At 43.0% G+C, this 72,089-nt stretch overlaps 1 protein-coding gene across 1 annotated transcript; it reads left to right on the forward strand.

The window, feature by feature from the left end:
• Positions 1-17,070: 17,070 nt before the first annotated feature.
• LOC126455602 (uncharacterized) lies at positions 17,071-26,615 on the forward strand. The gene is made up of 3 exons (XM_050091363.1): positions 17,071-17,107; positions 22,648-22,808; positions 25,395-26,615. Exons 1-3 carry the CDS (start codon positions 17,101-17,103, stop codon positions 26,415-26,417), a joined length of 1,191 nt encoding a protein of 396 aa, XP_049947320.1. The 5' UTR covers positions 17,071-17,100; the 3' UTR covers positions 26,418-26,615.
• The last annotated feature ends 45,474 nt before the right edge of the window (positions 26,616-72,089 follow it).

Below are 72,089 nucleotides of genomic sequence, written 5' to 3' on the forward strand. Positions count from 1 at the left end.
AGAAGGAACTGCAGTGCGATCTTCCTCTGTGAAACAGCTTTGGAAAAAGATGTTTAGTATTTCAGCTTTACGCGTGTCATCCTCTGTTTCAATGCTACCATCATCCCGGAGTGTCTGGATATGCTGTTTCGAGCCACTTACTGATTTAACGTAAGACCAGAACTTCCTAGGATTTTCTGTCAAGTCGGTACATAGAATTTTACTTTCGAATTCACTGAACGCTTCACGCATAGCCCTCCTTACGCTAACTTTGACATCGTTTAGCTTCTGTTTGTCTGAGAGGTTTTGGCTGCGTTTAAACTTGGAGTGAAGCTCTCTTTGCTTTCGCAGTAGTTTCCTAACTTTGTTGTTGTACCACGGTGGGTTTTTCCCGTCCCTCACAGTTTTACTCGGCACGTTCCTGTCTAAAACGCATTTTACGATTGCCTTGAACTTTTTCCATAAACACTCAACATTGTCAGTGTCGGAACAGAAATTTTCGTTTTGATCTGTTAGGTAGTCTGAAATCTGCCCTCTATTACTCTTGCTAAACAGATAAACCTTCCTCCCTTTTTTTATATTCCTATTAACTTCATATTCAGGGATGCTGCAACGGCCTTATGATCACTGATTCCCTGTTTTGCACTTAAAGAGTCGAAAAGTTCGGGTCTGTTTGTTATCAATAGGTCCAAGATGTTATCTCCACGAGTCGGTTCTCTGTTTAATTGCTCGAGGTAATTTTCGGATAGTGCACTCAGTATAATGTCACTCGATGCTCTGTCCCTACCACCCGTCCTAAACATCTGAGTGTCCCAGTCTATATCTGGTAAATTGAAATCTCCACCTAAGACTATAACATGCTGAGAAAATTTATGTGAAATGTATTCCAAGTTTTCTCTCAGTTGTTCTGCCACTAATGCTGCTGAGTCGGGAGGTCGGTGAAAGGAGCCAATTATTAACCTAGCTCGGTTGTTGAGTGTAACCTCCACCCATAATAATTCACAGGAACTATCCACTTCTACTTCACTACAGGATAAACTACTGCTAACAGCGACGAACACTCCACCACCGGTTGCATGCAATCTATCATTTCTAAACACCGTCTGTACCTTTGTAAAAATTTCGGCAGAATTTATCTCTGGCTTAAGCCAGCTTTCTGTACCTATAACGATTTCAGCTTCGGTGCTTTCTATCAGCGCTTGAAGTTCTGGTACTTTACCAACGCAGCTTCGACAGTTGACAATTACAATACCGATTGCTGCTTGGTCCCCGCATGTCCTGACTTTGCCCCGCACCCGTTGAGGCTGTTGCCCATTCTGTGCTTGCCCAAGGCCATCTAACCTAAAAAACCGCCCAGCCCACGCCACACAACCCCTGCTACCCGTGTAGCCGCTTGTTGCGTGTAGTGGACTCCTGACCTATCCAGCGGAACCCGAAACCCCACCACCCTATGGCGCAAGTCCAGGAATCTGCAGCCCACACGGTCGCAGAACCGTCTCAGCCTCTGATTCAGATCCTCCACTCGGCTCTGTACCAAAGGTCCGCAGTCAGTCCTGTCGACGATGCTGCAGATGGTGAGCTCTGCTTTCATCCCGACTTAAGCAAATGTAACGCAGTAGGCGAAGATGATCCATGTCTCCACTGTCCGGGGACAGAAGGCTAGCAGGTGAAAGCAACGTCCTGGCCCGTAGGGGGCAGTGATAGGCAATGGCTCAAATGGCTCTGAGCATTATGGGACTCAACATCTTAGGTCGTAAGTCCCCTAGAACTTAGAACTACTTAAACCGAACTAACCTAAGGACATCACACACACCCATGCCCGAGGCAGGATTCGCACCTGCGACCGTAGCAGTCCCGCGGTTCCGAACTGCAGCGCCAGAACCGCACGGCCACCGCGGCCGGCCGATAGGCAATAAATGCCCAGTTTCCATTTGCTGTCGCCTCAGACGTGACGACAGAAAATGTACCATATCATCTCCAGTCGCTGCATGTTGACAGTTAATTTGCAGTTCTACGGAAATACCGTGGTAGAAGTATTTTACCGCTATTCATGCAGTTATTAGCTTGTGGAGAAATTGAGGGCCAACGTTCTGTTGAAATATTTCGGGGTTGTAGATTTTGAGACCGCGAAATGCTGTTTATGCAGGTAACAGTTGTTAACTTTTTTTCCTTTCTGCAATATCTCAGTTTGTTTTATGAATACTGGCAGCTTACTAACTATTTTTGTGGCAGAACACGGGGCCCCATTTTATAATGGCTTCCCCAATTATCTTGTGTGGCAACCACAAATATTGTTAAAAGTTATTTTTGCTGGGATGTGACTTGCATATGTATTCCGAAGTACAACCTTGTATTGTGAAATATGTGCGCTAATTTTGTTACTCGCTTTCGTTATACCTCGTAGACACGAAACGACAGTCGGATAGGAATACTTTGTTATATCTAGTTAGCTTTCAAACTGTATGGGCTGTTTGTTTCTTGTCCTCTCACTACACAGGAAATACTTTTAAGAAATAGTAGTAGTATCTTACGGCCCTCTAAATGATAATATGTGTTATATGTCGTATTGTTGTGGGTCTTACGGCTTACCGCGTAATAAACACTTAATTTTGAATGGATCCCACAACATGTCACTTCTCGTTTATGATTCCGTCACCACAGGCGTGCTGGTGGTGGTGGTGGTTAGTGTTTAACGTCCCGTCGACAACGAGGTCATTAGAGACGGAGCGTAAGCTCGGGTGAGGGAAGGATGGGGAAGGAAATCGGCCGTGCCCTTTCAAGGGAACTGTGGTGTCACCGCCAGACACCACACTTGCTAGGTGGTAGCTTAAATCGGCCGCGGTCCATTTAGTACGTGTCAGACCCGCGTGTCGCCACTGTGAGATCGCAGACCGAGCGCCACCACAAGGCAGGTCTCGAGATACGGGCTAGCACTCCCCCCAGTTGTACGACGACTTTGCTAGCGACTACACTGACGAGCCTTTCTCTCATTTGCCGAGAGACAGTTAGAATAGCCTTCAGCTAAGTCCATGGCTACGACCTAGCAAGGCGCCATTAACCGTATCTGAAGATGGTCTTATTTGTATTATCCAGAGCGATGTACCACAAGGATCGAATAAAGTTAAGTATTCGAGGAGCTGCATACTTTTTTAGATAGCTTCCATTTCGGCCTCCTCAATCTACAAGGTGTTGGCACATTTACCAACACATCAGGAACCATCCCGGCATTTGGCTGAAGCGATTTAGGGAAATCACGGAAAACCTAAATCAGGATGGCCGGAGACGGGATTGAACCGTCGTTCTCCCGAATGCGAGTCCAGTGTGCTAACCACTGCGCCACCTCGCTCGGTACACCGGTGTGCTCTTCTGCTGTCTTCGCGAGTGGCCGTATATTGATGGTCAGTACTTTGGGAGCTTGGAAAAATGTAATGTGCACATAAGTATTGATACAATATCAAGTATAATACGCAGCCGTCAGCTGATAAAATTGGGTGTTAGGCAATCCATGCGACACCCATTAGGTGGGGTTTTCTTGCCTTCAGGCTCTAGAGCAGCTGCTAGACAGAACGTGTCGAAGTTTGCGTAAGGCACATTTGTGATGTGCTTAACAAAGGTATGTGGGTGACACCTTGGGTGTTGCCGAACTGGAGTGTTTTAGAAGGACCCTTTGGTGATTTATTCACGCACATGTTAATGTTGAACCCCTCCGTGATCACGCACACTAGGTCATGAAGAAGGAAGGATCAAAAAGCATAAAAACACTTCGCTTCGGATCACATTTAAATTTCGTCGAATGATTCACCCTGTATACCGCAGCAAAAATTGCTGTCGCGCTACGCTCCAAATGCGACATCATGTTCAGTGGGGTTGCGGCACCATGATATCCTTCGAGTACGGTTGAAACAACCAAGGGTTGGCAGAAGTGTCGAACGTTGTCAAGAACGTCGTCCTATTGGTCAACGCACTGTGGATTGTCGTTTGCTAACGCTAAATGTGTGGCAATGAACACCGCAAGGGAAGGAGTGGAATACTTGATGCCCTTTATGCCAGCCTTGAGGTCACATCGATTCTGAGAGGCAATCCGTCTGGAATGTTTTCCTCGACCACCCATAGGAAAACCGCGTGATTTCAACACTGGTTGTCGCGTTAATGACCTCCTTCGCACAGGGGTAAAAGGAGTGGAATGTGTCTCGTGACACGTCCATGATGGTGCTGAGCAGAATTGTGGTGAAATTTGGTGCCGATGTGACATTATTAGCCCACCTGACAGCTCACAGAAACTTTTGTGCTGTGACCTTTTTTATGCTTGTGTTGACACCCTGCACGTGTCGCCGAGCCCGAAGGTGACGTCACAGGTCGCCACGCTTTTTCACCATTACAGAGAAATGTTGTAAACATCTTTGAGGCAAACTGCAAACTTACACGCCCGAATGTTAGATAAGTACTGAGTTTCGGAAGAAATGATCGTTTAATTTTGTTAAGCAGTGTATATTGATATAAACGATTGCACACACAAAAGTGTATGTATCATTGTAATAAACAAATTGTAAGTTCTTTGCATTTTCTAAAGAAACTGAAGGTAAAGGAAAATCTGTAGCTTATTGTTTATGGTAGTTGCTGTCCACTACTTTTAGTACGATGTGTAGCAAAGAACAGATTTTATTGGTTTCTCATAAACTATCAGTTGCCACAGTAGATACACCGGTTCCCGTGAGATCACCGAAGTGCTGTCGGGCGTGGTCGGCACTTGGATGGGTGACCATCCAGGCTGCCATGCGCTGTCGCCATTTTTCGGGGTGCACTCAGTCTCGTGATGCCAATTGAGGAGCTACTCGACCGAATAGTAGCGGCTTCGGTCAAGAATACCATAAAGACCGCGAGAGCAGTGTGCTGCCCCACGCCCCTCCTATCTGCATCCTCCATGAGGATGACACGGCGGTCGGATGGTACCGGTAGCCCACTCGTGGCCTGAAGACGGAGTGCCTCATAAAGTATCAGTAGCCCTCAGTTGGAAAAAGCTGGATGTCTTCTGTCAAATAACATGTTCTATTCAAGACTCGCTCACAGACCGCTGATATGCTACAATACCACAGTGAAATATAAGGAATAACTCCGCTGTTGAAGATGAGCAAGCTGTCTGTGCGGTAGTAGTCGTTTCTTTATAATCAGTAACACACCCGCCCCCCTTTCCTCCCCCGATTTTTTAAATAATTGAACTCTCATACGTAAATCATAACTTCGCCAAGCTCCATTCAATGATATAATTTAGCATACTGATATGTATGTTGCGAATATAATTTGTAGTATAGAAATGAAAACATATAATGTCATGCGTGATACCGAAGTTTTACTGCCTGAGCAGCGAAAATACAGAAAAAGTTTCGAAAAGCTTTCACATTCTGTGTAATGTTTGTTGGAAGTCGTTAAGCGCTCTTTTTCTCAAATTATGGATGAATATAGTCTGGATAATTTGCGTGCGATGGGTTAAGTTACTTCAGAGCATGTAATTATACAGTTCCTAACTTTAACAGTAGACTTAATGTGTAAAACCATCAAAGCAAGATTATATCTCTTATTAAGTAGATTGTAAACATAGTTTTATTTTTAAATTCGTTCGATAATTATATGAACTACTGAAAATAAAATTTTTGTTGTTCCCGGAAGCCATAGGACAGGCAATTTGCAAATGGTACCGTGTATCGTTTTAGCCGTTTATGTAGTAACACAGATGCTTCGTGGACCAAAAGACTCAGCAGAAAGCCGGCCTTGTGGCCGAGCGGTTCTAGGCGCTTCAGTTCAGAACCACGCGGCTTCTGCGGTCGCAGGTTCGAATCCTGCCTCGGGCATGGATGTGTGTGATGTCCTTAGGTTAGTTAGGTTTAAGTAGTTCTAAGTCTAGGGAACTGATGACCATAGATGTTAAGTCCCATAGTACTTAGAGCCATTTGAACCATTTGAACTCAGCAGAAATGAAACTGTGACTACAGTGTGCAATTACAGTCGCTGGCCAATGAAAAGTATCTTTTTGTTGGCAGCAGATAAAGGAAGAACACGAGGGGTAGGAGATCTCAAATGCCTCTCGTGGTTAATTATTTTGCCGGGCTCATCTTGGCGGGCGCCATATCAGTGCGTTCATCAGCTTGGTAGCTGCATATCTTTGTCTGTTCAGCCACCAGTTCCGTCATGTGGTCGAGTTCCCACACTTTAAGATGCAAGTGGTGATCCTAAACTGCTTGCACGCGCATATTTGCACTCGATCGTTCGTTAGAGATGCCTCGCAAACTGAGTGAAATATTCGACCTCAAAAACATCTGCAGAAGAAGTAATTGTCAGAACAGCCATACCACTTTCTTAATACAGAACACTGCATTTTAGTAGAAGCATTAATGCACTAGTGTTAATTTTAACATTCAATGACTGCACTTTGGCTGATAGCCACTCCGCCCCAGAAATCTAGTGTAAAGACTTTTTATTCATTTCAGAGTTTCAAATACATCTAAAAATTACTGTCTGTGATTCTACGAGTACTAAGCTTGCGGTTTAGGCAGTTACAGAATTACGTGACCGATCGCAATGGGAAATAAGCTCACCGGAGGAATTATTAGTCATCCACTTAAAAAAACAAACTGTTTGAGCGCCGTAGTTGAGGTATGCCACCGTCCACCGCTTACGTAAGTCATGGCAATGAAGTAGCGTATATGTGCTGTTCGATTGTTTGGGATCCCCACAGGAAAAGGTCGACTTCCCAATTACCAGACCGATAAATTACCCAGTTTGTTGAAGTATCAACGCGCATTGCCCAATGTGTCCACAAGGTACTGTGTATCACTTGCACCAATGTTACACAGCGCAACGACAATGGCCGTAAAAAAGATCCCAACCGACAGGCACCTGAGACAAAGTTCAGTCATGAGCTTACAGTTTGTCTCCGTCATAAAGGCATTCTTCTGACAAACTTCCACTGTTTCCAAAGACCGTGTTGCAATCCATTTTCGAAGTCGGACGATCACATTCCGAAAGTAATTGGCTATTTTTAGTAAAACTCTGGTAAATAAGCTACAGAAACTCAACAGGCATGTTAAAGTTGCCTAAACGTTTGTTACGTGGAACTCTGTAACAAATTGTCTCTTGTTATAGGTTCAGATCCATTGGATGTAGAAGTGTGGGAATGTTTGTACAGCAATGTGAGTTTTCTAGAAGCCTCCCTCCTTTAGAAGTCAGAGAGCCAGTAAATATTATTTAAAAGGCTCTCTCAAACGTAAAGTTAATTAGGTACACACCTTAAAAAACTGACATTTGATCCTAGCTTTAGTGAGTTACAAAAGCCAGCACTTACACATGAACTCACAAAGTGCTCTGAATATACTCAGTTATCATCAAATTTTTTAAAAAAAGAGACACTACTCGTCATCCTTCACCCTCTTTTGCGACACAGGTATCTGCTCAGACTTTTGTAATTGACAAATTCTTCCGTGTCAACGTGAAATATAAATTTTCTTAGCAAAGTAGAAGAGGGAAAAACAAGAATGGGAAACCAAAAACTAAGTACTCCTATTAGTAACGGTTTAAGACAGTGATTCAGCCTTTCGTCACTACTATTCAATTTATATCTTGAAGAAGCAATGACGGAAATAAAACAAATGTTCAAGAGTGGAACTCAAATTGAAGGTGAAAAAACAGTTTTCCTGCACTTCCTATACAGTGCAACTTGTCATGGTCAAGTCTACTAGGCAGTTGACAGCTTATTGGGCTTTGTACACGATTAACTGAAGGGTGACATAGCCGTCTACTGACCTTCGAGAATTTTAAGAGCGGAAGCTTCAAGAGAATTGCGATGTTAAAGCATTCAAACAATTTAGTCCTCACATCTTAACCAGATAAAGCGGAAACTGTGACAAAATCCAGTTTACGTAGGCTAGGCAAACCCTCCAGTGGGTACGCAGTGACGGTTTGTAAACAAAAGTATTTTATTTTTCACTCTCGGGTCACACAATTGGCGTACGCATGTAGATTACCTCGTAAGTCAGAAACAAAGTTGACTGAAACGTTTTTTTTATAGATACGCCATTGTTGTTTAACTCGTACTGCTGTTGTGTTTAACTGTTTAGTTCAGTTGAAGAGGGCAACTGAATGCGGTGTGTTGTGTTGAGATATTCGATTTGTTATTGAGCCATGGACCTTGCCGTTGGTGGGGAGGCTTGCGTGCCTCAGCGATACAGATGGCCTTACCGTAGGTGCAACCACAACGGAGGGGTATCTGTTCAGAGACCAGACAAACTTGTGGTTCCTGAAGAGGGGCAGCAGCCATTTCAGTAGTTGCAGCGGCAACAGTCTGGATGATTGACGGGTCTGGTCTTGTAACACTAACCAAAACGGCCTTGATGTGCTGGTACTGCGAATGGCTGAAAGCAAGGGGAAACTGCAGCCGTAATTTTTCCCAAGGGCATGCAGCTTTACTGTATGGTTAAATGATGATGGCGTCCTCTTGGGTAAAATATTCCGGAGGTAAAATAGTCCCCCATTCGGATCTCCGGGCGGGAACTACTCAAGAGGACGCCATTATCAGGAAAAAGAAAAATGGCGTTCTACGGATCGGAGCGTGGAATGTCAGATCCCTTAATCGGGCAGGTACGTTAGAAAATTTAAAAAGGGAAATGGACAGATTAAAGTTAGATATAGTGGGAATTAGTGAAGTTCGGTGGCAAGAGGAACAATACTTTTGATCAGGTGAATACAGTTTTATAAATACAAAATCAAATAGGGGTAATGCAGGAGTATGTTTAATAATGAATAAAAAATAGGAATGCGGGTAAGCTACTACAAACAGCAAAGTGAACGCATTAACGTGGCCAAGATAGACACGAAGCCCACGCCTACTACAGTAGTACAAGTTTATATGCCAACTAGCTCTGCAGATGATGAAGAAATTGATGAAATATATGATGAGATAAAAGAAATTATTCAGGTAGTGAAGGGAGACGAAAATTTAATAGTCATGGGTGACTGGAATTCGAGAGTAGGAAAAGGGAGAGAAAGAAACATAGGTGAATATCGATTGGAGCTAAGAAATGAAAGAGGAATCCGCCTGGTAGAGTTTTGCACAGAGCATAACTTCATCATAGCTAACACTTGGTTCAAGAATCATGAAAGAAGGTTTTATACATGGAAGAATCCTGGAGATACTAGAAGGTATCAGATAGATTATATAATGGTAAGATAGAGATTTAGGAACCAGGTTTTAAATTGTAAGACATTTCCAGGGGCAGATGTGGACTCTGATCTCAATCTATTGGTTATGAACTGTATATTAAAACTGAAGAAACTGCAAAAAGTTGGGAATTTAAGGATATGGGACCTGGATAAACTAACTAAACCAGAGGTTGTACAGAGTTTCAGGGAGAGCATAAGGGAACAATTGACAGGAATGGGGGAAAGAAGTACAGTAGAAGAAGAATGGGTAGCTCTGAGGGATGAAGTAGTGAAGGCAGCTGTGGTGTCACCGCCAGACACCACACTTGCTAGGTGGTAGCTTAAATCGGCCGCGGTCCATTTAGTACATGTCGGACCCGCGTGTCGCCACTGTGTGGTCGCAGACCGAGCGCCACCACAAGGCAGGTCTCGAGATACGGGATAGCACTCGCCCCAGTTGTACGACGACTTTGCTAGCGACTACACTGACGAGCCTTTCTCTCATTTGCCGAGAGACAGTTAGAATAGCCTTCAGCTAAGTCCATGGCTACGACCTAGCAAGGCGCCATTAACCGTATCTGAAGATAGTCTTATCTGTATTATCAAGAGCGATGTACCACAAGGACGATATAAAGTATTCGAGGAGCTGCATACTTTTCTTATTAGCATTCAATACTTATCCTGTTCCAGAATTCACGCCCGTCTGCGTTAGATATCTTCCTTTTCGGCCTCCTCTATCTACAAGGTGTTGGCACATTTCCCAACACATCAGCAGCAGAGGATCAAGTAGGTAAAAAGCGAGGGCTAGTAGAAATCCTTGGGTAACAGAAGAAACATTGAATTTAACTGATGAAAGGAGAAAATATAAAAATGCAGTACATGAAGCAGGCCAAAAGGAATACAAACGTCTCAAAAATGAGATCGACAGGAAGTGCAAAATGGCTAAGCAGGGATGGCTAGAGGACAAATGTAAGGATGTAGAGGCTTATCTCACTAGGGGTAAGATAGATACTGCCTATAGGAAAATTAAAGAGACCTTTGGAGAAAAGAGAGCCACTTGTATGAATATCAACAGCTCAGATGGAAACCTAGTTCTAAGCAAAAAAGGGAAAGCAGAAAGGTGGAAGGAGTATGTAGAGAGTCTATACAAGGGCGATATACTTAAGGACAATATTATGGAAATGGAAGAGGATGTAGATGAAGATGAAATGGGAGATACGATACTGCGTGAAGAGTTTGACAGAGCACCGAAAGACCTGAGTCGAAACAAGGCCCTAGGAGAAGACAACATTCCATTAGAACTACTGATGGCCGTGGGAGTGCCAGTCCTGACAAAACTCTACCATCTGGTGAGCAAGATGTATGAGACAGGCGAAATACTCTCAGACATCAAGAAGAATATAATAATTCCAATCCCAAAGAAGGCAGGTATTGACAAATGTGAAAATTACCGAACTATCAGTTTAATAAGTCACAGCTGCAAAATACTAACACGAATTCATTACAGACGAATGGAAAAATTGGTAGAAGCCGACCTCGGGGAAGATCAGTTTGGATTCCGTAGAAATATTGGAACACGTGAGGCAATACTGACCTTACGACTTATCTTAGAAGAAAGACTAAGGAAAGGAAAGCCTACGTTTCTAGCATTTGTAGACCTAGAGGAAGCTGTTGACAATGTTGCCTGGAATACTCTCTTTCAATTACCTTTAGGTGGCAGGGGTAAAATACAGGAAGCGAAAGGCTATTTACAATTTGTACAGAAAGCAGATAGCAGTTATAAGAGTCGAGGGGCATGAAAGGGAAGCAGTGGTTGGGAACGGAGTGAGACAGGGTTGTAGCCTCTCCCCGATGTTATTCAATCTGTATAATGAGCTAGCGGTAAAGGAAACAAAAGAAAAGTTTGGAGTAGGTATTAAAATCCATGGAGAAGAAATAAAAACTTTGAGATTCGCCGATGACATTGTAATTCTATCAGAGACAGCAAAGGACTTGTAAGAGCAGTTGAACGGAATGGATAGTGTCTTGAAAGAAGGATATAAGATGAACATCAGGCCGGCCGAAGTGGCCGTGCGGTTAAAGGCGCTGCAGCCTGGAACCGCGAGGCCGCTACGGTCGCAGGTTCGAATCCTGCCTCGGGCATGGATGTTTGTGATGTCATTAGTTAGGTTTAACTAGTTCTAAGTTCTAGGCGACTAATGAACTTTGCAGTTGAGTCCCATAGTGCTCAGAACCATTTGAACCATTTGATGAGCATAAAAAAAAGCAAAACGTGGATAATGGAATGTAGTCGAATTAAGTCGGGCGATGCTGAGGGAATTAGGTCAGGAAATGAGACACTTCAACTAGTAAAGGAGTTTTGCTATTTGGGGAGCAAAATAACTGATGATGGTCGAAGTAGAGAGGATATAAAATGTAGAGTGGCAATGGGAAGGAAAGCGTTTCTGAAGAAGAGAAATTTGTTAACATCGAGTATAGATTTAAGTGTCAGGAAGTCGTTTCTGAAACTATTTGTATGGAGTGTAGCCATGTATGGAACTGAAACATGGACGGTAAATATTTTGGGCAAGAAGAGAATAGTAGCTTTCGAAATGTGGTGCTACTGAAGACTGCTGAAGATTAGATGGGTAGATCACATAACTAATGATGAAGTATTGAATAGAATTGGGGAGAAGGGGAGTTTGTGGCACAACTTGACAAGAAGAAGGGCCTGGTTAGTAGGACATGTTCTGAGGCATCAAGGGATCACAAATTTAGCACTGGAGGGCAGCGTGGAGGGTAAATATCGTAGAGGGAGACCAAGAGATGAATACACTAAGCAGATTCAGTAGGATGTAGGTTGCAGTAAGTACTGGGAGATGAAGAGGCTTGCACAGGATAGGGTAGCATGGAGAGCTGCATCAAACCAGTCTCAGGACTGAAGACCACAACATCAACAACAACATTGAGTTGTGGTGATTTCAACAGAAAAACGTACTTATTGAACATGTGTTTGCAAGAGTCGTTTGCTAAAAATTCCCGGAAACAGCTGTTCACAATCATAATGCAACTGTCGACTTATTTAGAAATTTAGAGAGATAGGCTCAGTGTTAGACGCCGAAAGAAATGGAGACCATCTAAACTAAACGTGCATTTCCGACTATGCAGCAGAGCCCAATAAAATCATTGCGGAAGGCACAAGCAAAAGATATCGAGCTTACAACCGCACATGAAACAGTTTGGCAAATATTGTGCTTGAAGGAGAGATTTACAACTGACATTTCGGGAGAGCACTTCCCGGGAAGAGTCGGACAACATATTACTTCCTCACGTAATGACCACGTCGAAACATTCGATATATTAGAGTGAATACAGAGGCTTACCGGCACTCCTTCTTCCCACGTCCCCTTCACGCGCGGAACAGGGTGTGTGTGTGTGTGTGTGTGTGTGTGTGTGTGTGTGTGTGTGTGTGTATGGAGGGGGGGGGGGAATTCAGTTATCCAACTCACGCCATTAGTTGGCTTGCGGAGTGCGACGTAGATAAAATTGTTTTCGTATAAAGTGCCAGCAATGAAAGAATTGAAAGATGCGGGTCATGAAAAGCGTATCTGTTACTGCAAATGGTTTGCATCTTTTATTGAGAGGAATACCACTAATACTCGTGATGTCACCTTCCCCATACACATGGGGCCTGCTTCCGCCTCTCTGGTCACGTTAACACTCATAACACACGATTGTGGTCACCGCAGAATCATTCTGCTGAGCTTGAAACGCCGCTGCATGGTCAGAGAATTGGAGTATGGTAGCTTCTGAGTATTATTTGACACTTATTTTTTGAGCAAACCATGAACAGTGAGTATTATTGCTTAATGATCCACCATTTCACTGGCTAGCTAAAGGAAGATGAAATCAACTTCTCCTGGTTTCAACAGATGGCGCTTCTGTGCACACTGTTAATAACACTATGCGTCTTCTGGAAGAGTTTTTGGGGAAATTTTTTTCTCAAAAATCCTATGGGCTCCTCACTTGAGGGACTTTACTTCATCAGAGATTTTTATTTGGCGAGCAGCAAAATCCGTAGTGTATGAGCAACCCATGCATGTTTTGTGGCTTAAAAACTGAAATAACTGTGTACTTGAGAAGTATATCACAATCATATCTGCAGAAATGAAATGATCGCACGGCATTGTTGGCCGGGAGACCCCATGCGAGGTGTTCGGCCGCCGAAATTGAAGTCCTTTTTAGCTGACGCCACTTCGGCGACTTGCGAGTCAATGATGATGGTTCATCTTCGGTATCAAATCAAAGTCACAAGGACTTAAGTCCGGGAGTATGGTGGATGGTACAGTAATTCGCAGTCCCATCGACCGAACAGAGCAGCCACAGCTTGCGCTGTATGCGCCCGCGCATTGTCGTGCAAAATGATGGGTGGGTTGCGCAGAAAGTGTCGCCGCTTCTTTCGCAAAGCTGGTCGCAGGTGATGCTCCAATAATACGAATTAAGTCCTTGTGATTTTGATTTGATTCCGATGATGAAGGAACCACTTCGTGGCATTCGCTTCAGAACTGTTCCAGAGATTCGACAGACAGTAGAACGCTCCATTCGCACCATCAACAGAACAGGCTCTGCTAACGGTGTACTACGCCTTCCACATCGCTGGCAACGGGTTCTACACAACGCTGGTGACTACTTTGAAGGGCAGTATCAGGTGAAAACGTGTAACTCTTTTGTATCGGTTGTGAATAAATAGTTGCCACTATTTAAGTTCCAACCCTCGTAGTTGCGTAGTTACTAAATAAACCTCATGTCTGATTTTTCATTAAAAGCATACTGATTGTGTACATGCATTGATTAATGGTTTTCCTCATATGGTGTGGTCTTAGGACATGATGCTCCAAAACAATGAGTTGTATGGGAAATTCTTTTTGCTGATTACGGACCGCAGGGAAAAAATCAGTCGTGGAAATCTGACATTTTGTAGAGAAACGAAAGTTCTTCAAATTGTTCTTAATTCAAGTATAGGACCGGGCGCCCCTTTTCAGACACGAGTGTTTAAATATCACTTGCTTAAGCATCAAATTGTTTTTCGACCAAATTGTGCTCCACGTATCTCAAACACCATAAATCCAAAAGTGATAAAACTTGCGCCAGCCGGAATGGCCGAGCGGTTCTAGGCGCTTCAGTCTGGAACCGCGCGACCGCTGCGGTCGCAGGTTCGAATCCTGCCTCGGGAATGGATGTGTGTGATGTCCTTAGGTTAGTTAGGTTTAAGTAGTTCTAAGTTCTAGGGGACTGATCACCTCAGAACTTAAGTCCCATAGTGCTCAGAGCCATTTGAAACTTTTGATAAAACTTGCATGTTTTACAAGCAAGCTACACACAACAAGGTCACTACGTGAAGAGAAAGAGAGATAGAAACGTGGGAGAAATTTTCTAGCGATAAGTTTATTCGCAACTTGAGTGCTGCTTCGAGCAAAAATATTGCATCAAGGACGTGCACTATAGAAACTGACTGACCTCTTTGTGAAGTTTTACAACTGTACTACAGTTATTCAGCGGCGTCAAACGTGGCCAAATTTTTTGAACTGTCGTCGCGATATTTTGTCAAGAAGAGCTCATTTTTGTGGGCTACAAATCTGAATATCTTCCTGTGGTTGTTTAGTGAACCTGTTGACAAAATATGAGATATCTCAGTGAGAAAGTCTTCAAAACTAGACAACTTTACTTCGAGCTAGCCACAAGAGAATTAACAGGTGATGATATATACCGTTTATGATATCTACTAAACAAAAATCAATACTGATTGCGACTGCTATGTGTGTGGAACCAAGCAGAAAGCAGAGAATTTCGCACAGTCGTTTTAAACGTAGTCACTGCCCCGCTGACAAACAGAAATAATGTGAAATGAAAGCAGCTGTCAAAAGGTCAACGAGAGATTCTTTTAACGAATTTGAAAGCAATATTTTATCTGCACATTCTAAAACTAACCCTAAAAAATTTTGGTCGTACGTAAAATCTACAAACACTACAAATAATTGAATACCTCCTCTTGCTGACAGTACAGGTAATGTAACGGATGATGATAAACAGAAGGCCGAAATTCTAAACCTAGCTTTCAAAAACTCGTTTACGGTAGAGGACTGCAGCGCCATTCCCCTTTTCAACTATCGAACAAACGCAAGGATGGCTGACAAAGTGGTTAGTGTATGTGGGATTGTAAAATAGTTAAGATCCTTAGACGCCAGGAAGGCATCTGGCCCAGACGGTATCCCTGTAAAATGATATGTTAACTGTGCTACAAATATAGCACCATTCTTATCTATCAGAGATCCTTGGAACAGCGGAAAGATCCACGGGACTGAAAGAAGGCCCAGGTCATAGCAATCTATAATGGGCGTAGAAAATCGGATGCACATCATTACCGGCCAATTTCACTGACGTCGATTTGTTGTAGAATCATGGAACATATTTTGTGTTCAGACATAATGACCTTTCTAGACTCTGAGAAGCTCATCTGCAGAAACCAGCACGGTTTTAGGAAACAGCGGTCATGCTGTAGATACCAGCTCCCAGGTTGATGCCACATTACTCGACTTTCGAAAGGCGTTCGACTCGTTCCGCACTGTCGCTTGCTCCAAAAAGTCCGCGCTTACGGTCTGTCCGATGACATATGCGGTTGGATAGAAAGTTTTCTAACAGAGCCTAACTTCAGGTGTGCCCCAGGACAGCGTAATAGGTCCGCTGCTTTTTACGATTTACGTAAACGATCTGGTTGATGTTATTGACATCGGCATTAGACTGTTTGCCCATGATGCTGTAGTCTACAGGAAAGTTGTATCACACGAAAGTTGTGAACCAATCAATGAGGATTTGCAGAAAATAAAAGCGTGGTGTAATGACTGGCAGTTATCTCTCAATATTAGTAAGTGTAACCCGATGCTTATAACAAGGCGAAAATTCCCATTAATGAACGAGTACAAAATAAATGCCCAGCCTTTGCAAGCGGTAACATTCGTCAAGTATCTGGGTGTGACTATTCGAAATGATCTCAAATGGAATGATCAGATTACACAAGTAACGGGCAAGGCGAACTCTAGATTGCGGTTTATTGGTAGAAACCTCGAGCGATGCAGTCCTTCAACAAAGGAAATTGCTTACAATACGTTAGTTCGTCCAGTGTTGTTCGTCTGTATGGGACCCTTACCTGTTGGGTCTGATTCAAGAGATTGAGAAGGTCCAAAGAAGAGCGGCAAGATTCGTGACTGGTATATTTAGCCATCGCGAGAGCCTTACAAATCTCATTGAAAGTTTGTAGTGGGACACACTAGCAGATAGACGACGCGCTAAACGGAAGGAGCTACTCACTAAACTCCGAAATCCTATCTTCACCGAGGACGTAGAGCATATATTGTTACCACCAACTTTCAAATCGCGCAATGATCACCATGCAAAGATAAGGGAAATTAGAGCTCGTTACTGAGGCGTTCAGACAGTCGTATTTCCCTCGCGCGATCCGCGAGTGGAACAGAGGGGGGGAAACTACGACTTTGCCCTCCGCCACACACCGCTTGGTGGCTAGCGGAGTATGTATGTAGATGTAGATGTAGAACTGTATGTTGTGAACTGGGGAGGGAAAGTTGTTTTCTTATCGGAATGCCATGGAGTCATGGCCGAACCGTGTTCACCGTCCAACGCAGTTTGGATCCTGGTCACAAAAGAGCTGAGGAGCAGGAGCAGCTGCGGAGCACTTTGTTATGATAACAAAGACGGCGCCGGTGCAGCTCCAGGACACGTCTGGCACGCGCGCCTGTCACGCCTGCAGCAGCGACGCAGCTGCTCCGGTGATACGGCCCCTGCTCACCACGGCGGAAGGACACTTTTATGAGCTGCGCAGCGCCGCACGGTGTTCAGTGTGCACTAACTTACAATACGCGCAGCTTCTGGGTTCTGGCTATGTCAGGTGAGACACTGATGCGTGTACTTCTCTCATCGGTAGTTCACTACCAAACTGTTATACACAGACGAAGTTTCGTAGGTCAGTGGTCGGAACACTCATTAATCAAAAGAGCCTCATTCCAACAGCACGAAGATCGAAACTTTTTTGAGAGCAAAACTTTTTAAACTTCAACTGTGCAGATAGGTGCGACATTATTTCCGTAATTATGGTATCCCTAAGCTGGCGCCGGCCGGGGTGGCCGAGCGGCTCTAGGCGCTACAGTCTGGAACCGCGCGACCGCTACGGTCGCAGGTTCGAATCCCGCCTCGGTCATGGATGTGTGTGATGTCCTTAGTTAGGTTTAAGTAGTTCCTAAGTTCTAGCGGACTGATAACCTGAAAAGTTAAGTCCCATAGTGCTCAGAGCCATTTGAACCAAAGCTGGCCTATGCCAACGTCCTTGCCGCGGTGGTAACATCTGTCCCCGTCAGATCACGAAAGTTAAGCGCTGTTGGCTAGCACTTGGATGGTTGACCATCTGGTTCTCCTGAGCGTTGTAGGCGAGAGGGGTTCACTCAGCCCCTGTGAGGCCAATTGGGGAGCTACTTGATTGAGAAGTAGCGTCTCCAGTCACAAAAACTGACAACAGCTAGAAAAATGGTGTGCTGACCACGTACTCCTTCATATCCGCCTGCATCCAGTAACGCCTATCGGTTGGGGATGATCCGGTGGTCGGTCGGTACCGTTGGGCCTTTCAAGGCCTATTCGAACCGAGTGAGTTAATTATAAGGTGGCCTTCGCTAAAAAGGTCCTCAATCTATATGAATTGTTTCGTCTATATCCTTTCGTTCATCATGTCTGTACGTCCAAACCACCTCAATGTACCTTTCTCAATACTCGTACGACTATGTCTTCTTTCGCTCCACAATGCTTTCTAAAATTAATGTAATAGACTTTATTTAAGTTTTAAGTCTTAGTTAAACTTCAGGTACGTCGAATAAAACGTGTTGTAGTTCTTAACTACACTGTATATTGATAAAATTTATTTGTAATTTCTGTCAACTTTCGTGTCTTACTTGAAACTTAGGTGCACTGAATGAAACATTATGTAACACATTACGATATACTTTATTGATAACATTATATTTCCAGTTATCCATAAAAACAAATCATGACAATTACTACCAAAAGGTAATATGAACAATGCCCTTGCATGTCTTTGGAAAATTAGGATAAGTCGAGTTTATACGTTGTTTTTAATTTTACGCACAGTTCCAGGTTCTCAGCAATAAGACGACTTCCCCATTTACTCTTTATAAGGTTTATGGTTCAAAATCACTGGTCGCGTGGATATGTACACCCGAAAAAGGAAAGAAAATATGTAAACCCGAATAAAGAAAGAAAATATGTAGACCCCGAATAAGGACAAAACAGCAAACGCTATCTTCCCTTCAAAGCACTCGCCTAAGGATAACGACACAGCAATTAAGCATGTAAAAATAGAAATAAGAAAACCAGCTATACTTAGAACTGATTTTATTTTTTATTTATATTTGTTTATATTTGTTTTTCTCTATCATCTTCTGCTTAACTTATTTCCGACTCAGACTTATTATTAAATTGATTTTCCAAATGCTGTCTTGTTAGTCATCTTCTTCTTTCGCCAGATCGTACACTTTACGAGAAACTGTTCCATAACCTACAACGGAGTGGATACCCCTTCAATTGCTTTATTTTCTGTCTTCGGAGCATTGTTCCCCCCTCCCCAAGCCGCCCTCACTTTCGGAGATATTATCGTAAGCAGCAGAAGCGGTGCGGGTGGCTGCGATTGCACGTGGCGTGAGTGACCTACACCCCCCGCGTAACGCCACTTCTTCAAAAGAAACTCCCGCTGGTCGAAAACCAAGTTGTGTCCATGGGCCACGCGAAGTTTCTTTTATTCGCACTGTCCGCAAGGACCCGCACGTATATTTTGTCTCAAAGGGCCAAGAGCGGTTTCCCGACCAATGTCCTAGATGTAGGTCATACTCCCAGAAGTTTGTCAAATTCCTTTGTGTATCAGTGTTCATTTCTTTCATAACCATTTGTGCTGTGTAGGACATAAATGCATGTCCGACTCATCGAAGTTACTGAGAAGTTTGCTCTACAAGGAATATAACACAAGGAAGCTCTAATTATCCGTCTTTACAACCGTTCTACCCGTTCCCGAATGCTTGAAACTTGTAAATAAGCTAGCTGCACGACATCTGAACGAGTACTAATGAATACAAAATTGTCTTTCGGCAACACTTGATGAGGTGTTGCCTGTTTGTTTTTGTCATAGGATCTTTGGCCGACGTTTGTTTAACGATTTTTTTACTTTCTGGGTGGGTGGCTAGCATTGTCTGAGATTCCACCCTCCATTGCTGGGAGTCTGCAGACGAAACGTCAGAAGAACTGGTAAATAAACGTCGTCCGAAGGCCTCGAGACAAGAACCAACGGGCAGTCATCAACTATGTCATTGTTGAGCACCGAAAGTACTCTGTTCGGGTAAGAAAGCAGCCAAAAGTTTTTGTAAGCATCTGCGCACAGTCGGTAAAATGCGCTGAGTTAGATCCACATCGAATGCAAACCATTGGCTTCTTATTTAGACAATAAAATACCCTGGACGGAGCCGGCCATGGTGGCCGAGCGGTTCTAGGCGCTACAGTCTGAAACCGCGCGACCGCTACGGTCGCAGGTTCGAATCCTGCCTCGGTCATGGATGTGTGTGATGTCCTTAGGTTAGTTAGATTTAAGTAGTTCTAAGTTCTAGGGGACTAATGACCTCAAGATGTTAAGTCCCATAGTGCTCAGAGCCATTTGAACCAACCCTGGACGGGTAGTTGGGCTGCTACTTTCAACACACTTTTCGAATATGATAGCTTTGCAGCTGTGAATGCAATAAATGTGTGTGAAGTTTCATTTCAAATTATGAAATCTGGTTAATGTAATGTTAAATTCTTATAATAAAATAGTAAAATTAGCAGACATATAAAACGTTTCTCTAAACCATGTTTTTATTCCGATCTAAACCTTGTGTACGCATGTGTTACTCATAATTGGACAATGTGAGGTATGTTTTGTAACATTCAGGCATATAAAGAGCTACATCACAATTTGGGGCAACATCAGAACGTTTCTCTGCGGCACGTTTTACCCTTCTGGTTCTTATTCACATCGGAACACGCTTTGCAGAAAATTGTTGTGTGCGGTTTTCATGATACTTTTTACTACCAGAAGCGTTTCATGAGTATTCATTTAGGCGATACATTATTTCAAACGTCCACTACATTACTGTATTATTTATTACTTATTTGAGCATTCAGCTACGCAGAAATCTGGATCAGAATGAGAATCGTCAACCCCTCTTCTGTAAGCGGGAAACGCCATTTTCCTCGTCCATGGCGTTAGAAACATCAACATAATCGAAATTCCCCATGTCAATCCTATGTAGAGTGCGAGCAGTGTGCCAACAAAGATACAGACCGATACGAAAGCAGCATGGGACACAATACAGAACGCAAACATAGAAAGCGCTTTTGTGGAGTATAGATTGTTCACAATTCGAAAACTACGTCGCAGGACGATGTGGATACCCTTCCTTGTGCAGTGTAAATGGCTACCGACGAAAGGCAGGCGGCGCAATGTTAGGTACGAAATTTTACGCGCAGCAGACCAAGTCTCGCGCGCCGTACGCCAGACTAACTACTGCTGTTCGAATCCCGCTCGGGCTTCGTCCGCAATGTATGTATAATCCCTCCCAGTGTGACTGATTAATGTTGTGCTTTCGGTACTTCAACCGAGTTGTTGCTTCCACTTTATGCACAATATTTTGAAGACCGGCACAGCAATCCTCTTCGCTTGTTGAGAGCTGTATTGTTACGCGTATTGTTGCTTGGACTTCTTCCAGACTGGTGTCAGGGCGCTGTCTGTTGCAGATTTCGAGTCCTGGCACCCGATACGTCTTTTATGGACTTCTGTATTTCGACAGTTATTCTCACGTTCTCTCAACGTATTCAAGGTCTAGTGGACGAGATGGCCGGCGAGATTCTAATAAAGTGACATTCAGTGCGGAACCCCAAGACATGGCTGCGTGGGGTAGTCGGGCGGTCTTGGAAGCTTTGCCACGGTTCTCGCGGCTCCCCCGTCGGAGGTTCGAGTCCTCCGTGGGGCATGGGTGTGTGTGTTGCCCTTAGAGTAAGTTAAAGTTAGATTAAGTAGTGTGTAAGGCTAGGGACCGATGGCGTCAGCAGTTTGGTCCCGTGAGAACTTACCACAACTTTCCAGATTTTTCCCAAGGCTTGTTTAAATTGAAACCTGTAGTCCGGTGTATTGGATTTTCCGACATATTTCTTTCGATAGACTTCTTAATTATTCAGTCACAGAAACTTGGTGTTTGCACCATCGTCGTATTTTATTTCACATTAGACTGAGGCAGTGCTTCGCCAAAGTTGATTTTTAATTTTATTCGGATGTATCGTTCATGTTCCTTCCTCTTGTTCTTGGCTGTTCTAATAGTCTGCCTCCATATACATCATTCCTCACTCGCGTGGAATGCCACACATACCCTTTTTTTTGAAGACCTGATTCTTCTAATATTACGAAAAAGGCTTCATGTCTTCATTGATGAGAGAGATGAACACTATTTGCCATGTTTCCGTAAGAGCCCATCGATCTTCCGGCCATCACAAAGCAAATAAACGATTCTTAGTTTCTCGTTTTCTCAATGCGTCTAAAACTCTTCCACAGGCGTTGTTGATTTTGAATGCAACTAAAGCCGACTTCTCAGTAAGCTGAACTTCCTAGCAAGATGACGAGATGAACAAGCTGTATCAACGTTAGCCAAAATCAAACATCACATAAATACACAGGCGGTCTATAGCATTATGCGCCGTACAAGCCTGGCATTAATGCGACAGAGAAATCGTGGCACCTGACGAATGCTAGACGTCACTCCAAAAGAACTTCATGTCGGTCTTGACATGTCGGCTGCTCTCCGGAGATTCTTGAGAGTGGGTTGAGAATATGACATGTTCACTAGAGGAATCCATACTGTTGAAAATGTCTGCACGCTGGAAAGTAGAATTTTTCAGCACGACAATGCCATGTAACGCAAGGCAAGTTACACAATTGAGCTTTTGGTCCAATTACCATATCACTGGCCGTATCCGCCTCATTTATCTCCTGACCACTTCGTTTTACACTATTATATCAAACAGAAAACGCAAGTAAAAGTCCCCATGTTTGTTTCGAACGCATGCAAAAGTGTATAAATTATAAAGGTGAATATTTTTTTGAGAAACAGTAATACTATTTATAGGAAAAAATACTGACACCTGTTTTAAAAACTTTCGTGTTGCTACAACGCATTTAAACAATATTGAAGGATCCAGACGTTTATCGCCAGTAGTACAATAATATACTCTTATTTTCTTTTCAATTTTGTAGAAATTATGTCATCATTGTGAAATATGAGTTTCGTGGCGTAGGAATCGCTGCGCGTGATGCGGAGTAAGGCGTGCTGTATATGTTTTTATTTTCAGTAGTCCGGCCACGACGGTGCGCCTGCTTGTCCGCCACGTGGACCTGTGTGGTGGTCCTCGCTTTATGCTTAGCTGCTCTTGGCAGAATTGACGGCAATGAGAACGGAGGTCGGCTCTGCACAGGCCCTGGATGTGTTGACGGGGTCGACCCCTCATACCAGGTCTACAATTATTTATTTATGTATTTATTTAATTTTTTATTTTAGTTTATTTTTTGCTATCTTCGCGCTCCTGGTCCTTATTACTACAGAAGATAAACACCAGCGTTACTCACACATCTGGGGGAGAGCCAGGGAACCGAAACCGATGGAAAATAAGGACTGGGAGAATGGTATGAGGTGGGAGAGACGGGTAGAGCTCTGTGATAGGTTTCAAGTATCTGTAGCAAGTACTATCTTCAAAAGCCACAAAGGAGAAGGTATACTTTCCATACACCGAAAGACGCGGTCTACTGGGCCTGCTTCAAGATCAGATGAAGAACTGAAAATGATAAATCACACTGCATATACCACACCGATTTGCATACGTATACCGCAATCCAGTTGATAACCTAATAATGATAACAGTATTCTGGAATTCACAAGAATGGAAAGAAAGGAGTCCATTACAATCCAGTCTAGCCACTGTCAAGAATGATCATGATGATGATGATGATGAAATGATGAGGACAACACAAACACCCAGTCCCCGGGCGAAGAAAATCCCCAACCCGGCCAGGAATGGAACCCAGGACCCCGAGATCCAGAGGCAGCATCGCTAGCCACTAGACCACGAGCTGCGGACCTGTCGCTCAGAATTGACACGAAGAGGCCTCAGCGGATGGCATAAAGTGTCTTAATGACACCATTTCCCATGAGGCAAAAATGACAGTTCACTGTGCGATGAACAACAGGACCAAATTCTTGACAACATTTGACACTGCTGCCATCGCCAGGGGGTTTCAATTCCAAGGACATCCTGAGGCTGCAACCCCATTGATCTCTTTGGAGTGTAGTGCGACTGCAATTTTTGCTCTAGTATACACGGTGGAACGACTTAGGAACGTTCAAAACCAATCGATCACATCCGAACGGGATCCGAAGTAGTAAACGGTGTTTATGCTTGTTCAGCCCGATGCGACATGAACATGCGCATGGATAAAAGGGCAAACGGTCCCTCTAAGACCCTCCAGTTCGCCAACGCTCTCGACGCCACCCATCCACGTTTGTTGAGCACGTTAAAAATGTACCAGCCAGAGGCTTCCAACACAAACTCAGTCTCACAGCTACTCTAGCACCTGAGGAGCCACGAGGCTGGATGTGTGTCGAAGTTACTGACAGGTACATATTTCTTCGCGTGTGTCGACACCTTGCTCTTTGAACTGTCGCCATGCCCGAGGGTAACGTCGCAGGGCGCCACACATTTGCATCATTACAGAGGAAGGTTGCAGGTATCTTTGAACCAAATTTCAAACATATGCGTGGCAATAGGAGACAATTATTGGGTTTCGAAAAAAATATCTTCGAAATAGCAATTCTTTAATTTTGTTGTGAATGTGTGAAAACGACTATCCTTAAAATAATCGAGCAAACTTTCTCGACAAAATTACATGTAGACAGTATTAATAAACTGAATATTACACAGCCCCTTAAAATAACAGTTTTCTGTTAATGCAATAACCGCAAACAATAGTGCGATCCACGAACGATGGCGGTTTGAACATTTCGAGGCAGGGATGGGGATTGCATTGTCGACGATTCCAGCCGACGGTTGCGGTACGCACACGCGCGTGCTTTCCTCTTGAAGGAAGGTTATATACTGCAAAATTAAGTCTCTCCCTTACTTATGCAGAATTTGTCACTTACCACCACAATCAGCGATGACAACTCGCAACGAATGGAATCGGAATTCACTAAACAACTCGATACAATCGCGTTTAATGCTCGCATTTATCTACGCCAACTACAGTCACCCCACAAGTGCACCTCTGTCCCAGTCCATTTCATCAAGAGCAACCAACAGTTTGCATTTAATCACCCACAATGTTCTCCCATATGCCAGCTCCCTACAACCAAAGGAAAACACACCAGATCATTATTTGTTTTTAACAATTATAATTTTTAATATTAGAAATTTAATGTGAAGAAAGATAGATTGTATTTGTTTGTGGTTTTAAATAGTTTATATGTGAGTCTTGTGAGTTTTTTTAATGTCTAGAAATTTACAATATAATAGAAATCATCATCTATTATATAAAACAGAAATATTCTATGTTGCCAAAGAGAAGACACAAGTTAACTGTGATTTCTTAAAACTTTATTACAGATAAGATGTTCTGATAAATTTCACAGTAGATGCGTTTTAAATAAAATTTTAGTAATCATCGTTTCCCATGAATCATAATTCTTGAGGCACTCACTCAGTTACCCAGTTAATAAGAGAGTTACGCTCGTGATTCCTCGGATTAGATGTGTTTATTGAGCCAGTGGCCGTTCCCGAAGTACGTATTACTGTGGCTTCACAGTGTTGCAGTTTTATGTTTGCAGGAACAGCTGGTACTGGCGGAAGCCGTCTTGTTGGTGTTGTTTTGTGAGGAGCAAGTGGCTACTGGGAATAGCGACCACCTCATAGCAAAAAGAATAATGTGTAGTCAGTGGAATAAATAGTATTGTCTTGACACAACTCAAGCACTGACGAAAATTTGGTTTGTTCAGCCCCTTAAACCATCGGTCTTAGAAGTCATGTAACAGAAATTTTTTTGTTTACAGGATGAAGTGACCAGGATACGCCGTACTATCGATGACAACGAAATATCTCAGGACACCGACGCGTTCCACTGGAAACTTGGTGACATCGGCATCGTATCTGACAAACTGAGCGTTTATAAGGATAGCGAAGGCGACTACAAGGCAGTTGAAGATGTGAAATTTGAATCTGATAACGCGGATGGCGCTCTTGAGAGTACATACACTATTGATTTGCAGCCTCAGGACTCAAAGAGTGTTGGTAACAAACAGAAAATCGTTTACAGTTACCCGTATGTCGTCTTTCGGAGAATCGGTGATGGGAGGAAGGTGGTGGGTAACGAAGATGCGATTTACAAGGACGGCACCTCGTACGTTGTATTTGGAAATTCTGACGAAGGCACTGAACATCATGACGGATGGGAGTCCGAAAATGTTCACTCACATTCAGCCAGTGACAAAACTGGGAGCGGAGAAATGTTCCACGATATTCTGAATGACTTCTTGAAAACCATAACATCCATAAATCTCACTCCACATGAAGAGTCAACACCAACCATAACATCCATAAATCTTACTCCACGTGAAGAGTCAACACCAGACAAACGAAACGAAATGTCGAATGCCGTGAAGGTAGCGCTTGAAATAATAAAGGAGCTGTTTACCAACCCCAGTGAGATGCAGAAAAACGTCGGCAGTGTTCCCAGGGAGTCTATAAATTCAGGAACCTTTCTTAACGGAATGTATCGTGGCTACACAAGCCCATTTGGCGGGTACTGGAGCCCATGGGGATGGCAGAGTGCGTCTGAGCCATCAGGTGACGTCTCGATCATTGACAGGCTGCTGGCAAGTATGATATCCGGTATGCTGGAAGATGCGATGCCCTGGAAACCCTCAAGGGCCAGCAGCATGTCTTCGTGGTGTCCTTTTACGGAAATACGGCGCCTACCAGAAGCTCAACCCTCTGAAGGACTCGTACCCCCAGAGCTTATGTGGCTGATCGCTATGACGGAATCACTGCCATTGGAAACACAAACACAGCGATGATGAAGCATAATTGTAAACAAGTAACATAATTGCCTCTCAACACAATAAGTGTATGACACTGCGTGTAAAAGAAAGTGCCCGAAACAGATCATGTGGGACGATTCCAGTTCGTGACTTTTTTTATTGTACACCTTTACTACAAATTACTGGAAATGACATTTGCCTTTTTTCATTCATACCTGTGTATACAATAAATTATTTGTCGAAATATAAAAGTTTTATTGTTCATTACTCCTGTTTTACAATATAACCCTAATGAGAACTTTAGTGTGATTTGCTTAATTATGTAAGCCTGATAAAGACAGTGCCATAATATATCCGTAGAATTTCGGACATTGCTCCTAAGGTGAAATACGACACTGGATAGTACTTAACGCACTCATTCACTAGATACAGATTGACTACAAATCAGTGCACTATTTCGCAATACTTTTTTTTATCAAAATTAGATATTAATACGTCGTGAGAGAATCGTTCCGTCATACAACTGCAAGAAAATGCATGTTTCTTTTTACCAGACGCGTTTTCCTTTATTGAGGTATAGCATTAGCAGTGGTCTGTGCTTAAAGATATTTACAACTTGATTTGTTTTTAACATCAAAAACAGTTCGTTAAGAGTATGTCAGTTTTTACTCACGGTGATTTCTGCTTGGTTTCTCGCCTACATCCAGAAATGCCGTGTGCTAGCACATCTTTGCTGTTTTTCCTCATTGTAGACTGATAACTGTAGTCTAATTTTTCGTTCTTCTGCAGAATTATGCATTTGCTGCGTTTTACATGACATACTTTTTCTCACACCACAGTTTACTGTTTTTTATTTTGCTTTATCTCAACAAAGCGTAAAGCGTCTAGTGAAAAAAAAACATACATTTTCTTTTAGTTGTAACGTCGGAACGAAAATACGTTCAGGAATTGTAAAGCAACTACGGGCAATGCGTCCACAGAAATGAAGAATTAATACGTCGTCTTACAAGGAAACACTAAAGCTTTTATACCGACCTGTAAACACAGTGCGTAATAATACGAATCTTGATAAGATTCCAATGTACTGCGAGGATTGGAAACTTGCTTCAGTTATTCACAAATGTAAAAATGCGTACTTCATAAACGATGAAACAACGTGTCCTATGACTGCAAAGCAATAAGTCACAACTGGAATCGGACGACCAGGTTAGTCTAAATAATTATTTTACAGCCTTGTAAGCGAGTGGGAAAACACTAGTTCATTTTGTTCAAGCATTTTATAAAAAAATTAGATACAGAAAATAGCTTCGTATATACAGGTTTTTCTATATCTGATAGTATTCAGAAATTTTATTGTCTTCTGTCATGATTTGTCTTTATGACATTTCATTAATTAAAGTTGCCTACATTGTAATAATCAACACTGCACTGTTGAAAACAGTTCTTTTTTTTTCATCTACTCCTCATTGAACTTGTATAGCCGAGCTGAATTTGTACATGGACAAGGATGATCCAGCAAGAACAGTACTTAGTAAATGGGAATTGCACAATTATATGTTGATGATGGCCATTTGAAAGAACATGCTGGACCATGAGGTGTCATAAAGAAGACGGATACATCTTGCAGCTCATGAGAGGTATTAATAATTTGTCCCACCCACCACTGATTGTCACACACACAAGAAATAAAGCTGTTACCAACAAAGCCTTCTAAAGTATACTGAGGTCTCTGCGTTTGAAACAGAGTAACAGACCGTATTTCGTGGAGAATTGCTCTTGCAATGTATGTGTCGCTTTGGGATGCGACCCAGCAGTGACTTGACTGAATTCCTATCACTGGTTTCATAGCAAATCACTCTTGTCTCTTTTTAAATGGAATTCCCGTAATTTACTTTCATTTAGCAGTAAAAGTTTTTGTTTTGTAATAATTTTGATATGGTTTGTTCGAATCCAATAGCATCATTATAGCATTAACAGCTTCACACCGGAGATTAAATCTTGCTGCAAGATGTTTACAGAGGCCACCTACCCCATCACATGCACTTTTTCAATGAAATGTTGCGGAAAATATCCAATTTTTTGTCTCAATTTCTGTACAGTGTTTTCAAAGTTCATAAAGCTGAAAGCAGTTTTTAAATGAGTTGCTGCACCATCACACATACGAACATTTAGGAAATGTATGGCCTCCAGATGCTGCGTCATCAATTATCATGCTGGCAGTGCAGCGTGCATATGCAATATCATGAATGAGATCATCACTGACGGTAGCAAAACCGTGTAATGGTCCAAGGAATTGAGCAACACATGTAAATGTTGTCACATGTGATGTGTACCAGTGGTAACTTTGATGCAAGAGACCAGTTCTCAGCAAAGTCGAAATGAAGAACTAATGCATCAGTATTCTGGGACGTCTCTGATTTTACCTCTGCTACGGCCTGTCTCAGAATCTTGCACGTATTATGATGAGCTACTCCTTTCATAACCCAATGCCAAACCTCTGTAACAAGCTTCCCTAGTTTCACCGTCTTCTTCACCAACCCTCCTCCCTCCCACAATGTATAAGTTACCTCATTGTCTGTATTCTGAAGGTGTAATGCTTCCACGGTCATCCCTTCAGCACCAGAACACACTCGTGCAACCAAGATTTATCTTACGGCTTTTGACATATACATAAAAGAATCAGGTCCTCTCTGTGTATTTCTTCCCTGTGACACTAATGATGGTGAAAGAAATAAGTTTCAAATTACTGCAGTAAATACATATGCATACTTCTTGCACTGGCTGACATTTTACCCATTTTGATCTTAAGGAGTAGAACTTTGTGAGACGAATTTTTAAATTCAGGTTCTCCGTTTTCATTAGGAGATATGCTTCTCTTACTGATCTTGCCCAGTATCATTTTACCTTCTTAATTTTTCACCGTTTTTCACTAACAGAAGTAATATCAGCCTGATTAGGACTTCGCCTGCTGCAGTCTTTGTCATCACTTACGTAATATTCTGGAGCAACATTAAGTGTATCATGTTGCAATACAGTAGGAATCTGACTATGCCCAAACACCCTTCTCATTCTTTATTTTACGAGCTTCAGAAATTAAATAATGTGAGGAAGTGGGTATCTATTTCTGTATCTGCTCCTCGAGTAGCTATTTGGTATCAGTGTCAGTAATTGCACCTTCTCAGAATCGGTGGCTACCGAAATAGAATTGTTTAGATTTTGAAAACACACATAACATTGTGTGTTAATATCAATGCCTTCAGGTTCAGCACCAAGCGCATAGACATTATACACTTCACAAGTTCTTGAAGATGTTGTTTGTGTAAAACTTGTTGCAAGTTCTTCCAGTTTTCTTTGTACGTTCAGTTTTCTTCTTGTGCTTCTTATCATGCCTGGGGATTTAAGGGGTGATATATTATGGGCTACAACAGAAATGCTAACAGCCAACGCATCAAACGATTTCATACCCAGGAATGTGAACACCTACACTGTCTTCTTCAGTTTCACATTCCAGTGACGGTGATCGTTGAGATGGGTTATCACTAAATTTCTTGTTAAAGCGGGTATACCAATTCCTGCATAATGGATCTAATGGTGACATAGTTACTTGAGGACCAACATACTTCTGCAGTACCTATGACAGATATCCAGCAAGTGTTTCCACTTTTCTTAAACAGCACTTTCTTGTGTCTTTTTCCACAGTCCACACACCTCACCATTTCACTACTGTATTTCCTCACTGACACTGTATCTAACAAAAAGTTCAAGCCAAACACAGATGTCTATGCAAAATGATTCATTTGTAAGTTCTTATTCGTTTGTTACAAACAGAAGAGAGCTTGGAAGAGTGTTGCCAACATGCATATTAGAGACTAGAAACTGAATGATGCGAAATATGCAGAATGTTGAAAAATTCCGAACACTTTACACGGAAAAATGTTGCCCTTCGTTGCAGTAACTACTAACACATTAACCAAAGAATATATTGTGCAGTTGTCATAAGTTCTGTGATGGGGATTTTTTGAGTAAATAATTCGTGAAAATTCACAAAAATGTGATTTTCAAATTTTTAGCAATAAATATTTACATAATATGTATACCTGGAGCAGAGAAGATATTGTTCATAAACAGATAGGTTGTATCTGGTAATGTAATAAGAAAGGTTATCATTCTGTGACTTTACAAATTAGAAAAAATATTTTTAAGTAGAAAAAAATTAAAATTTTTCTATTTTATTCTCAAATTTGCAAGTTAAAAGAAAGTCCATAAGCGTGTGTGTGTGTGTGTGTGTGTGAGCTAAATTTTAACATATAAAAAGGGAGCTTCAAAGCAAAACGTCTGCCAGGCCTTCAGTACATTTCGTTTATTAGTTATATTTTTTTGCTTCTCTACTGTTTTAAGAGTTATCTAAAAAATATACATTTTTCAAAGGATTTACAAAAACCAATATAAAATGAAAATATTTTATTTCTAAACACGTATGATGTAGAGGTCTAACATTTTTTTTTCCAGGGAAGTTCGTGATCATGGAATGACATGTCCCGTATGGTCTGAGATGAAATTATCCTTGTGCGACCCATCCTAGAATGCTGCTTGAGCGTGTGGACCTGTACCACATAGGTCTAATAGGGGATATTCAATGCATACAAAGGAGAACAGCAGAAATCTTACAGGTTTGTTTGACCCACGAGAGAGTGTTGCGGAGATAGATACTTGGAGATAGATACAACCTATCCCGAGAAACCTACTTACGAAATTTCAAAAACCATCTTACCTGATTACTCTACGAATATACTACAATCCTCTACATCGCTCCTGAAAGGAATGGCGCGGACAAAATTATACTAATTGTAGCGTGCATAGAGGCATTAATATACAGCCTGTTCAAAATTGCTTTAGGATTGACAGCTACGATGGAAGTAGTAGGGAGAAAGCCCATAGGGAGACACGGACTGCGTAGCCGCAGCAACCACCTGAAGTTGCCAAACGTTCACCACACCGTAACAGCACTTCCCGCTCACACTGTGGCCGAGTTTCAGGCAGCTTGCCGTGCTGTGCAATTGTTACACCCTGTGATTTTGTTTGTTGTCATTTATATTGTTGCAGGTGTTATTATTTTTGTTGTGTGGTACTGAACAATGTCGGAAAGAAGTTATTCGAAAGTTATGAGTGGAAAAGTTCCATGTCATTCTCTTGGTCAGGATGTACGAGGTCAGTCTAGATAAATGGTTTGTGTGTTACGCGCGTACAATATTTCGAAAAACGTGCTGGAAGCCTGCTGCTCCCTGTTAACGGTGTAATCTTAGAAATTTTGCAGCTCTGAATATAAACGCAAACACTATTGTGAAGAATGGCAAAGAAATGTTCGTCAAATAAAAGGAAGCTGGAAAAACAACGGAGGTTAAAGCTTTCGGGGGAAAAAACGTTCTATGGATAAGCGGATAACCAGTATAATATAAACGCAAACGCTATTGTGAAGAATGGCAAAGAAATGTTCGTCAAATAAAAGAAAGCTGGAAAAACAACGGAGGTTAAGGCTTTCGGGGGAAAAAACGTTCTATGGATAAGCGGATAACCAGTATAGATTCGTTTGCTGAGGATGCGTCTGTCGTCATGTTTACTATTATTATCACAGGAAAGAAAAGCCGACACTCAGCAAGTTGCTGTTCACCTTCAAGAAGTGCTACCCGAAAAACACTGAAAAAGCAATCACACATTTTTTTCATTACATTAAGTAACAATCAGTGCCCGCTCCCAACCAATGTCTGCAGTTCAGTTGTGTCTTAATTCACAATGGCTGCTGGATCAAAATGGGTCTGTTTTTTCGCGTATGTCCGAAAGAACGGACACAACATACATACTGAAAAATAGCGTCGTGTATATGTGTCACTTTGAATTGTAATGCAGCATTCAATAAAAATTACTTGGCATCCCATAATGGCGTGTAACTCACTTTTTGAAATCCCTCTAGTATCTTTTCCATTTAAAATTTTCTTTGAGCTGTTTAATGTGATTTGTTATTTCTTTGGTAGAAGGTCAAATTTACATATACAATATAAGACAAGAACAACGACCCGCTGGTCATCGGGACTCAGTTCGAAGGGGGGCTCATCACTGAAGAAGACGGCCGGAGTGGCCGAGCGGTTAAAGGCGCTACAGTCTGAGACCGCACGACCGCTACGGTCGCAGGTTCGAATCCTGCCTCGGGCATGGATGTGTGTGATGTCCTTAGGTTAGTTAGGTTTAAGTAGTTCTAAGTTCTAGGGGACTTATGACCACAGCAGTTGAGTCCCATAGTGCTCAGAGCCATTTTAAACCATCACTGAAGACAATTCCACTGCATTAAATTAGATTCCAGGCCGAAGACGTCTCTAGAGATGCACCGGAGAGCTGTGGGATACAAAGCTGACTGTCGCGGGCCTTACGGCCCGCCAGCTAGGAGTATTAGTCTAGGGTATCATTTCGTTTCATAGCAGGACCACTTTGGTTGTCATCCCTTACAGCACAGTGGCACGTCGAAGATATTTTGCTCCCCGTTTTGCTGCCGTTTGTGTAAAGCCATCCTGGGCTTACGGTTCAGCAAGATAATGCCCGCCCTGTTTCGGCGAGAGCTTTCACTGCTTGTCTTCGTGGTTGCCAAACCCTACCTTGGCCAGCAAAGTCGCCGGATCTCCCTCCAGCTGAGAACGTTCGGAGCATTGTGCACAGGACTCTCCAACCAGTTCGGGATTTTGACGAGAAAAGGCGCCAAACTGGACAGACGTTGGCACGATATCCCTCGGGAGGACATCCAACAACTTTGTCAAACAATGCGAAGCCGAATAACTGCGTGCATAAGGGCCAGAGGTGGACCAACGCATTATTGGTTTACTCAATTTGTGAAGCTCGTTCCCTTGAATAGACCAACTAGTTTTTTTGAAATCGTAATCATTTCTTTATCTGTACATGTACATCACATCTACCAATTTCCGTCCCATTCGGATTGCTTCGTGGTGCGTCTTTTTTTTTCGTCTTAGACTGTATATTGATTCCGATGAATATTATTATCTGTTTCTTAGTTGATTAGTCCTATCTGTGACCAGTCAAACAATCATTTGAAATAGTAGGACTTCTCTGACGACAAAGAGTGTCACTGCTCTGTAGAAATAATTTATTACCGCATGCAATTTGCGGTGTCGCCTCCTCATCCGATTACTTTAATGCTGTTTCGCGTAACAACTTCGTGATCGTTTCTTCAGCTATGTGAACTCTGCGTATTTCATTGTTGGAAGTGAAGTTTTCGAATCACAAATTTGGTAACACATAAACGGGTCACCTCCTTATAGGCTGACTTCAGTACAGTTTCGTGTAACAAATGTATGATCATTTTTTTCAGCTATATGAACTCTGCGTATGTCATAGATGGGAAGTGAAGTTTTCGAATCACAAATTTGGTGATACATAAATGGGAGTTTTTCCGTCGTAGGACTAATCACCATCAAACATTGTCCTCAGTTCATGAGACATGGAAATAAACCCAAACGTGACATCTGAGATGGAAGATCTTAGGCACACTCTGCACGATTTTCCAGACCCTTGTGTTGCATCCTCCTGCAGTGGAAATTATTACATCCCTCCACGTCCACGACGATGCCAGCACACTACCATAGCCATTGGGAACATCGTACCAGACGTGAGAGAGTTCTTGACGTGTGATGGTCTACCTCTTGAACATCTAGCTCTGCTATCTGCATCAGCGTCCATACACTGCAAACCTCTTTGAAGTGCATGGCAGGGAGTACTTCCCAATGCACCAGTTCTTTGGGGTTCTTACCGTTTCATTCGTGTAAGGAGCGCGATTAGAATGCTATAGTCTGTTCAAAATTACTTTAGGATGGACAGTTCAGCAGGAACACGTGAAGGCATGGAGCAGATTTTGCAGGTCCGCGCGGAACACACACTTAATCTTACATTCCATTCAACTTGGTTCAAATGGCTCGAAGCGCTATGGGACTTAACATCTGAGGTCATCAGTCTCCTAGAGTTAGAACGACTTAAACCTAACTAACCTAAGACATCACACTCATCCATGCCCGAGGCAGGATTCGAACCTGCGACCGTAGCAGCAGCGTGGTTCCGGACTGGAGCGCCTAGAACCGCTAGGCTACAGGGGCCGGCCATTCAACTCGCTCAAACTCGAAAACTACTTGTTCGTTGTACACAGATTGAACTTGCATCAGTGTATTCTGGAAGACAGCACTACGTTTGCGTTTCACTTTTATTTTCGGCAGCAAATTATTAAGACAATAGACGAACTGTTTACGAAAAATCATTTTCTGAGGACTTACACCGCATTTTCGACATGCAGGGAATTTTTTTGCTACTAAGTGATCTGAATACATTTAGCGAATGAAATTTTAAGAATACATCAAATTTTCATCTATTCCAAACCGGAACTCTCTTAGAGATTTTTAACACGAGAAAATTTCATGTAACTATGACACAGTACGACCTGCTCGCGCTTTAAGTATTAAGGGATCACGCGTATGGTTTGGTTACGAGATACGAATCGCAAAGTTTATAATTAACCTGTTATTAATTTTATGTCCGCGGCTCGTGATCTTGCGGTAGCGTTCTCGCTTCCCACGCTCGGGGTCCCGGGTTAGATTCCCGGCGGGGTCAGGGATTTTCTCTGCCTCGAGATAACTGGGTGTTGTGTGTCTTTCATCACCATTTCATCCTCATTCACTCGAAAGTCGCCGTAGTGGCGTTAAAGAACTTGTGGAGCGGCGGCCAAACCGCCCCGCGAGGGGACTCCCGGCCACCAATGCCATACGCTCATAATTTATTATTATTAATTTTATGAGTCATCTACTTATTTACTTATTTCGAACTAAACAAAATATTAGATTTATGCATGTTTATCGCGGTGAGAAAACGAATGTTAAATAAGCTTATCAGTACATTGAGAGAGAGAACAAAGGCAGTACAAAAAACATTACTTCAGTATTGCAGCAGTTGTATTATGTGATAAAGACTGAATTCCTGAAGCTTATTTAATTTGGAGTTGACGGTTGGAAAGGCTGTAATTTTGGTATGTAGCTGCTTGCCATTGTAAATTGCGCACTTTAAACATGCAGTTGAATCCGCATGTACTTTGTTTCTGTGGTGACAATGGAAAAATCCCACTGAAAACACTCTCGTCGCCATGAAAGATGGTTGAAGTATCACTGCAAATGTAACGGTTTTGAGGTAAAGGTCCCCATAACGGAAACGAACGACTCGAAAGTTATAATCAAAGACTGTTCTGATACGAAACTTCTTGGCAGATGAAAACTGTGTGCCGGACCGAGACTCTAACTCGGGACCTTTGCCTTTCGCGGGCAAGTGCTCTACTAACTGAGCTACCCAAGCACGACTCACGACCCTTCCCCACAGCTTCAATTATGCCAGTAGCTCGTCTTCTACCTTCCAAACATCTGTTCTGATACCACTGACAGTGGGATGCATGTACTGGTACTGTTGTTGCAAAGATTGTAGGTTGGGCAGCTTACAGACGGTAGTATGGACCAAAACGAGAAAAATGTCTAGTAAACATTTTGTTAAATCACATTCTATTGTGAAAAACTGAGAACTTTATATCTAATGGTAACGGCACCATTTCATTACTTCTAGCAGTTTAGTTTATGTTTTATGCTGAAAATTGCGTCATTTTTGCGACACAATTTCAAACAATTCAATATTTTACTCTGAAGTCCACTTATCTTTCGCCCACTGAACGGTTACATCCGTACACCATCTACAATTGAGTGACTGAACCTTTTTCATTCCCGTCCGCAAGCAATGAAAACGTCCCGCCTTTAAGGAGCTAGTCTTCTTGATGCAACATAAGCACCTTCTAAGTGTTGCATAATCCTTTCTCTTGTGATGTGTTATACGAACTACGATGGCTGCCACTCTTCTGAAAGTCATTCAGAGTTGCCATTTGTTTCCTCATTGGCTGCTTTTGCTTGTTTGTACCAGTTTCGCCACAATCGGTGTCATGTCTCTTGCAACAACCATAAACAGGAAATAGGCGTTATTTTCCTCCTTTTCATTCTCAACCTAATCCCTCACTGGATACACGAATTCTTGGGCTTGAGTAGGGAACAAGCTTTTCTTCATCTTTTTTATTTTCTCCGGTTAGCTATCACCTTTCGCCATAGTGGACAGACTTCGAGCGAAACAGAACAGAAGGAAAAAAAAAAGCATTATCTATGCACTAGATTTCCAGTCAAGCAAAGCGAATGCAACACCAGTGGAATCATGGCTATCGAAAGGTGAATACTATTCTAGCTGACAAGAGGAAGAAAGGTTTGAGCTTTCATCTCCGCAGAGACACTTACGAGCGGAGAAAAACTTAAATGTACGTTCGAAGGTATTTAGCTCCTGCTAACTCTCAGTGCGGTGTTAACCACATACAAGCCTTCACTAGGCAACGATATGACGCGGCTGAGCTGTCTTTATCGCAGACATCTCCGAGACAATCCCTGTCGGAAAAGTACGAGTTAGGAAGAAGGACGTTGATCCTATTACATCGTACACTTTCCAAAAAGTGAAAAGATTTGTGGCCCAACAGAAAGGTCTCCTCCATTGTACTTTAAACATCCTGAACTTCAGACAAAAAAGTCAACGGTGTCTATTCGTTCTCTCCGACAAGTGCAGCAGTGCTTCTGGAGACCATTGGTGCCCATTTTCTGATGATTCAGTCTCTTTTCATTGTCTCTGCGTGGTTGACGTTGTCTCATATACGCGTATCATAGTGCCCTGTCAGTGACAGGAGAAGTAGAGAAAGTTTCCAGCATATTTCAGAGGCTCCAAAAGCGTAGCATATGGTAATGCATTAAATATTATTACTATTGAAGAAGCTAAATGTTTTCCACGGAACGACAGTCGAAAGGTCAGCTAGGCTTTCTGCATGGAGACGATTATCAGCTACTTGAGAGAGAGAGAGAGAGAGAGAGAGAGAGAGAGAGTAGAGCAGCTGACTGAGCAGTGGCAGTTGTCCAAACAGATCTTACCCTCCTGACCAGACGCCTCATACATGGTACAGGATGTTTCAAGAAGATTTTATCAGATTACGCGAAAATATCGTCCGCCTGAATGAAGACAGAAATTTGGGGGTACACTTTAACTTTCGCTTAGGACTATAATGTAACTAAATGTGAAAGGAAATTGTTATTTTCCTTTTCTACGCCTAGTACTTTCTTCCATCACAGTAACCTAATGAATAACAATAATTTTAATATGACGAATAGATAAAATGGTTTGAGTGTCTATTGAGATACTGTGAATAAATATTATTGACAAAGAGCTAATTAGGTTAATTTTTTACTGGTAGTAATTCTACTACAGCTGCTGCTGCAACTAGTAACGATAATAATGAAAATAATAATAATGATGATGATACTGGCAGATATAAAAAGAAATTATAGACGTAAAAAAGAGATATTTCCTGATACAGAAGGTTCTGGGGCAGGGCAATTTTAAGATATTCAGCAGCTAAGAAAACTAGTTCATGAGGAAGATATGGTTGAATAGAAGAACGTAAAAAGGTAATGAGTGTCCCTTCAGTAAATATGTCATTAAATATATTTTGAAACTGAAGATGTTACTCAGCTCTCTAATGTAACGAGGGATATTATTCCAGAGTCGGCTTCCTGTTACTGATATGGACTTCGAGAAAGTGTTTGAGCGATGGAATGGGACAGAAAGGATTTTGCTTTGAGAGGAACAGGCGTTCCTATCATATTGTTCAGACAATAGCGTTAATGTTGAGAATTGATATGAGCAACAGTCTACGTTCATGAGACAACGCAGGAGACAGAATGTATGGAAATATCTTCCCTTGTCTGCGCGCGTATGATGGTGAAATACAGTCGAAGAATCGAACATGACAAGTATGTCGAACATAGGCGTTCATAACCAGTTCCAGACGCCCTTAGTTTTCCTAAGAAAGACCTTGCAAGATAATATCGCTGTAATCAGTGGTTGGGAGTGTAAGTGTTTGTAGAACCTTTATCCGGTCAAGAGGGAAGAGGTTCTTAAACATTTTTGTAGGTCATGGAGAGATGCTGATGCCTTCTTGCGCACTGTACTCACGTGCTCAGTATAATTTAGATTTTTATCTATTATTACTCCTAGAGTTCTTGTTGAGGAAGAGAAATTCATATTTGTTCCATTTTTTTGCCCCATTTAAGACTGAAGGTGGTAGGGATTGCCTTGAATGACCAACCAGTACCTCTTGGGTATTGGGTGGGTTGAGCCCATTTTGTAGTGCACACGAGTCAGTACTGAAATTCTTCAGGTTTACTGGTTTTGGCACAGATAGGCCTACAACTGGAGGTCATCACCATACATTTATTTTCAGTACGACAAATCTCATGACACATTGTTGGCGTACAATGAAAAAGTATAGGATTTAATACTGAAGCCAGGGGAACGCCCGATACTACCTACCTCCATGGTTCCGGACACGACGCCCTGCTGGCGAGACGTCAGGTATGAGTGAAACCACTGCACCGCACTTTGCGAGAAATTTAGGCTGCTAAATTTGGCAAGTAAAATGTCGAGTTCGACACTTTCAGAGGCTTTGCTGAAGTCTAAGAAGCACGTGACATTCGCCTCTTGTCCACACGCGGCAAGTTCAGGTCATCTGTTACCTTTATTACGGCAAACGTTGTGCTACGATGTTGACGAAAACCTGATTGGTATTCGTCTAACTATTTGCACTTAAGTAGCTTATTAGCTGGTCGTGGATTATATATTATAAGGTCTTGGACAGTGCAGAAAAATGCGAACAGGTAGGTGATCCAAGGATGCTCTGGCAACGTCCTTTTTACGTAGTGGCTTAACTAGCCCCTGTTTCCAGGCCTGAGGAAAAACACTCTTGGCTAGTGGTCGAGGGTATCTGTTATAGTGGGCAGTAGTGGGTCAGTAATAAGCTTCATCATTTTGACCGTGATGCCATCGTGTCTATTACATGCTGACCTCATACTCTTCATGGTTTGTTTGACGGTACTGCAAGTAACATACTGAAGATAGAATTTTTCGTGGTAGCAGTCTATTATCCCCACGAAATAGTCAATGAGTCTCTGTTTCGTTTGCCATTAGTGTTGTGATTGTAGGTACTATGAAGTACCGGTTCAGTTCTTCTTCTGGGACAGTAGAGTCAGCTGCAGCTTTCCCATTTCCTATGCCAAGACCACAGTCGTTTTTTCATAGGACAGCTGGTCTATGTCTGTTGTCGGTCAATGTATGAAAATTCATGAGTTTAGCATTTGTCACAGATTGACTGACTCTATTCCGTTACTGTTTGTGAGCAACATGATTTTCAAGTGTAAAGTCTGTGTGGTTTGAAACGCCATTGTCACGGCGAAACGCCCCAGACGGGCACATGAGGAATGGGTATCCCTGCCCTCTCTTGATTTGCCGACCCGGGACAAAGACTAGGAAAACCTCGGACATTTGGGTCAAATTGGATTACTTTCCCGGACACATCGACAGTAAGTTGGCTGACAACACCTGCGTGCGCTCGCCTCATAGCAATCGGCAGCTGTGATATAAATTACACACGCAAGTGAATATGGACAATATGTGTACGGGACAGTCTCTAAGCGGACTTCTCGCTGTTTTTTTTTAAATTCATTTATTTAATAAAAATCGAACGAAACTACCTACGCGCTAGTCCTTACTTAGTGAACTTTAACTAAGATTTATTGAAATATATTGACCCAAATCAATCGGATACTTCCAAAGAAAAAAAAAACGAATGTACCCCAGACGGTTGTATAAGGATCCCACTTCCCGGGCGCTTTCAAAACTATGACAAAAGGCGGAGCAACAGCGCTAGGAACAGCTAGCTGTCGCCTGGCACGAGGACTGGATGTCAAACGACAACAGTACTACGTGTAAATCTCTGTTTACTGCGCCATGTGCCCTGAAAGAACACCCGGAGGATGCATGTACATTTCAGTTTGCGTCAAGAACTGCTGGAGCCCTTGTCTAATTCTTTGATGTGTAGGAGATGCCGTCCCGTATTCCTGACCAAACTCACGTGGTGACTGTAAACGTTGAGACCGGCTCAGTGTTGACAGCGACTCAAAAGCAGAAGAAGAAATCGGCGAATACTAAACAAAAATCTCACCAGAAAGAGCCTCACTCTTGTACTTCTTATCGTTAATATCGTCTAATATGGGGTCCCCTGCACTCAGCATTTACCAAATTTATTTTATTTTGGTAGTGAATTAATCAGGATTGATCACAAAAAAGAGAAGATGTTTTATTAATGATGACCGATTTTAATCAGTTCAGATCATCTTCAGCCCGTAAGGAATCCCCTTCAGTGATCCGCTTGAACAGTTGAAGAGTGTGCCTTCTAACATACAGTTCGTCCGTGGTCATCGTCTCTGTAGACCACTAAAGGAGGTGCCTTACGGTCTGAAGAGGATCTTTATAGACTGAAACCGGTCACTATTAATAAAACGTCTCTACTATTTTGCGATCTTGGCTTATTATTTAATTACAATTGAATTCAGATCGCTGGGAACCAACCAACTCAAGTGGCAGACGTTGCAAGAGATGCGTTGTGAATCACGGTGTGATTTATTGTTAAAATTCCGAGAGCGCGCGTTCCTAGAAGAGTCAAAAAACAAAGACCATGAAGATAGAGAGATCGAGTCTACATGGAGCCTTACCGACAATCGTTCTTCCCGCGAATCATTCGCGACTGAGACAGGTAAGGGGGAAGTAACATTGGTACACAACATACCATTCGCCAAATACCGCAAGGTGTCTAGCAGAGTGTAGGTGTGTAGATGTAGATTTTATTCTAATTATGTTATCAGAAACTATTGCTTTACTTAACTTTGCACCTTAGCGTCCTTCCTGTCCTCTCGCGGGACGTTATACGCACGTGGACGAAGAGCTGGTGACATCACAGCGTGAAATTCCTCATTCCACTGAAACGCGGAGCGTGAAATGAAGGATCTCGTGTATTAGATTTTTACCTCTTGGGGAGGAACTTGGCCAATAGGATGCGACTTCGTTTTACTTTACAACCATAGCATAGGAGTCGGCATATTGTGTGGCGTTAAACATAGTAATTGATGGGTTTTATTTCTCATAGAACATGTGGTATGAATATAAGCTGCTTCAGAGCCCCAGAAAACGGGGAATATCTCGAAAAGGCGTCGTTTTAACTATGGTTTGTTATGACAAAATGTCAGGAAACTACATATCGGTAGGTGAAAGCGTCCTATAGATGATATTTTCAGTGTTACAGTTTGTGGGCTACGAAAGTGCACTGTTTAAGTGCTACGACACGATGATTATTTATCAAAAGCATCTTTTTGGTACAATTTGCGTATTAAATGTCAAATAATGACATTTGTAGATACAGTTTTTTAGACAGTTAAACGGAGTATTAATTGTCATGTCGAAGTTGTAGCACAGCTGACAGTGTCGTGAGCTTCGAGTTGTGGGGAGGAAGGTGACATCTTCCCGTCTACCACGTTTCAGAATGTTTTCACCTTTTGTTTTCTTAAAGATGCTGGGTCTTTGTTATTCATTTAATAGAAATATTATGACAAAAGTTGATATCATTTGTTATAAATAATATATTTGCTGCAATTATTGTTGCAAAGGCCGGAAATATTAACGTGACTGTCAGTCTATGTCTCAAAATAAACACAAACTACACAGTTGACGTTTTTGATCGAGCAAGGTAGTGCAGTGGTTAATACACTTGACTTGCATTCGGAAGGTCGACGGTTCAAACCCGCGTCCGGCCATCCTGATTTAATATTCCCGTCTTTTTCCTAAATCGCTTCAGGTAAAAGCCCGGATGGTTTCTGTGAAAAGGCACTGTCGACTTCGTTCCCCATCCTTCCCTAATCGGATGGGACCGATGACGTCGCTGATGAGCTGGCTCATGTTTGTATCTTGCCAGTAAATGTCTTTTTCAGTGAAGGCGAGCAGCTATGGAACAATCTCCTCTTCCATACGAATGAAATTACGAAACGTATCGCCGTCTTGAAATCTATAAGAAGGTAAGTTCGAGAGTGTTGGTGGTCAACGCAACATCGAGAATGTGGATATTACGCATGCACAGACTGACATTACACACTATACTTTAACCATATCCAATTTAAATCCGGAATGGGATGAAAATTAAATTGAGTTAAGGAATAACTTGTACGGTATCTATCATAGATCGTTGTACTGCTCTATAAAGTGTTCCTCCACCAGAAATTCGCTGTTCAAACCATCGACGAGTCAGAATCTTCTTCGTGATTTTCTCCGCTCTTCTTCGATAAGTACTAACAGAATTAACGGAGCTATTTTACGTGCGGCCATTTTCTTAAGGAAACTGTGTGGTTCACGAGCTAAATAAAACCCACAACGGCTGCTGGAGACGCGTGAGGTCGGATGTTACGTCCGCGTCCACGTCCACGTCAACGTTAGCTGCCTCGTCCCATGTGAGGACGGCTTAAGGGAGGGAAGCCGTGCGCGCCACCTGGCTGTGAATCGTGTAAAGTGTGTGATCTCATTTTAACTGTCGGTGTACTCGAGGCGGAAATTGCGGAACATCCCAGAATTTCTCTAAACGAGCTTGAGATACCGCCTAAAAGCCACAGTCAGGCTGTCGGGTGCAACAGTCCCAGCTGTGAATCCGCCGTGTGAATTCGATCCAGGTCTGTCTCACCATCCTGTCTCGCAAGCAAGCGCGCTGTATATTACGCTATCCTAGCAGATCACCATAAAGTACCACTCTGGAAGCTATAATGTTATGTTCATGAAGTACATCTATAAAAAGGATGATGGGTCTGCCCGTAGCTTGGATGAATCGATTTGGAACGTCTCTTGAAAACTCCACATTCAAATTATATATTTCCGAGATGAATCACTGCCCTCCTCGTCGAATCCTAACGTGTTGCAAATGGAAGCAGTCGACAAGCAAGAAACTGTTTATCTCCAAGACGCAAATCAGTTACCTTCGAATTTTATGCGTGCTTTTCTATCGCACCAAACAGTTTATTCTCTAGGCAAATTATCTGACTTGAAAGGGGCAATGTCCGAAACGACTCTTTTTACAACGGCTGTAACAATTCTTTATCTCAGAAGCGAGTGCAAAGACATTCGTTACGATAAGGCAGGCTCAGTTTAAGGCATCCTAAACACGTACGGCAAAATTCCACGTGACATGAGTTCGACGAACGATAGGGCGATTTCTGTGTGAGATTAACATTCCACATAAGTCACTGCACTAACGGAGGCAGAGTGCGGCAGAACGGACCTGCACAGTCTTCTGCGACACATCGTCAACACCATTTTCGTTAATGCTCTAATCTGCAATGTAAGTACTCGACCTTTCGAAATGTGCGGCTATTTGTTAATTGTCTTACGGTTTCTTTATGCTGAATATATGTATTTACAATAGCGGAAGACTGATCTCATAATTCTGTGGAATGTTGGTAATGCAATGCCCATATTAGGCGTCTTTCTCTCTGTTTTTTTTTTCTTTCCTCACACTCTAGCTAATGCTCGTGTTTATATGTGAAACCATTTGAATCATTTCTGTGTCGATCTGTATATTATGCTTCATATGCAACTGCAGCGAAGATGATTGGCAACTGAATGTAAAGCATAGATCGAATACGACGCGTGATCAATTTCCATATTTTTAACAGCGTTAGTTCCGCTTTCGTCCCGACTTGCATTATATTACATTGATGTCATACCTGATGATTAAAAATCAAACAATGGAAAATCCAGGTTGGAATGTAACAATATTGTGAGAAGGAAAGTTGCTACTCACCATATAGCAGAGATGCTGTGTCGCAGATAGGCACAGCGAAAAGACTCTCACAATTATAGCTTTAGGCCGTTAAGGCCTTCGTCAACGAAAGACAGACATGCACAAACACACACACACACACACACACACACGCAACTCTCACACTCGACTGCAGACTCAGGCAACTGTGGCAGTCTGGTTTCAGTTGCCTGAGACTGCAGTCGTGTGTGTGAGTTGCGTTGCGTGTGTGTGTGTGTGTGTGTGTGTGTGTGTGTGTGCGTGTGTGTGTGTATGTGTGTGTGCTTGTCTTTTGTTGACGAAGGCCTTAACGGCCGAAAACTATAATTGTGAGAGTCTTTTCGCTGTGCCTATCTGCGACACAGCATCTCTGCTATATGGTGAGTAGCAACATTCCTTCTCACAATATTGATGATTAAAAAGTAAATTAGCACTTGCAGAAAACATAATATCTGATTCTAGATCATAACAATGAATCACGGTACTTGGCAACAAATACTTTTTAAATTATTGAGATGAACAAACGGTAAATGATAGTACAAACATAATATTTCGTTTTGAACCGACAATGCTACGTAATCGTCGCGCTATATAGCGGTCTCTACGACTATAAGAGGACCTTAATAGAACGATCAGCTGATAGTAGATGGGATGATACAGAAGTTCTCCGTGTCTGTGCACTCTGTCGTGTGCCCTAGTTATACTTGCTTAAAAGGTCCGTGATGCTTCTGTAAGTTGACATATTTTCTGAGAGGGATGACATAGGGGATTCAGTATTAGAATCAGAATTTACAAGGAATTCGGAAGACTTAAGATCAAATAAAGCAGAAGCGATAGATAATGTTGTTGTTGTTGTTGTTGTGGTCTTCAGTCCTGAGACTGGTCTGATGCAGCTCTCCATGCTACTCTATCCTGTGAAGCTTCTTCATCTCCCAGTACCTACTGCAACCTACATCTTTCTGAATCTGTTTAGTGTATTCATCTCTTGGTCTCCCTCTACGATTTTTACCCTCCAAGCTGCCCTCCAATACTAAATTGGTGATCCCTTGATGCCTCAGAACATGTCCTACCAACCGATCCCTTCTTCTAGTCAAGTTGTGCCACAAACTTCTCTTCTCCCCAATCCTATTCAATACCTCCTCATTAGTTATATGATCTACCCATCTAATCTTCAGCATTCTTCTATAGCACCACATTTCGTAAGCTTCTACTCTCTTCTTGTCCAAACTAGTTATCGTCCATGTTTCACTTCCATACATGGCTACACTCCAAAAACAACTTCCTGACGCTTAAATCTATACTCGATGTTAACAAATTTCTCTTCTTCAGAAACGATTTCCTTCCCATTGCCAGTCTACATTTGATATCCTCTCTACTTCGACCATCATCAGTTATTTTGCTCCCCAGATAGCAAAACTCCTTTATTACTTTAAGTGACTCATTTCCTGATCTAATTCCCTCAGCATTACCCGACTTAATTCGACTACATTCCATTATCCTCGTTTTGCTTTTGTTAATGTTCATCTTATACCCTCCTTTCATTACACTGTCCATTCCGTTCAACTGCCCTTCCAAGTCCTTTGCTGTCTCTGACAGAATTACAATGTCATCGGCGAACCTCAAAGTTTTTATTTCTTCTCCATGGATTTTAATACCTACTCCGAATTTTCTTTTGTTTCCTTCACTGCTTGCTCAATATACAGATTGAATAACATCGGGGAGAGGCTACAACCCTGTCTCACTCCCTTCCCAACCACTGCTTCCCTTTCATGCCCCTCGTCTCTTATAACTGCCATCTGGTTTCTGTACAAATTGTAAATAGCCTTTCGCTCCCTGTATTTTATCCCTGCCAACTTCAGAATTTGAAAGAGAGTTTTCCAGTCAACATCGTCAAAAGCTTTCTCTAAGTCTACAAATGCTAGAAACGTAGGTTTGCCTTTCCTTAATCTAGCTTCTAAGATAAATCGTAAGGTCAGTATTGCCTCACGTGTTCCAATGTTTCTACGGAATCCAAACCGATCTTCCCCGAGGTCGGCTTCTACCAGTTTTTCCATTCGTCTATAAAGAATTCGCATTAGGATTTTGCATCCGTGACTTATTAAACTGATAGTTCGGTAATTTTCACATCTGTCAGCACCTGCTTTCTTTGGGATTGGAATTATTATATTCTTCTTGAAGCCTGAGGGTATTTCGCCTGTGTCATACATCTTGCTCACCAGATGGTAGAGTTTTGTCAGGACTGGCTCTCCCAAGGCCGTCAGTAGTTCTAATGGAATGTTGTCTACTCCCGGGGCCTTGTTTCGACTCAGGTCTTTCATTGCTCTGTCAAACTCTTCACGCAGTATCATATGTCCCATTTCATCTTCATCTACATCCTCTTCCATTTCCATAATATTGTCCTCAAGAACACTGCCCTTGTATAGATCCTCTATATACTCCTTCCACCTTTCTGCTTTCCCTTCTTGGCTTAGAACTGGATTTCCATCTGTGCTCTTGATATTCATACAAGTGGTTCTCTTTTCTCCAAAGGTCTCTTTAATTTTCCTGTAGGCAGTATTTATCTTGCCCCTAGTGAGATAAACCTCTACATCCTTACATTTGTCCTCTAGCCATCCTTGCTTAGCCATTTTGCACTTCCTGTCGATCTCATTTTTGAGACGTTTGTATTCCTTTTTGCTTGCTTCATTTACTGCATTTTTATATTTTCTCCTTTCATCAATTAAATTCAATATTTCTTTTGTTACCCAAGGATTTCTACTAGCCCTCGTCTTTTTACCTACTATACCCTCTGCTGCCTTCACTACTTCATCTCTCAAAGCTACCCATTCTTCTTCTACTTTATTTCTTTCCCCCATTCCTGTCAAGTGTTCGCTTATTCTCTCCCTGAAACTCTGTACAACCTCTGGTTTAGTCAGTTTATCCAGGTCTCATCTCCTTAAATTCCCACGTTTTTGGAGTTTCTTCAGTTTTAATCTACAGTTCATAACCAATAGATTGTGCTCAGAGTCCACATCTGCCCCTGGAAATGTCTTACAATTTAAGACCCGGTTCCTAAATCTCTGTCTTACCATTATATAATCTATCTGAAACCTGTCGGTATCTCCAGGCTTCTTCCATGCATACAACCTTCTTTTATGATTCTTGAACCAAGTGTTAGCTCGATAGATAATATTCCATCGGAATTTCTAAAATCACTGAAGGAAGTGGTAACAAAAAGACTATCCACGTGGATGTGTGGAATGTTGTGACTTTCGATATACTATCAGACTTCCGGAAAAACATCATCCACACAATTCCAAAGACAACAAAAGCCGACAATTGCGTGAATTGCCGTACCATCAGCTTGACAGCTCATTCGTCAGTGTTGCTGATACAAATAAAATACAGAAGAACGTAAAATAAAATTTAGGGTCTGTTAGATGACGATCAGTTTGGTTTTTGGAAAGGTAAAGGCACCACAGAGGCATTTCCAAAGCTGCAGATGATAATAGATGCAAGACTAAAGAAAAATCAAGATATATTTATTAGATTTGTCAACCTGGAGAAAGCGTTCGACAATGTAAAATGGTGCAGGATGTTCGAAATTTTGAGGAAAGTAGGGGTAATCAATAGGGAAAGACGAATAATTTACAAGAATCAAGAGGGAACAAAAGATCGGAAGACAAGAACGATTTTCTCTGGTTAAAAAGGTTATAAGACAGTGATGTAATCTTTCGCCCCTACTGTTCAATCTCTTCATCGAAGAAGCAATGACGAAAATAAAATAAGGTTCAAGAGTGGGATTGATAAAATTCGGCGATGAAGTTGCTATTCTCAGTGAGAGTCAAGAAGAATTGCAGGATCTGTTGAATGAAGTGAACAGTCTAATGAGTACAGAATATTTAACGGGTCAGATATCACTAAGATCTCGTTCCAACCTAGTGGCCTGAGGACATGGAGATTGTTGCATGACGGACACCGCCTGTTTTGTAAACACAGGCAGAAATGAGTAAGTCAACGACAAATCGCACGCATGTATGAAGCCTGTTTCTGCCATATACCGCCTACAGGAGCATGAAATTTAGTGCCTTAAAAAGTAGCATATATTCAGAGAAACTAACAGATTGATGGTAGCAATGTATCACGTATCTGTACAATTTTATAACTGTACGAAAACTGCAAAATCATTTACTCTGGCATTGCCGAATAGTACCGAAATGAATAAATTGTTTTCTTCGCCAGTATACGTGCTGATTAGCCTCAAGAAGAGAGATAAAACTGTTTCAACTATTCTTGTGTCGTAGATATAACAAGAAATAACTGTTTCAGTCCGTTAATACGAATGAAACTCGTTATGAGGTTTCGAAGTTGTTCGACCTATTTCTTTTTTCGGACAGCTTTGACAGGTTATCAGGCTACAAAACTTCTAATCCTACTTCTCCTGTACCCACTTCCTCTATTCTACTGTCGTCCATTACTGATTTACTGATATGGAAAACGCAAAACATATAATCGCGAATGATCGCTGTTACGAAACGGTGCCGGAATTCGTTCCTTCTGACTAAGCAAATCCAGACTGTTAAGAACAGAATTTTTTTTTTATCGAGTATGCGACTAGGTTGTTGCCTGAAACTTCCTAGCAAATTGAAACTGTGTGCCGGACCGAGACTCTAACACGGGACCTTTGCCTTCCGCGGCCAAGTGCTCTACCATCTGAGCTACCCAAGCACGACTCACGACCCGTCCTCACAGCTTCAATTCTGCCAGTAACTCGTCTCTTACCTTCCAAAGTTTCATATCAGCGCACACTCTGCTGCAGAGTGGAGATCTCATTCCAGCTTGTTGCCTGTCTAACTGCCATCTGTACATCCGTAACAGACCAACAGAGTTTCGAAGAAAGCTGTTGCGGAGGAAAAAAAAAATCGAGGAAGAATTTCCATTTTCTGCTCTCCCATTGTTACCCGAACTGTCTCCATTGATATTAGAACAAACTTACTTCAGTTTTTTTCTAAAATGGTTAGCGCTGCAACTGTGTTTCTGTGGACAACATTCTTTTTGTAGTGACATCTATGTTTCCTAATTAGCCAGCCGTCTACAGTACACCGACTGGTGTTTGCTGCTGTGTTTTCCTTGTAGACCCGGTGCGCTGTTATCTGCCAGTCGTCACACCATGAAGACGTCCGTGGCTCTGTACGTGCTGAGCGCTGTTGCCATCACTACTGCCAACCAGGTGAGAATGTTAACCTTGTTTCACTCACTGTCTGTAACCGTGAGAAAACTGTCTGTCTAGAAATGTAAGAACACTCTCAGAGGTGTACCTGTTTCTCTCATCTTGTCTTAAGCTAGCGCTTAAGTTTCCCTTAAAGTGTGCACTATTATACACAATGCACTCATAACAGATTCTGCTTGCTTGTTTCTTTGCCTCGCTAACTCCAGTAGGTGAAAAATCCAATTTTCATAAGTGTTCAAATTTGCCTTTGTGTTAACACTATCGCTAGCTAAGAAATCCAGCGAGAAACATGTTAAATTCTTAGAGGATTCTTGTGTATTTTCTTGTTTGAGGTTAGTTAATGACGTGTACTCTATACACAAATTTAATGAAACGAGTGTTTACAGATAAAAAAAAAAGAATGGCTTTGAAACAAGTAAAGCCACACTGGAGAAAATGGTAAACGTTCGTTTATAAGAACGGCGGTTGCCCGAAAACAAAAAGTCTGGTTTTCGTGTACCTGAAGTGTTCGAGTCATCGCTATTCATGTCCTCCAGTTGTGGTTGGAGAAGACACGGAGCCTAGGATATAAAATTTCAGAATCAAATATGACAGTTTTCTGCTCTGCAGGACTACATACACTATGAGATCAAAAGTTTCCGGACACTCTCAAAAACGTATATTTGTCATATTAGGTACATTGTACTGCCACCTACTACCATGTACTCCATATCAGTGACCTCAGTAGTCATTAGACGTCGTGAGAGAGCAGAATGGGGCGCTCCGCGGAATTCACGAACTTCGAATGTAGTCAGGTAATTGGGTGTCACTTGTTTCATATTTCTGTACGCGAGAATTCCACACTCCTAGTCATCCCTAGGTCCACTGTTTCCGATGTGATAATGAAGTCGAAACGTTGAGGGACACGTACAGCACAAAAGCATACAGGCCGATCTCGTCTATTGACTTACACAGACCGCCGACAGTTAAAAAATGGTTCAAATGGCTCTGAGCACTATGGGACTTAAATTCTGAGGTCATCAGTTCCCTAGAACTTAGAACTACTTAAACCTAACTAACCGAAGTACATCACACACATCCATGCCCGAGGCAGGATTCGAACCTGCGACCGTAGCGGACGCGCGGTTCCAGGCTGTAGCGCCTAGAACCGCTCGGCCACCCCGGATGGCGCCGACAGTTGAAGAGGGTCGTAATGTGTAATACGCAGACATCTGTCCAGACCATCACACAGGAATTCCAAACTGCATCAGGATCCACTGCAAGTACTATGACAAATAGGCGGGAGAAGAAAACGTGGATTTCATAAGCCACACATCACGCCGGTAAATGCCAAAAAACGCCTCGCATGGTGTCAGGAGCGTAAACATTGGACGACTGAACAGTGGAAAAACGTTGTGTGGAGTGACGACTGCCGGCCGCGGTGGTCTCGCGGTTCTAGGCGCGCAGTCCGGAACCGTGCGAGTGCTACGGTCGCAGGTTCGAATCCTGCCTCGGGCATGGATGTGTGAGATGTCCTTAGGTTAGTTAGGTTTAAGTAGTTCTAAGTTCTAGGGGACTGATGACCACAGCAGTTGAGTCCCATAGTGCTCAGAGCCATTTGAACCATTTTTTGGAGTGACGACTAACGGTACACAATGTGGCGATCCGATGGCAGGGTGTGGATATGGCGAATGCCTGGTCAACGTCTTGTGCAAGCATGTGTAGTGCTAACAGTAAAATTAGGAGGCGGTGGTGTTATGGTGTGGTCGTGTTTTTCATGGAGGGGGCTTACACCCTTGTTGTTTTGCACAGCACAGGCCTACATTGGTGTTTCAAGCATCTTCTTGCTTCTCACTGTTGAAGAGCAATTCGGGTATAGCGATTGTATCTTTCAACACGATCGAACACCTGTTCATAATACACGGCCTGTGGCGAAGTGGTTACACGACAATAACATCCCTGTAATGGACCGGCCTGCACAGTGTCCTGACCTGAATCCTACAGAACACCTCTGGGATGTTTTGGAACGCCGACTTTGTGCCAGGCCTCACCGACGGACATCAATACCTCTCCTCAGTGCAGCACTCCGTGAAGAATAGGGTGACATTCCCCAAGAAACCTTCCATATCCTGATTGAACGTATGATTGCGAGAGTGGAAGCTGTCATTAAGGCTAAGGGTGGGCCAAAACCACATTGAATTCCAGCTTTACCGATGGAGGGCGCCACGAACTTGTAAGTCATTTTCAGCCATCTGTCTGGATAGTTTTGACCACATAGTGTATTTGTCTCCAAAAGATCCGAGACAGTTCAATAACACTTTAAAATCTCGCGTGATAATCAAACATTCTTCTGCATACTTTAGGAACAGCAAAACAAAAAGAAATGGCTGATTAAAGTGAACTCTTTACAAAAATAACACAACAGTGCATTCTGAATAATTTTAATCCAAAATTTAGATGACTGTTTAAATAAACTTAGAGAATATTCTTACTTAATGAGGCTGTGAATTAGACAGTATTAGGGCTAGTATTATATTTTCTGTGAATTGTCGAATGGGACAGTAAGAATCACACACTTATTCTTGTACTGTAGTCAGTCAGGATACGCTACGAAATGGTTTAGTCGTATTCTTTTAACAGAAAACTATGTCAACAGAGAAAACTCATGTGTTTAAAAAGAAATCTTCTGATATAGAAGTAATGTCAGCGCCGTTTCGTTGCGTTTTCTAGTGCGTATTAATGTCCGTTCCATAGTAACATTCCTAGGCACTACAGTAATTTACTTTACTTGCAGCGATACAAATATCGTTATTGATAGGAGACGAAGGACAGATTTAGAAAGACCTAAGTCCGCAGCTCGTGGTCGTGCGGTAGCGTTCTCGCTTCCCACGCCCGGGTTCCCGGGTTCGATTCCCGGCGGGGTCGGGGATTTTCTCTGCCTCGTGATGACTGGATGTTGTGTGATGTCCATAGATTAGTTAGGTTTAATTAGTTCTAGGGGACTGATGACCATAGATGTTAAGTCCCATAGTGCTCAGAGCCATTTTTTTTAGAAAGACCTAAAAATGAAGTTTTCATGAACGTTGAGTTGTGGTATGTGATCAATTCAGCGTTATCAAAAGTTTTTAAGGACTTGCTATATGCGGTTGAGAATGTGGTAAATGTTTCTACCAGCCTTTGAAAAAAATACGGAGACATGTATTTACGAGAAACAAATTGCTTCAAAATTATTCAGTGTACAACTTCATAGGTCCATAAAAAGGAAATACTGAAATACGAGGGCGGTTCAGAAAGTAACCTCCGATTGGTCACAGTGCGGGTTGTGGGGGGAGTAGCGACGCCATCTGTGCGTTCACGCACTCAACAGGTCAGTCGGCATCAAGCCGTGGTCGAGTGAACGTCGTACCTGCGCTAGTTTAGTTTTTGTGGCAGTTTGAAATGTGTGCTGCAATAGAAAACCCCGCCAAATGTGATGTCATAAGGTTTTTTGCAGCCAAAGGATATTCTGCAGCAGCTATTCATCGTGAGCTTTGTGCCGTGTACGGACCAAGAGTTATGAGTGAAGGAGTTGTCCGTGAATGGGTACGTTTATTTAAAAGTGGACGAGAAAACGTTCATGATGAAGAGAGGAGTGGTAGACCATCATTGGTGACTGACGAACTCGTTCAGACAGTTGATGTAAAAATTCGTGAAAATCGACGTTTCTCGATGTCGGAGTTGTCTACTGGTTTTCCACAGATTTCTAAGACTCTCTTGTACGAGATAGTGACAGCAAGATTGGGTTACCGTAAGTTCTGTGCACGATGGGTGCCCAAAATTCTTACCGACCACCACAAAACTCAAAGAATGGCCTCTGCATTAGACTTTCTGTCACGTTATGAGGACGAAGGAGAACCATTGTTAAACAGAATCGTGACCGGTGACGAAACCTGGATTAAGTACGTGAACCCTGAGACAAAAGAACAATCAAAGATGTGGGCACATTCAAATTCGCCTACCAAACCAAGAAAAGCCTCGCAAGATTTTTCTGCCAGAAAACTGATGGCAACGGTGTTTTGGGATGCCAAAGGGGTGTTGTTGGTTGAATTCATGTAACGTGGTACGACCATTAATCAAGAAGTGTACTGCGAAACAATAAAAAAGTTACGACGGGCTATACAGAACAAACGCCGTGGTATGCTGACTTCCGGCATCGTTTTTTTGCACGATAACGCCCGTCCTCACTCTGCTCGCAGAACAACGGCCCTTCTTGAGTCCTTCAAGTGGGACGTTATCAACCATCCACCTTACAGCCCAGACCTGGCGCCAAGTGATTATCACCTCTTCATGCATTTGAAGAAATGGCTCGGGTCACAGCGGTTTGATGACGACGAAGAGCTCAAAGATGCGGTCACAGGCTGGCTCCAGGCACAAGCGGGTGATTTTTATGCAGAAGGAATTTCAAAGCTTGTGAAGAGATACGATAAGTGCCTCAATCGCTATGGAGACTATGTAGAAAAATAGTGCAAAGATGTAGTTGTAAGATGTGTATATTAAAATATTTTTATTTAACTTGGTGTATTTTTTTAAATCAACCGGAGGTTACTTTCTGAACGGCCCTCGTATTTAAGCAAACCACTACCTACAACTGCGAATACAGTCAGACATATTCGATCGAATCTGGCATACTTAGCTTACTTTCGTACCATTATATCATGGATTCTCAGTTTCATGGGGTTGCTCATAATATCACTGCCTTTTACAAGTACAGGGAAATGTCAGTTAGTATTGGAAACGTATTTTTTTCGAAATTATAATATTTTCTGAAGGATGTATTGGAATATTCTTCAATGCTATGATGCGTGAGAAAGGGTATTTGCCAGCATTATAAAAGTCGGTGCCAGAAAAATACACGTTCTCCGGCTTTTTAAATACCTTTCCATACATACTTCTTTTGTTTTGTTTGGGCATAAAGACCTAAAATCACTTACCTTGGTCCAAAAACGGCTCCAGTATTCAGGAACATATATTTTCAATACGTTGCCAGCAACCAGCAACTTGGTTTCAGATAAAGCAGAGTTTTAAACAGAGTTTGAAAGATATTTTGGTTCGCAATTCTTTCTACTATATTGAACATGTTAACAGGGACTATTAAGCCAGCTTAAGTAAAAAATGTCTACTAGATTTCAGTTTTGACAGCACTTGGTCACAATAGTCAAGATTAGTTATTTTGTGTGTGATAAATTGTTAAAAATGCGTGACTATGTTTCATTCTGACTGCGTGTTAATTCTGTAAATATTAGCAGTTCCAGTTTACTGTTACGTATTCACATACATGTATTGACAATCGCCTGACAGATGATCAGGGAAGTGAGTATTTGTTCAGACGTTCTATGTTTTTTATGTTATACTTTCTGACATGTTCCACAAACCTACGAGAATCGTCTCATATAGTCTATGGAACGAAAACTGAAAATAATCTGATGTAATCAGTAGACCCCGAGATATGACCGCCTGAAAAATTGCACACCGCGCGGTATTGTGCACTGTTGTACAAAGAGCAATTCCCTTTGTTATTACTTGAGGCAGAAAGTGTCACAGCCTAAAATACACTCCTGGAAATGGAAAAAAGAACACATTGACACCGGTGTGTCAGACCCACCATACTTGCTCCGGACACTGCGAGAGGGCTGTACAAGCAATGATCACACGCACGGCACAGCGGACACACCAGGAACCGCGGTGTTGGCCGTCGAATGGCGCTAGCTGCGCAGCATTTGTGCACCGCCGCCGTCAGTGTCAGCCAGTTTGCCGTGGCATACGGAGCTCCATCGCAGTCTTTAACACTGGTAGCATGCCGCGACAGCGTGGACGTGAACCGTATGTGCAGTTGACGGACTTTGAGCGAGGGCGTATAGTGGGCATGCGGGAGGCCGGGTGGACGTACCGCCGAATTGCTCAACACGTGGGGCGTGAGGTCTCCACAGTACATCGATGTTGTCGCCAGTGGTCGGCGGAAGGTGCACGTGCCCGTCGACCTGGGACCGGACCGCAGCGACGCACGGATGCACGCCAAGACCGTAGGATCCTACGCAGTGCCGTAGGGGACCGCACCGCCACTTCCCAGCAAATTAGGGACACTGTTGCTCCTGGGGTATCGGCGAGGACCATTCGCAACCGTCTCCATGAAGCTGGGCTACGGTCCCGCACACCGTTAGGCCGTCTTCCGCTCACGCCCCACCATCGTGCAGCCCGCCTCCAGTGGTGTCGCGACAGGCGTGAATGGAGGGACGAATGGAGACGTGTCGTCTTCAGCGATGAGAGTCGCTTCTGCCTTGGTGCCAATGATGGTCGTATGCGTGTTTGGCGCCGTGCAGGTGAGCGCCACAATCAGGACTGCATACGACCGAGGCACACAGGGCCAACACCCGGCATCATGGTGTGGGGAGCGATCTCCTACACTGGCCGTACACCACTGGTGATCGTCGAGGGGACACTGAATAGTGCACGGTACTTCCAAACCGTCATCGAACCCATCGTTCTACCATTCCTAGACCGGCAAGGGAACTTGCTGTTCCAACAGGACAATGCACGTCCGCATGTATCCCGTGCCACCCAACGTGCTCTAGAAGGTGTAAGTCGACTACCCTGGCCAGCAAGATCTCCGGATCTGTCCCCCATTGAGCATGTTTGGGACTGGATGAAGCGTCGTCTCACGCGGTCTGCACGTCCAGCACGAACGCTGGTCCAACTGAGGCGCCAGGTGGAAATGGCATGGCAAGCCGTTCCACAGGACTACATCCAGCATCTCTACGATCGTCTCCATGGGAGAATAGCAGCCTCCATTGCTGCGAAAGGTGGATATACACTGTACTAGTGCCGACATTGTGCATGCTCTGTTGCCTGTGTCTATGTGCCTGTGGTTCTGTCAGTGTGATCATGTGATGTACCTGACCCCAGGAATGTGTCAATAAAGTTTCCCCTTCCTGGGACAATGAATTCACGGTGTTCTTATTTCAATTTCCAGGAGTGTATAAGTATTAGTTGTATATAAAGACAGAATAAAAATTTAATATTACTTATTTGAAAGGAAAATACAGCACCGAAAAGCTCACTGGGACAGATAACTTGTTGTCACTTTTGAAACACTCTTCTGTTTTGACCTGAAATTGTATGAGTGCCGTTCCTTCAGTGTTCAATCCGCAGTGGTGCTCCAAGTTCTTCCTCTGGCGCTTGAGTTTAGAAACAGCTCTTGTCCGATACAATACACTGTCCGATACTGCCTGACATTTCTCTATGTACAGTCCAAGAGAGAAAGTATCTGACTTCAGGAATAAATACAGAATTATGAGAAATTATGAACAACAGGGATACTGCTGACAGACGTTTTAAGTCAAAACTAACTCCTGCACGCCACGAAGACTACAGGGTAGAGCAATGTCTTCTTAACACCAAAACCAGAGGCGTTCATTCAGATGTGAGTAGTGGTATGCGCCCTGTGAGTTTCCGGAAAAAGTTAGGTACTATGGCTGTAGGATAGAAGAAAATCAGAAACCGTTCTCCACGTATCTGCTAACAAACTTAATGAATTTATTCTGGTCCTAGTCGATCACCATGTTGCAATAAACTATCATCCGCCCGCCTATAAGTCTAACGTAGACATTCTACAACGAAAACATATAACTGACACAAAGGAAAGCGAGGCAGTCTTACAAGCGAATGTTCAAGAATGTTGCAGAAAGCATAACATAAGACTTGCCGGAGAAGTCAGATTTTTTCTTTGTGGGCGGGATACATTCCACTGAACAGAAATGGAGAACAGTCCTATGCATCAGCAAGAAAAAAAAAAACCCACAAATGCAAGTCCTCACTGTATTTGAAGTCTTGGAATATGTTTTCCGGGAACAACTGACGGTTGTTTCCACTCTTTCAAACTATGCAATAAATATCAAACCAATTTTATTGGACATCATAGCACGAACTCTGCTGTAATTAAAGTCACTGGTGATCGTACATAAGCCATAAACAATCATATACCGTGATATTGACGTCAAGACATTTGGTACTCTACAGTATGGATATGAAAGCATGTTCTTTTAGAAGCATGGTAAGATGAAGACATCTACACGGCTATCGTTCATGTCAATAACAATTTATGTTCATTGTTCAGATAAACACAGAGCCCAGATTAAAATTGAACACATAGAGATTTGGCAACACCTGTTAAAACTTGTTCAAGAAAACAGGGAAGAATCTTGGTGGGAACCACAAGTGTGCAGAAAAGCACTGTGCTCACACGAGGGAAGATTTCCCTTGTTTCTGCCCTCATAAGGTTTTGTAACATAATTCTACAGGATGTGAAACAGAAACTTGTGCTGTCACTCGTTCTGTCGAACCTCTTCTGTTAGATCCAAAACAGCACGACTAGCGAAATCTATACAGGCTTGGCACCATATTTATCACGCCTGCTACAGTCCTCTGTTCGATCATTTCTGAACCACACACGCCACGTTCGGGTGACTATGATCAAAAACTACTACTCACTGACCACACAAAATCACATACAAATAAACATACTGGTGTTACATCTGAAGACGTGAAATACGAATATCCATTGCACCTGTCAGCTGTATATTTAACAGCATTGATGTTAAGAGAAAGAACAATCGACATACGAATTTTAAAGGCTATTCTGTAGTCCCAACATATAGTTATTATTCAGGAACAAAGATTTGCATTGACTTCCCAGCAACAATAATAATTTTAGTTACTAACAAGATCCAGTTTAAGAGAAGAGGGAACAATTTATTGTTAGAAAACTCATTCTACACCATTTAAGAATTTCTTGATATACATAACACAAATGATGATGTGAGTATATATAATTAGCAACTTTTGCACTTTTTAAGTACAGTAACACGACTAGTGTCAATGAACAACGTACAGGTTTTTTTACGGGGTAACTAGCATTTATTTTGCACAATTTAATATGTATACAGCCAGATGTTTAAGATGATTATTGTATCAATTTTTAAACGAAAATGCTTTCATACTCCATGATTTAAAGCTCATCCTCACTCTTTCAGTGTAGGATATGCGGAACGGACAGTAAATGTAAGCGTATCAGTTCTTGCATAGTAGTTTGTTATGTAGTAGTTTGTTATGGTCCTTTTAAACATCAGTCTCGTCTCTGTGGGTTCGTAGAATGAGCAACGTATATAATTCCTGTATCGGGCCGCGCGGAAGTTGAATGCCCGCCGGGACAAATGGATCGCCGCAGCGCTGCACGCGCCACCGCCTCGCCGCGTGAATACATTGACCAATAGTGTCCCTCTCAGCTGGCATAAATACCGCAGCATATTAGCCGCTCCACCACCACCACCTCCTTCCCATTACCCATTGTGGCTTCCGGCCATCCTCAGCCGACGACCAGCTCCTTAACCTCACCAATCTTCTTTCCCCCCAACTTAACTCCCGTTGCTCCGCTCTCTTAGTTTCCCTTGACCTTCAGAACGCCTATGGACCGTGTCTGGCATCCCGGGCTCCTCTTCAAACTCCAGACCTATGCTCTCCCTATCAATTTCGTCCGCCTCGTTCCTTCTTTCCTCTCCCATCGTCCCTCCAATGCACTATCCCCAATTCCAACATCCGTACCTTCTATCCCTCCGCCGGCGTGCCCCAAGGCTCCGTCCTTTTCCCTCTCCTCTATCTCCTCTACACTGCTGATATGCCCAAACCTCCCCTGCCTGTTCATCTCCTCCAATTTGCTGATGTCACCGCCTTCCTAGCCCTTTATCCTACCATTCAACGGCCCCAACGTACCCTCAAAACCCACCTTGACCAGTTCACCACTTGGTGCAACCAGTGGTTCCTAGGTATCAACACCTCCAAGATCCAGGCGATCATTATAGGCCGCACCACCCACTCCTTCCATCTTCAAGATTTCTACTTAACGATTTATGGCTGTCCTATGCACCCCACTCGTACCCTCAAATACCTTGGCCTCAACCTCGACCGCCACCTCACATGGACTACCCATCTCCTTACAATCCAACACAAAGCCCACAACGGACTCCACCTCCTGAAACTCCCGTCCAGCCAGCCATGGGGATTGCATCCTTCCACCATCCTTCACACCTACAAATCTTTCATCCGCCCCACCCTTTGTTATGCCAACATTGCTTGGATTTCCGCCCCTCCCAGGTTCTGTAGTGCCCTCCAAATCCTTGAGCGCCATATACTCCGCCTTGCCCTCCTTGTCCGCACTCCATCCCCACACATGCATCTTCTATGACCTCATCCCCTTCCCCATCTTCTCCTTTTCCTTGAACACCTCCACACCCTGTATATTGCCCACCAACTCGATCCCCCCCCCCCCCGCCACCCCATGGTGCCCCATTCCTCTCCACCCTCAGCCCGTTGCCGCGCCCTTACCATTGTGTCCCAGCCCTCTCTCCATCTCCACACCCTCCACCTCCTTTCCCAACACAACTTCCAGCACCTACCCCTCCTGGATGATGAACTTCGCCCTAATGTGTACCCCTCCTACCAACTCTTATCCAAACTTCCTCCTGCCTCCTCTTCAGGGCTCCCTCTCCTCCACCTCCCTTCCCCTGAGTGTCTTTACCCTCTCTCTCCTGTGCTCCCCTTCAGTGACTCTGCACTCCCTCTCGCCTTGTCTTCCCTCTTCATCTCCAGCCCCACCTGTCTCCTGTCTCTTGGTACATCCCCTGACCCCCCACCCCCTATTTCATCCATCCCACCCTGTCCCCCACTGCACCTTGCTCTCCCCTCTTTTTCCATCTGCTCAGGGCTCTCCCTTGGCAGTTCCCTCCTGGCAGGTTTTATTCTTTGTCATGTGTGCTTCATCTCTGAAAGTGGTTTTAAGATGTCTTTGTTCTGGAGTGTTTTAATACTGTGGCCAACTTTTAACCTGTGTGTGTGACTTCGGTGTCTTTTTTGTGCTCTACGAATCGCCAATTGTGTTTTTTAACTTTATGTAGACTTTTTTAATGTCCCCCCAATGAACGTCTCAGTGTCAGTGTATATTTTCCCTCCATTGTCTCCCCTTACTCTGGTTTTATGTCCCCCTTTCTGTCACCTTTGTATGTATAATTTTCTCCTTTCATTAGCTGTCATGTCACTTGGCTGAATAGTGGCGCATTGTGCCACTGCCAACCCATATGGGGCAGAGGAATGAAATCACAATAAAGGGGGAAAAAAGGCACTCCACCCCCCATTCCCTCCGGCCCCACCTTTACCCTCCTCTCGTTCCCCAGAGAGGCTTTTAATCATCCCCCCCCCAACCCCTGAATCTCTGAACTCCCTCCTCAGCTGTTTTCCTGTCATGTCCCCCCCCCTTCTCCGTGTCCCCACTCGGTCGCCCCTTCTCCCCCCTCTAACATCTCCCTTCCTCCCCGTTCTTCCTTTCTCCCTAGTATTCGTACACCTGCCAGATCCTCCCAGTTTGTTCTTCCTTATCAGTGTGCTATGTCAGTGTTGTGATTGGTGCCAATCTACAGTGGTCAGGTGCTGTGGTTTTAATCGTGTGCTTGACTTTATGCTCTGGCTGTACTTCGCCCTGTGTTCTTTTAATCATTCCAGAGTGTGGTTTTTGTTTACATAATATGCTTTTTTAGATTTTTATATCCATTTTTACCGTCACCCCCTTCTGTAAGCTCTCTTCCATTATGTTCCTTCTTTTTATATCTATGTTCCGCCATATTTTCTCCTTTATGTTGTTTTAAATGTCTTTCTTTCATGTACTTACCGTCTCTCGCCTGATGAGCGGCGCCTGTGCCTTGTCAGCCCGCCCCAGATGGAGAATTAAAAAAATAAAAATAAAAAGAAAGGCCGCTCAGTCAGTCACATACTGGTCTGACAGCGTTCGTCACTATCTCCACTGTACCAGTGACTACTCGCCGACGACTTCGCTTTGATATTGGTTTTCCTCTCTGGTCTCGATTTGGATTGTAGCTCGTACTTAATCTGTTGACAACGTTGTGTCGAATGCTTGACGCACTTCGTTATAGCCTAGATCGCTATTGTCTTGCTCTTGTTGTGTATGGCCCACCATTTGTCTGCCCTGTTGCTTGACCCCGGCGTGGGTTTGAGTCTCGTCCTCAGACGGTCTTCTCGCTTTGCGTCATCACAGTTTCTCGCTTGTTCTCTGACATCTGCACCGGTATCCGCCGACACGCGGTCATAGCACTAATCGAACACAGTCTGTTCTAATATATCCCTCACACTCTGTAAAATGTCTAACCATTGTCAAATTTCTGTAGACGTTAGTTTCTTTTAAAGGATGGAATCTAAGATTGAATATCTATCAAGAATGCAAAGAAATTACGACATTATCTGTGCAATGTGTTGTATTAATTGGACATCCACTGTCTGAGTGAAATGGAAATTTACCCTCCTTGTCATAAAGCAATATCTTGTAGGTTTTTTGTGGAAGGGTTCTCTATAGATTAGGTTTAAGAATGGTTACTTTTGGCTAAGCTATGAGTCTGTAGGTAAATGAATCCAAGGTGCCTTCTTACGTTGCAAATGTACTGTATGTTCTTTGTGTTTACTGCAAGTATTACAGAAAGCAAACTTGTACAACTTATTTCAGGAATTTTTAACGTTTTAAAATTATAGCTTCCTTTTCTTGTTTATGTACAGGCTCCAGTGTCTCACAAGCGCTTCACCGTTGACGCGGATGATTTCAGCAGCAACCCATGGAATACAAGGCATGAGAATGCGGGAACACAAGTTTGGGGTATCAACCCTGAAGACACTGACATCGCTAATGAATGGAATATTAAAAGAAAAGCGGTGGCACGCAGTTGGGATGACGGTCATGGCAAAGGAAGTGACACGGATTGGAGATACCAAGATGAGAATGTGTCCGCTGGACATAAGGACGGCATTTACAAAGATTTTAGAGTAACGCATTCTGGAACTAGCGACAGGAAATGGGAGCTCAGAAATAATGGAAATACAGACAGTACAGTGTGGAAGCCTGTTAACGAAGAACTTGACGACTTACGCTCTCAGACTAAAAATTGGAAAACTAATGACAGAAATGTAAGGCACAACAATGAACTGAACTCTGATGGTCGAAGACTCGTGTCTGATAATTGGGGGAGCCTCGCAGGGAACGTTGTCCGGAAAACTGATCATAAGGACGGTTTATGGGCTCGGAATAGTGATGACAGACACTCTAACATTAACCCTCAGAGAATCAGGGATGAGGCTCAGTGGCTTTACAGACGCGGCTTTACCCATCAAAACAGTGACTACTGGTACACCGATGACGCACAACCTGGCTTCGCTTTTGTACTGACTGGAGTTTCGATGGCTGGTCCACAGGTTGCTAAGTTGGATGGTGAGTGGTTGAAAAACACAGATACAGGTGAGATGGAAGACGGACCCCGGGAATGGCATGAGGAATTTCGAGACGGCTCTTATGAACAACTTGAGGACATCGCTCTGAAAACCAGGAAATCTAAGTAGGATATATATATATATATTGTGAAGGAATCGTATGAAACTTCGTGGTTGACTGAGACTGGAATCAAAGTTCTCTGAACACTGGCGTCTTCAAAATAAGAACTAAAACACAGGCGTGAATCGACCATGAACGAAAGCATTAGGCCAATGACGACTAGACAGTGGTGCAAGTAGAAAAAATATTTATTGGCATTCCAGTTGTGAGAAAGCTGATTGTTTGTATACAGAATAAGCCATCAATGTCATATACTTAAGCGGAACGCGTCAACAGGGTGTATTCATGTATCACCAAGATGTGATCGAGTTTCTAGATGAAATTAGACCAGTGACAGATATCAATAGACACTTGGAGACTGTAACATTTTGTGTTCTTTGTAAGATGTAAATAAAAATGTAAAACGTTAATAAAGTGCTTATACAAGTGAAGTATTATTAACTTTTTTCGTTATGTGTTATCTTAATTGTAGATGAAAATTATTATTTCTTATGTACCCCCATTGTGACGAAGCAGCAGGGACAATGGAGTGGTAATACTGGGTTGATTATGCACACTATGTTTCGCAATATTTATGAAAAACCACAACATAGTTTAAAATCGGTCTGGCAGCCACTTAACTCCCGAATACACCTGAAAGGTAATAAACAGACAGAGCGGGTGAACAGAGTAGTAATTTTACAATGTGAAAGTTGATGCATAATATTTATGTATATGATTAATACTTTATCAAAACTGATGTTAATAATTAGCTTTAATAGGAATTCTAGTTTTCAAGAGATGATTCCTCATAAAATATACTCTTCCCAACATTAGAGTTGACATGAGAAAATAGTTAAAATAAAAAACAGTAACACACTTACGGGAAGAAATTGCAACACCAAGAAGGAGTTGTGCGACCTAAACGAAAGATGGTAGGCGTATTTATATATCTAAAAGATGGTATCTGTTCAAATTTCGCACCAGTAGCAGAAGAGTGGTGCTATATACAGGGTGTTACAAAAAGGTACGGCCAAGCTTTCAGGAAACATTCCTCACATACAAAGAAAGAAAATATGTTATGTGGACATGTGTCCGGAAACGCTTACTTTCCATGTTAGAGCTCATTTTATTACTTCTCTTCAAATCACATTAATCATGGAATGGAAACACGCAGCAACAGAACGTACCAGCGTTACACTTTGTTACAGGAAATGTTCAAAATGTCCTCCGTTAGCGAGGATACATGCATCCACCCTCCGTCGCATGGAATCCCTGATGCGCTGATGCAGCCCTGGAGAATGGCGTATTGTATCACAGCCGTCCACAATACGAGCACGAAGAGTCTCTACATTTGATACCGGGGTTGCGTAGACAAGAGCTTTCAGATGTCCCCATAAATGAAAATCAAGAGGGTTGAGGTCAGGAGAGCGTGGAGGCCATGAACTTGGTCCGCCTCTACCAATCCATCGGTCACCGAATCTGTTGCTGAGAAGCGTACGAACACTTTGACTGAAATGTGCAGGAGCTCCATCGTGCATGAACCACATGTTGTGTCGTACTTGTAAAGGCACATGTTCTAGCAGCACAGGTAGAGTATCCCGTATGAAATCATGAAATCGTGCTCCATTGAGCGCAGGTGGAAGAACATGGGACCCAATCAAGACATCACCAACAATGCCTGCCCAAACGTTCACAGAAGATCTGTGTTGATGACGTGATTGCACAATTGCGTGCGGATTCTCGTCGGCCCACACATGTTGAGTGTGAAAATTTACAATTTGATCACGTTGGAATGAAGCCTCATCCGTAAAGAGAACATTTGCTCTGAAATGAGGATTGACACATTGTTGGATGAGCCATTCGCAGAAATGTATCCGTGGAGGCCAATCAGCTGCTGATAGTGCCTGAACACGCTGTACATGGTACAGAAACAACTGGTTCTCCCGTAGCACTCTCCATACAGTGACGTGGTCAACGTTACCTTGTACATAAGCAACTTCTCTGACGCTGACATTAGGGTTATCGTCAACTGCACGAAGAATTGCCTCGTCCATTGCAGGTGTCCTCTTCGTTCTAGGTCTTCCCCAGTCGCGAGTCATAGGCTGGAATGTTCCGTGCTCCCTAAGACGCCGATCAGTTGCTTCGAACGTCTTCCTGTCGGGACACTTTCGTTCTGGAAATCTGTCTCGATACAAACGTACCGCGCCACGGCTATTTCCCCGTGCTAATCCATACATCAAATGGGCATCTGCCAACTCCGCATTTGTAAACATTGCACTGACTGCAAAACCACGTTCGTGATGAACACTAACTTGTTGATGCAACGTACTGATGTGCTTGATGCTAGTACTGTAGAGCAATGAGTCGCATGCCAACACAAGCACCGAAGTCAACATTACCTTCCTTCAATTGGGCCAACTGGCGGTGAATCAAGGAAGTACTGTACATACTGACGAAACTAAAATGAGCTCTAACATGGAAATTAAGCGTTTCCGGACACATGTCCACATAACGTCTTTTCTTTATTTGTGTGTGAGGAATGTTTCCTGAAAGTTTGGCCATACCTTTTTGTAACACCCTGTAGTAGAGCCACTGTGAGGATAAAATTTGGGTTTGCTCTGAACACACACTGTAACAGGCATGAGTGTTAGTTACCTTTGACATTGAACATCGATGTCGTGAGTTGATTTAGCCAAAAAATGCATTTAAGTCGCCAAAAACGCCTTTGTCAACACCTCACTGAGTTTGAACGAGGTCTTGCAATAGGGCCACGAGAAGTTTTATGTTCCGATATTGCAGGAAGACTTGGCAGGAACGTAGCCGTTCTACATGACTGTTGGCAGCGACGGTCACAAGAATGTACGGTCGCAAGATGACCGATCCCCTGACGGCGACGTGCCATTACGAAGAGGGATGACCATCGTGTTCGGCGTATGGCTCTGGCGCATGGCACTGTATGTGCAGCAGCAGCCTGAGCAACAGTTGACACCACAGTGAAAAAACAAAATTTTACAAGTCTGTTACTTCATGCACAGTTCCGAGCCAGACGCCCTGTAGCGTCCATTTCACTGAACCCAAACCACCGCTATTTTTCGACTCCAGTGGTGTCAAGCGGGAGTTTACTGGAATGCAGGATGGAGGTCTGTTGTGTTTTCTGATGAAACCTGATACTGTCTCAGTGCTAGCGATAGGCGTGAGTTGGTTAGGAGGAGGCCAGTTGAAGGCCTGCAACCGGCATGCCTGCGTTCTAGACACACTGCGCCTACGTCTGGGGTTATGCTGTTGCCTACAATGTCTTATGGCAGCAGGAACACTCTCGTTGTTATACCACACAACCTGGATGCAAACCTAAAAGCCAGTCTGATGACTGTGCCGCCATTCACGAACAGCATTCCAGAGGATGTTTCCATCAGGATAACGCTCGACCACATACTGCTGTTGGGACGCAATACGCTCTACAGAGTGTCGACATGTTACCTTGGCCTGCTCGATCACCAGATCTGTCTCCAGTCAAGTAGATACGGGACAGCATCCTCGATCACATGCAGTCACCGGAACTCCGACCTTATAGTTGCCATTCCGTCCAAATCGGGCTAAAGACACCGCAGGCACGGCGCGTGTCCTTTCGCCTTGTACAATGCGGGGCAGATGCGTCCTCTCCATGTCCCAGTAGTGTCGATCACCACTGCAGCCAGGAAATTCAAATCCATGCCGTCAGTACCAGTTCGGGGTCGTGTCCGTCACAGGTCACTCGTCATTCTAGTAAGTCTCCATCATAATGGGGGTAACAGTCCTCTGACTAAAACGATCCCTCAGCGGTGCACAGGACTGCCACACACAACAGTGCCAGCCCAGATGTCTACCGGCTTAGGATGTACACAGATCATGCGGCTGTCCCTCATTTACTAATGTATTACTTGGACCCACTATTGGGAAACAAATTGCACGTAAGAGTCTGCTGAATGAGATCTAGATATAATAAAATCTCTTTTCTGCCGAAATAACTTAGTTTGTTGTTGAAGAGAACAGCACTCGAATTAACGTGGTGTAGTCTCGTTCCAGAAGAGTGAATATTACCAGGTAACGATATAATAAAAAGACTGAGATGCCTAATAGGAATTTACACTGCTTGAGAACTGCAAAGGAAGAGGGACATTGTTGGGCAGGGAAAATCACAAGCAATGACGGACCTCATGAAAAACAGTATATATGTAGTGGAGGTGCAGTTGTATATCTGCATTTATAACGAAAAATGGTACAGATTTCATCACATGGGAAAGCAGGATAACAGACATACCGTACACTATCTGATCAAAAGTATCCGAACACCCCCAAAAACATACGTTTTTCATACTAGGTGCATTTTGCTGCCACCTACTGCCAGTTACTCCATATCAGCGACCTCAATAGTCATTATAAATCGTGAGATAGCAGAATGGGGCGCTCCGTGGAACTCACGAACTTCGAATGTGGTCAGGTGATTGGGTGTCACTTGTGTCATACGTCTGTACGCGAGATTTCCACTCTCCTAAACATCCCTAGGTCCACTGTTTCCGATGCGATAGTGAAGTGGAAGCGTGAAGGAACACGTACAGCACAAAAGCGTACAGGCCGACCTCGTCTGTTGACTGACAGAGATCGCCGACAGTTGAAGAGGGTCGTAATGTGTAATCATCAGTTATCTGCTATATTAGCAGGTTCTTTGCCTCTCCATTTTCTGCGATCCATTGCTTCCTTCTTAAGGCTGCTGTATGTTTTACCGTCCATCGTGTCACCCAGTATCTAGAATCTCTTCCTTCCTCGCTTCCTTTTCCCTTCTACATAACCTTCTAAAACTGTTTTTATCAGTCCGTCATTCTTTCTTAATATATGCCCAATCCAATTTCTTTTTCTTCTCTTTATTACATCTAGTAACTGTCTTTTCTCTCCCACTCTTCTCAGTACCTCTTCATTTTTTACTTTGTCCATCCAACTTATTCTTTCCATCTTCCGCCATGTCCAGATCTCAAAAGCCTCCAGCCTTTTTCTGTCTTTTTTCCTCATAGTCCATGCTTCAATGCCATATAGAAGAACACTCCATACAAGACATTTTATGAGTCTCTTTCTGAGTTCTCTGTCCAGACCGCTGCAGAAGATTCTCCTTTTCTTATAAAACGCCTCTTTTGCCATTGCTATCCTTGTTTTAATTTCTATGGTGCACTTCCAGTCGGTGTCTATCCTGCTTCCAAGATACTTAAAATTTTGCACCTGTTCTAGTGTTTCTCCATTCAGCATAATTTTTATTTCCTTATTTGCTCCTAGTGCCAATACTTTTGTTTTATTTGTGTTAATTTTCATTCCATATTTTTTTCCGTTAGTTGCAATGGTGTCCACCAAATCCTGTAATTCTTTTTCCCCTGTGGCTAGAAGGACCATGTCATCAGCAAATCTCAAACACCCTACTATTCTTCCTCCAATTTCTACTCCTTTATCATCTAATGAGCATTTGTCAACCATATTTTCCAAGTAGAGGTTGAAAAGAGTAGGTGATAAACAGCATCCTTGTCTTACCCCTTTTCCTAGTCTGATCCAGTTTGTACTTTCTCCTGTCACTTTAACTGAAACTTTTTGATTAAGATATAGTGAATTTATAAGTCTTCTGGTTTTCCAGTCCACTCTCTTTTCCCTCATTATAGTCGCCAGCTTGTTCCAAACCACATTGTCCAATGCCTTTTCTAGATCGATGAAGCACATATATAGGTCTCTTCCTTTTTCAATACACCTTTCTCCCAAGATTCGTAGGAGCCCTATTGCATCTCTGGTGCCCGTATTCCGTCTAAAGCCAAACTGCTCCTCGCCAAGATTCTCCTCCATTACTTTTTCAAGTCTTTTATTAATTATTCTTAACATCACTTTGGCTGCATGTGAAATGAGGCTGATTGTCCTGTGATCGCTGCATTTCTTGGTTCTTTGTTTTTTCGGTAATGCAATCATTACTGTTGTCAGAAAGTCCTCAGGCCATTCACCACTGTCATGTATTTTATTACATAACCTCAATATTTCTCTTATTCCATCGTGGTTCAAGCATTTTAGTATTTCTCCCGGTATTGTATCTGTACCTACCGTTTTGCCATTTTTCATTGCAGCTATGGCAGACTTTACTTCTTCCATAATGATGGTCGGTCCTTTCTCGTCATCACTTACACTGTTGTGTTATTCAAGTTCCAGAGTTTCTGGTTTGCTATTTGTGTCTTATAGCTCTTTTATATATTCTTCCCATCTCTGGAGGACATCGTCACGATCTTTGTACACTACCTCTTCGTCTTTACTCAAAATTTCCATGGTAGCACTTCCTGCTCTGTTTTGTTCCCATGTTATAGTCTTTATTTACTCTGTTGTATAGTAAGTCGTATATTCCCTTCCTGTCCACTTCTTCAGTTTCATCATATTCCTCTTTTAGCCATTTTTTTCCTAGCCTGCTCTGTTTCTCTTCGCAGTTCATTATTTATCCTTCGGTATATCTCTCTTGCATCCTCAGTGTTCTTGTTTTTCAATTTTCTTCTCTCCTGCATCTTGGAAATCATTTCTTGTGTGACCCATAGTTTTTTTGACCTTTTCCCTTTTACTTATCCTATATTTTGCTGTCCTGCTTTAATTATTCCTTCTTTCAGCATATTCCAGTACTCGTTGGCATTATCAGGTGCTTCTTTGTCTCGTAATGTGTTTAGAAAGTCCCGAGACAGCATTTCTGTAATTTGTTCTTTGTTGGATCTTATCTTCTCTAAAGCCCACTTCTTCACCATGGTCGCCTTCTTCAGTTTTTTCATTCTTATTTCTATTTCTGCCATAAGTAAGTTGTGGTCACTATTAATATCTGCACCTGATAATGTGTGCACCTTCTTGATTACATTCCTGGATCTTTCTTCTACCAGTATAAAATAGATTTGGTTTCTGTCTTGATTTCCAAGTTTAGAGCCTCCTCTTGTGGTTCTTGAACCATGTGTTTGCCGCTATCAGCTGCCTTTCCCTGCAGAAGTCAATTAACCATTCACCTCTGTCATTTCTCTTTCCAAGACCATGACTGCCTACTATGTTTCCCTCTTTCCCTTCTCTCACAAAGGCGTTCCAGTCTCCCATTACTATTTTGCAGCATTTTTTATTTTCGTCCATTATTCTCTCTATTACATTGTACGTTTCCTCTACAATTTGGTCATCATGTTCTGAAGTTGGCGTATACACCTGGACAATCAGTAAATCTTTTTGTGCTCCTTTCAGCCTTACACCAATAACCCGATCATTTGCATAGTCTACATATTCCACACATTTAGCTAATTCCTTTGTCATAATCATTCCTACTCCATTAATTCCTTTTACTTCTCCTCCTGAGTAGTGGAATACATATTCATCTGACTGCAACTCTCCATGTCCATTCCATCTTACCTCAGGAACTCCTACGTGGTCCATATGATTCTTTTCCATCCCTCTTTTAAGGTTTTCTAGTTTTCCTGACTGTAGCAGAGTTCTGACATTCCAGGTACCAATTCTCGTTTTGATTTTTTGCCTCCTTTCAGGTTGTCCCCGCCAGAGATCCGAATGGGGGACTATTTTACCTCCGGACACTGATTTAACATGAGAGGAAGCCATTTTTTGTGCATAAAATGGAGACTGCATTATGCAGGGAAGATAATCTGCGGTGGTATTCCTTCCGCAGTTCTGGAGGCCGCCCCTAACATGGGATACAGACGCCTTTTGCAGCCGCCCGCTCCGGGTCAGACGCTGCACGAGAAGTATAGGTTGGAAAATGAAAGACCCCTAGCCCTCGAAACCTAATAGTGTCAGGATCGGAAAAGAACAAGAACTGGCCGAGGGTGGCCAGATAGGAAAGATAAAAGTGAGGAGCCTGGCCTAAGTAAGTGGAAGCAATGCCAGGACTCAGCTCGGGGCCCCGTGGTCGCCGGCCACGTATCACTAGTTGTGACTCCCTGAGGGGAATGTGTAATAGACGGACATATATCCAGATCATCACACAGGAATTCCAAACTGCATCAGGATCCCCTGCAAGAATTATGACAGTTAGGCGGGAGGTGAGAGAACTTGGATTACATGGTCGAGCGGCTGCTCGTAAGCCACACATCACGCCGGTAAATGATAAACGACGCCTCGCTTGGTGTAAGGAGCGTAAACATTGTACTAATGAGCGGAAAAACGTTGTGTGGAGTGAAGAATCACGGTACACAATGTGACGATCCGGTGGCGTCCCGGCGGAGGCTCGAGTCCTCCCTCGGGCATGGGTGTGTGTGTTTATCCTTAGGATAATTTAGGTTAAGTGGTGTGTAAGCTTAGGGAATGATGACCTTAGCAGTTAAGTCCCATAAGATTTCACACACATTTGAACATTTCTGATCCGATGGCAGGCTGTTGGTATGGCGAATACCTGGAGAACGTCATCTGCCAGCGTGTGTAATGCCAACAGTAAAATTCGGAGGCGGTGGTGTTATGGCGTGGTCGTGTTTTTCATGCAAGGGACTTGCACCCCTTGTTGTATTGCGAGGCACTATCGCAGCACAGGCTTACATTGATGTTTTAAGTACCTTCTTGCCTCCCACTGTTGAAGAGCACTCGGGGAAGGCGATTGCATCCTTCAACATGATCGAGCACCTGTTCATAATACACGGTCTGTGGTGGAGTGGATACACGACAATAACATCCCTGAAATGGACTGGCCTGAACTGAGTCCTGACCTGAATCCTATAGAGAACCTTCGGGATGTTTTGGAACGCCGACTTTGTACCAGGCCTCACCGACCGACATCGATACCTCTACTGTATGCAGTACTCCGTGAAGAATGGGCTGCCGTTCCCCAAGAAACTTTCCAGCACGTGACTGGACGTATGCTTGCGAGAATAGAAGCTGTTATCAAGGCTAAGGATGGGCCAATGCCACACTGAATTCTAGCATCACCGATGGAGGGTGCCACGAACTTGTAAGTCATTTTCAGCCAGGTGTTCGGATACTTTTGAACACATAGTGTAAATAACTTTCATGTTTGATAAAGGTCAGACATAAAGATCGATATCGGACTCTCAGGAAAGAATATGCCCTCCTCCGTCACTAAGATACATTTTGCACATATTATTCATGCTAGCTACGAAGCTGTTGAGGAGTCCTTGGGAGATATTGTCCCAATCCTCTCTCAAGGCGATTTTCAGTTCTTGCGTGTTACGAGGAGGAGGTGTTCGTTGAGAAACACCTCTGCCA

The sequence above is a fragment of the Schistocerca serialis genome, chromosome 2, assembly GCF_023864345.2.
Source record: "Schistocerca serialis cubense isolate TAMUIC-IGC-003099 chromosome 2, iqSchSeri2.2, whole genome shotgun sequence".
Taxonomy (NCBI): domain Eukaryota; kingdom Metazoa; phylum Arthropoda; class Insecta; order Orthoptera; family Acrididae; genus Schistocerca; species Schistocerca serialis.

Excerpts from the sequence above, each read along its gene's own strand:
- LOC126455602 (XM_050091363.1), top strand. Across the intron at positions 22,809-25,394 it reads GGGTCGACCCCTCATACCAG|GATGAAGTGACCAGGATACG; the intron begins GTCTACAATTAT and ends TTTTGTTTACAG.